The sequence below is a fragment of the Ochlerotatus camptorhynchus genome, unplaced genomic scaffold (genome assembly GCF_037179485.1).
Source record: "Ochlerotatus camptorhynchus isolate MF236.1 unplaced genomic scaffold, CSIRO-AGI_Acam_v1.1 ptg000369l, whole genome shotgun sequence".
In the NCBI taxonomy this organism is placed as follows: Eukaryota; Metazoa; Arthropoda; class Insecta; order Diptera; family Culicidae; genus Ochlerotatus; species Ochlerotatus camptorhynchus.
The window spans coordinates 926,198-998,286 of NW_027040857.1; the positions used below are offsets into that span (position 1 = coordinate 926,198).

The following is a 72,089-nucleotide window of genomic DNA, read 5'->3' on the forward strand; positions in this document are numbered from 1 at the left end:
ACTATAACTTTGCCTAAGAATGGATACCCTAATTTATTCAAACAAAAAAGTTAGATTTTTGATTTTAATGATAATAGGAACCACCCTAGAATTCATTGTCATAAAAATGAGAGCCTAGCTAGGAACATCTTTGTAGAAGAGACTTTTAGTCTAAAGTTTCAATTTCAGGCTCAAAACATATCATTCCATCTAAATCTGCATTGTGGACCACTGTGCAATGACGCGTTCATCTAGATAAAATTGATAAATAGCAGATCTTTAGCGGTGGGCCCAATATTAGATCCATAGGCCAACATTAGAGCCATTTCCCCTATATAATGGAAAAATGACAACTACTACAAAAAAGTGTTGTCGATGACTTTTAGGAAATTGTCCAAATCGAATAAAAATACTGAAGAAAATTCCACTTGAGCCCTACACTGAAAATAATCGATTTTTTAAACTTAAAGTCGATTAAATAAAATGGCCATGTTTGATTTGGATAAAATTTGTGTCAAGGTAGGTAATTATGTTTACTATCAACCGTCCCATACATTTCGAGATGGACACTTTTAAGGAAAAAAGGTTTTTCGAACAAAATTGATTTTTATAAACGTGCCATTTATTTATAATCATCTCAGAATCAAATGAAGCTCAATTTGCTAGTTAATTTTATCTAATCAGCATCTTAGTTCCCTTTAATAAATAGAGAATTCCATATGAAAGGGCTTATATAATAAGAAAACAATATGTTTGATTATATTGTCTACTACTGAGGCAAAATCTAATACTAGTATGGCAACTTAGCATTCTTAGCTAAAAATAATAAAATTTTATTGGACATCTTCCTTCGTATCAACAAAAATTTGGGAAGTCAACTTATCACATCATAATTCAATATGTTCTTCTGTCATTTATACCTAAACAATTTACATTATATATCTACTACTTCATTCTACATATTAATATTATAAAACTAAGGTTGATTTCATACAGCAGTCAATCTGGTAACGAAAGTTTTTTTTCCTTGATTTGTTTTCCGTCGATTTTGTTTTCCGTGCTGAGCACCAATGGTATCGATGCCAGGGAGGCAGCTCCCACAACTGGACCCTTCCTATCGATCCATAAACTCATGATCCGGGGACCAACGGCTTTACTTCCCTTCCGAAGGAAGACGTGATCAGAGATGTTATGCCTTAGAACATCCCGGCGGCGCCAGCTGGAATTGAAACCAGGCCTGCTGGGGTGAGAGGGTATCATGCATACCACTACATCACTGACACCTCTACATTAAAATCTTAGCATTGCAATGATTTTTATATTTGCAAGCTGTAAAACTATTAAATTTAAATGTAAAAATTTTCGAACTGCTGAGTGACTGTTCATAAACTACGTAGACAGCTTAGAGGGGGGGGGGGGGTTGTAAATTATCTACGGCACAAATTTAAAAAAGTTTGTATGGGCAATTGTCTACGCAGGGGGGGGGGGTTCAAGAATAAAAAAAAAACTGTCTACGTAGTTAATGAATAACCCCTGAGCTGTTGAAAGTTAGGTAAAAATTGTTAATAATTTCTTCGAGTTAGGGAGAGTTGGCTGTATTTACATTATAGAAAATAACATTCCATTGATGTGTGATATAGCTCTGTAGTTTCAACAAAGCATAAGAACTTATTTGCGAGTTCATAGGTCGCTTGCAAACAGAAATTAAAATCTGAATTTTAATCATCGCGTAAAATCACCCTTCGTTTAATTTTGTGGTATAGTTGGCACAAACAACGAAATTGTTTGCAAGCTTGTATACGACACTGCTAATTTATGCGATATCGCGCTTATCATGAAATATCAAGTAAATTTATGCTAAATATAGTGCTAACAACGTGTGCAGAACTTAACATGATTTTCTCAAACGGTACAAACGGTGTTGGTTGAGCACCACTGGACTAGGCCATCGGGAAGCCCTGAGTTATCATATTTTATTCTATGCAATCGTCTACAATTGATCAATTTAGTGCACATGGTTATTTTTTTCGGATTTTAAGCTCTATTTTCTTAATAATTCTTGACGCGAGAAATTAGCTCTATCTCAGGATTGTTTTGATAAAAAACAGTTGAGCCGCCATACAAAGGTTTTTATTGCACTTTCAGGAAAAAATATCAACAGTCTTACTCCAATTTGGTTTTGATGAAATGACAATCTTTTCTTGAAATACCTCCCATCATCTTGTGGACACTCTAATCGTCAACTTGAGCGGCCATTTTATTCCACCATCTCTTCATCTCTGCAGCATCCCGAGTCACTTTTCCAGTTTTTTTTTCAGCTTCCGATTAACAATTGCCAAATATTTCTCGATTGGGAGAAATTGAGGGCAATTGGGTGGGTTGGGGTCTCTTTAGATGAAATACACTCTGTTATCATGGTACTACAGGCTGACGAATACTCCGGACGGACCTTTAGTAGGAAATGTATTTTATGGCACAATCGCTATCAGAGAGTCCTGGGTGTGCTCTTATTGTTCTCAATACCTTCCATCACAGTTGCCGATCGTAAGTTCCACTACGGCGCCTTCCGAACAATTATTTTTCCGCTTACGGAAACGTTTGCACCATCGTTAGTCAAATTCAACGATTTCGCAATTTTTGAATCAGATCACGTTGGATTTTCAACGTGGGTGTCCATAAGTCACAACTTTTTTAAATCCAAATGACTAGTAACAAAACTTTTACCACTGAAAGAGAAGAGTTTTTAAAACAATCTGCTGTCAAAACATTCGAGAATCGAACACTAGAACCGCTGTAAAAAATAAGCAGTGCGTTCAGATTTCAAGTGAATCAGGACAAGTAATAGAATTAGGTTCTTTTGATATCCTACTGCCCCCATATTTCGTTTCGAAAATAATCACCAATTAATCTCCAATTACTTCTAAACCTGCACCCAAAATCGAATGAAAAATCCAAATGATTCTACTTTCATGTTCAACAACGAAAGCACATCATGCTCCCTAGCAGCAAAACACAAGCAAACCAACTCTGTCCGCTGCTGCCGCCGTTCCATAAACGTTAGTGGATAGATTTTCTCTAGTTATTGCTAGCCACTGATGGTTTTAACCGCGGTGGTCATAGCATCGTGTTGCAGTATGTGGTTGCGAAAATCGTCCCTTCCACCACACCATCTACTCCACCTCCACCCACCACCTTCATCATTATGGGAAGCAAAAAAATTGAACTACATTCGTGTGATCCTTTCTACTGCCGCAGCAAATTTTCCTCCTACCCTCCATCGCCTCTCGTAGGGTTTTCGAGTCACATTTGGGTCCAAAAGTGTGCAAATAGCTATATAAACTAGCGTTGGTTCAAAAGTTTGAGCTCATTTCACCCAACCAACCTGACAAGTGAAAAAGTGCACCAAATCGCGCGGCACATAGAGTCAGCAAGCCAGAGAGCAGTTGCAGCAACAAAATACGGAAAAGTCAAACCAGATAGCCAACAGTGCTTTACCGGTCCCGGCTGACCGTCGTATTCGTTCTGCGGTGAGAGCTGTGCTTTGAGTGCTCAGGCGTGTGGGTGACCCACGTATGGTGGATTATTCTAGGAAAAAAAAGAAGTGTACCTACTCTAACAGAATTGGAAACAAGTTTAGGTTGGTGTCTTGTTTACCTAGCTGCTGCATTTCGACCGAAAAGTTTATCGGTTTTCTATCGGCTGGACTGCAGTTTGTGCTTTTCACGCGGGTGATTCAATAAATTTAAATACATTATTATTACTATACAATCGAGCTAAAAGTGGCAGTTGGTGAAATAATTTGCAGTGAAAAAAAATTGAAGTGATTTTAAGTTGCAACATATGCAGTGCTGATTTAACGATGGAACAATTTGTGTAGAAAAAAAAAAACGTCGAATGTCGTGCGCATTCCGATCATGGACGTTCTTTTGCTTGACGAGTGGATATATTTTCTGCTGGAATGTAATCGGCAATAAGTGAAAAGGAAGTGGCAGCAAATTAATGAGTCGGTTCAAGAGCCGGTTGATTTTTATAATTGGTACAGTTGATGACATGGGATGTTTCAAACGGACACAAACAGTGCCTACGGTTGTTTCAAAGAATGAAGAATCTGTTCCATGAAAAATGTGACACATCTAATTGAAGTAATGAACGTTTATACTGTGATTTTATGAGCTGTTTAGCTTCAATGTTTAATACTTGCTTCGAAAATTATAGTATTTGATTCACAGTTATTTACAGAAATTTGCAAATCGGAATATTATTGTATATGCAATCATAAATAGAAAAGATTGGTATTAAATTCTGCTTCAATGAACACTGTCCATTTCCCAAATGACAAAATTAATTTTAATATGCCAATTTACTGAATCCGAGTAGTATTGAACTTGTGAAAAAATTTGCTTTGTACTAGTTTTTGAAGAGGCAATCGTTGGACTGAAAAGTCAACGGCCCCATAAAGTTACTCGACAATACTGAATTCCATTTTCGCTAGTAATAACCCAAAAATCAGTTGAGTTACTTGAAAAGAGTTTGGCATTTATGTACAGACATGCTTGGCATACACAGTGTTGGTCATGAACTGCTCATTTGCTAATAACTTTGCACACAGTTGACGGAACATAGTTCTTTTTGAAGCAGTAGATAGAATAGAGTGTAAGCTTGTTATAGATATGTAAAAAAAAGTAGATTTTAATGATAGTAGTAAACTGTATTTGTTTTTGCATTGTAAAAATGAGGTGAGAAATGCTCACTACACATCTCGGAATTTAAGTGTTAAATTTAATAGTGTTGATTCAAATATTAAGCTTTACCTAATCTTCACATATCTATAGCAAACTATGAGCCTTATATATCAATTACTTCAAAGGAAAATAAATTTCAACATCTGAGTGAAAAGTTATTACCAAATGAGCAGTTGGTGTGTACAACTGTGCATGCCAAGCATGTGTACAGATGATAATTCTTAGAGGTTTGAGCTGAGATTATGCCTACACACTAGATACATTATATCAGAATCAGTATCTTGCTTTAACGAGATTTTTTTTAATGATTTTAGATTACTTACATTTTCCTGTCATAATCACGAAGCCTAGTTGCACTACCATGTGTATTCGTCTTACATAAAATCGATACAAATGTAGCCAGTCTTCGAAACAGAGAGGGAGAACAAGTTTTTTTTTTCATGTTGGTAGGTCATTGGCCGATTAAGATCAATGAACGCCACAAAACCTTATTCCATTAGGCCTCATAGCTCATTACGCCAAACTTTGGATGTATTGTTCCTATTTGTAAAATAAGGACGAACAGCAATTAAAAGAATGCATCCCATGAAACAATTCAAGCTGAACAGTAAGAACAGAAGCTGATTATTAGTTGTTTTAAGGTGTACAAAGCAGATTGAACATATAGTTGATTAGTAGTGCATGACATTGTATCCCCATAATCTTAATCAATAAGCTGATCTAAAGATTGAACAAGCCTTATTTTAGCTTAACACTACTCCACAAATCAGCATTGCACTACACATATTTTGATAGCCTAGTCTATTAAATGCAGTTAGTGTCGCTCGTTGTATTCCCGCCATTTTAGTTCTTCCAAATTCACTGCCTACCTTTCTAATCCCAATCAGCGACAGCAGTAGAGACAAGGTAGAGGAGCTTTTTAGGAATAGCGCCACGTAGAAGTGGGCTGCGATGACGTCGGAAGTATTAACATTTGTATTTCTGTGTTTTGACTGCTAAATTACACTGAACTTTCAGATAAACTTCCAAAAATATAACTCAATTATGACACTAAAATAGCTTCCACATGACCATCTAAATAAAACGCGCACTTGTGTCCACATTGTGTTAACTACCCATGAAAATGAGAGGAATGTTTTACTGTCACCAGTTGTTGATTACAATTCTGCATTGCTGTACAATACTCTTCCGGTTGCTATTATTCAACTTAAATTCGACGTGTTTCAAGTTAATTATCATACCTTTTGCCACACATATGCTTAAGTGGTCCAGTAGATATGATTGATGCCTATGAATTAGCGAATACCGAAATACAAAGGTCTAAAAATAAAAGACTAAAAATAACAATGTAAATATTTAAATCAAATTAGTGAGCACTTTGTAGTCCCATAAAATATATAAGATATGAAGTGGTCTTCCATTATTTTTTTTCTAAATTAAACTAGAAAGCTGTACAAGGTTTGGAGAAGACTGTTATTTAATGCATTTAAAAGCTTATGATTTATATAACTGTTAAGCTTTTGGCTGATTAAAATCACCAGAATTATATGTTTAAAAGCTGAACAAAGGTTAACGTGGTAGATGTACAACAATTATTAAAACTAAGGCTGAATTAAAATCTATTTAACAACACTTGTTAAGCATCAAATTGTCACCTGAATGACAATGTTGATGTATGTTTAATCCTCTAAGCTATAAAGCAGCTTTGTTATCATATATTAAAGAGTGTATTCGTGAAAAATGGCACACACATAAACAACTGAATAGCTTTTTAACTATTATACCAAATGACATGATATTTTCAAGGATGATAGTTTAGAGAGTACTTAGTAAGTAAAAAATATATCATGATTCATGATTCATGAGCCTTGATATGAGTTTACTTACGTACAATATTGCATGCTTTTTTGAATCGGTACATAAACTCAAGCTATTATTGAATCCCGAGCAAGGCCCGGCACACTCAGCTAGTATTCTGTAAAAAACATTGGTTGGTTGGAATATTTGAGCGTAAAGCTATTGAATTATGGTGAGAAATTGCAATTTAATATTTATAGGACATTTTCCCTTCTTGTTCTTAAAACATTAGCATCTTTTTGGAGTTTTACTGTTTTTGATTGTGTTGACAACGCCAATGAAACATGCCATAAGATTTGAAAACATTTGATCCCGCATTTTAATCGTACATAGTTGAAGATTTTTCATTCCATTATTTACTCATGAGAAGTTCTTTTCTTGTTTCTAATCAGTATTCGGCCTAAGAGGCAAATGAACCCGTTGGTTTAAAACCTCTATAATAAACAAAAAAAAAAAGTATTCGGCCAAATTGCATTTGGATAAATTACCCATTCGACCAAATGGAGTTCTTCCAAATTGCATTTGACCAACTGGCATTTGGCAAATGACCAAAACCTGTCTCAGTGGCCAGTGTGTGCCAACATTTGGCCAACTCTGCATCATCCTGAGTCACCTTGGCAGTCTCCTTCAACTTCCGTTTAACTTTCACGATTGGGCGTACAACAAAATATTCTGAATTTTAATTCATTCAAGTAAACTTGTACTTCATTTCATGGTAAGGGGCAACTTGTAAGCAATTTTGTTTACACAGATGGGCAATTGTATACAGTATTTGCAACTTTTCATAAAATAGCTCAGAACTTTACACGATTTATAAAGAAAACTTATACGATATGTGACGCTCGATTTACGTACATCATATTGAACAGAAATTTGCACAACTTGTTCAATCTGTGCGGTATTGGAGGTGATTTGGTGGATTATTCAATGTCCATTTCGATCAAATACACTCCATAGTCATAAAATACCTCCCAGCTATAGTGATAGTATGACAATCTGACGAAGTCCAGGAAACTTGAGTGAAGCTCGGAGACACCAAAAATTGTGGGAAATTCAATTAAGTTTCGAGAACTTCCGAGATTTTTTGAGAGATTTATATATGCTCCATTGATATCAGAAAAAATTCGAGAGCTTTCAAAAAGTTCTGATAACTTCATGGAATTTTTAAGAATTTCAATGAAGTTCAGACAACATCAGACAGCTTAAGGAACCTTAAAAATTACGGGAAAATTTGAGATTTTCTAGGATTGGTTGCGATAGCTTCAGGGCAGTTCCATATAGTTCAGAAAAAATTTGACAACTTTAGTGAATATCAAGTCATATTAACTATTGGCAAATTGCAGAAACTTTACATAACCATCACATAAATTACTAAAGTTATTAAAGTCGGTTAACAAAATTAAAGCAAATCGATATTAAAACTTGCACTTCCTATCATAATTAAAACTCATTTTGATTTCAATTGTCGTGACATAAGTCTGATATCATATTGTGCTTTCATTATGCAGTGAAAATGAAAGCAACGTAATTTGAAGTTCTGCTGCTAGGGTTGATGCATATATTATGTCACGTCCTCGGAGGGGGGGGGGGAGGTTAAATTTCTCCTCGATTTAGCGTGACATTATTAATGCATGGATCCTTAACTTAGTTAAACATCATGAATGCAAAATCAGTAATGAAATGCAAAATCATGCTGTAAGCTGGAGATCAAATTGAAATCAAAATTTGCTGCTTTGATGTAACTTTTTAATACCCCAGTTCATCTCATTTTGGTTAACACAGCAAAAACTGGAGTAACATTACTCAATCAACTTTTAAAAAAAATGTATTGACAATAAAGATGCTGCTAGATCCTTAGCGATACAAGTCATTGAGATCTTCAGGGAACCTCAAAGATAGTATATGGGCACAGTACCAATATATCCAGGAAAGCCCAAAGTTTCTGGGAAGCTTACCCGTGTATCATTGCAAGTTTTATCGACGAATTTCAGGGAATGTCAGGGAAGCCCAGTTAACTCTTGAGTAGTTTAAAAACTTCATACATATTTTTGAAATTTTCAAAAGTTCGAAGGTTTTTTGGAAAGTTTAGAGAATTTTAAGATTTTTCCATTTATTTAACGGCAGTACCAAGATCTAAAAAAGGATTACAAAAACCTCAGGGTAGCTTCAAGACCACCAAGGAAGACCAAAGAACCTAATGGAAGTTCAAATAACTTCAAAGAACCTTTACAGAATTTCTAAGAATCTTCGACATTTTCCGAAGACTTCAGAAATGTTCAGAGATCTTCAAGGAGGACCAAAGAACTTCAGAGATGTTTAGGGATTTGCAGGCAAAGTCATTCAGTTATATTATGAATACCTCCTGGATAATCAAAGAACTTCAGAGCAGGAACTTTAAAGATTGTCAAATATTCAAATTACAGGAATGTTCCTAAATTTCTGGAAAATTTTCGTTCCATAAATATAAAATAAAAATGCTGAAATGTTAGAGAAGTTAAGAGACCTTCTTGAATACATGAGGAATAACATGAAGGATCGAAAACATTAGGCACGTCCAAAGTTCAAAGAAGTTTAAAGATTTAAAGGGAAGTTCCATGAGCTTTAACTATAGTTTGAAAACAGAGTTTCATGGTAGTTCAGTTAACTTCAGGGAAAATCATGAAATTTTTAAAAGTTCAGGCATTTCCAATAGCTTCAGGGACGCACCAAAAAATTAAGAAAAGTATAAAATTTTGCCGAATTTTAAAGATCTTTGAAAACTTGTTATTATGTTTAAACTCAAGCAAAAGTGCTGATTCCAGTTTTATTATCGCCAACATTTTAATTCATCGATCTTCATAAGGGCTAGTTCTTGTTTTATATCTTAAGCTTTTTGTGCTGATCGAAAGACGGATAAACTTTACCTTGAAGAAGGGCCAAATTCCCGGACGAAGCTAGAACAGCACTACCGTTCATACTGGCGACAACGCTATGATGAGACAACGAAACCCTACCCCAAGCTCCTCCCCTGATCCTATCCTTCGAAAATGTACCCTTCTAACCTCGAGTAAGCCGCGAGTAATCGGCCCAACTCCTACTAGACATAGAATTAAGTGAATTTTGTTACACACAGTGAACAATGAATTATCGGCTCCGCAAAGCTAACGCGATTGAGCCTTCCAAATAAATGAACTATATAAAAGAAGGGCCAAATTCAAAGATCGAATTAAAAATATCGTAGATTATGAGCGCTCCTTAATAGAGGCGCATGGATTATAAGAGATCGGGAGCGCACATATGATTTGTTTGTGTGTAACCTGCTGAAAATTTTCCATGACAGCACTGCCTACAATTCTAATCAGTTATTCTAATTCACCACCAATCTATTTTTCGTTACGTTGACGTTTTGGCCAGACAACTTTTTGTTGCTATGGATATTAGACTTTGCAATGATTCGATTTTTCTTCATTTCGACCATTTGTCCTTTTGACCATTTCTCCTTTCGACCTTTTGTCCTTTTGTCCTTTCATCCTTTTGATTATTTGTTGATTCGACCATATGTCACTTCGTTCTTTTGAACATTTGACCTTTTCTCCTTTCGATCTTTAGACAATTCGACATTTTGTCATATATTTGTCTTGTTCATTATGTCTACCAGCTTTCCATTACACTTTCTCTTAAAGCATAATAATAGATGACTTAATCCAAAATCATTTAACTATAAATAGTAAGGGGAGGACACTTATGAGGGGTTGTAAAGTTCTCTGAATCTTTCTGAAATAAATGTCCAACTAACAATTCATTCAATCCATCCATGTCCAACAAGCTTCCAGGCACGAATGCGAACGACTTCCCAAGCAGGGGAAGGGGGTGATCTCTAAAAAAAAGTTTAAGTAGTTTACGTAAAGCCTTCAGAAAATATAATGATACATTCTACCAGAATTTTGACAGTTTTTTGTACTGTTACTGAAAACATTAAAAATAATCCTCAACTCTGAAACTCTTGATCAATTATTATATTAAATTTAACGTACTTTCCAAATCTGTCTTATTAATTTTGTCAGTTACAGTACAAACACTGCCAAAAAACAGTCAAAAACCGTTGTATCGTTTCGTAGATCAAAAGATGTTCAAGATTAATTGAATCTGACCCGGTCCTTACGAGATTCATTTTATTGAGACGGACTTTAAGAAACTTCCAGAAAATAATACAGGGTATTCATAAAAATTCGTCACACAAATAATTGCTTGATTGTCTTGAGACCTTTTCAAACAAAGAGTAGTAAAGTAATAAATAAATTCGTGAACCAGTTTTTATGGACGCTCACTCGGAGACACTATAGAACTCTACTTACTCTTTTATTCCTTGTGCGGCACTGCAATCTATAAGTGGTTGTGAATTGCTGTCGAGCGAGGCACACGCCATCCACCGATCGCCTAAACACCTGTTGATCGCTATTTGGCGCGCATTTTAATTTTATTGAGCCACCGCCAACTGCAGCGATCACAGAGAGCCACACCGTACGCCCAAGTCCAAGTCAGCCCAAACCCAAGGAAGCCGGAGAGCATAGTGAGAGAGTAGCTACGGGTCTGCGCCCGTGTGTTGGTTGCCCCGTATAAAAGCAACTGTCCGTTCTTTGCGTGCGAGCTGTTAGTAAACAAACTTTTATCGTAGTCGACCATTCACTCACTGTTCTTTGGGCTAGATCCATTCACTTGTTGCAGCGAAAGAACGTTCACATAGGAAACTTCGTGCACGCGCGACGTTCGACGAGAACGAAGTTCTGCGTCTGCGAGTGATCTAACCTGCGACATTTTCAAAGCTTTCACATTTCACAGGAAGAGAAAGCCTTAAAAGTGCCCTCAATAGCATTATCATCGTTATCGTCATCAACAAGACACCCATAGGAAAGGAAATTGTTCAATCTCATCATCTTGGTGGCTCCCCGCTAATCGTTTGTTGATTACTTTCCTTTGGATTTAATTAAATCAGCTGACCGAAAAATGAACACTTTGGTAAGTACTCGTGGATGTGTTGTGTTTGAGTGTGATAAAAGGTTTTGAAGATTTGTGGTGCTTGTGAAGACAATACTCGAGAAAAAAGGCTCAGATGAGGTATAGTGTCCTAGATGAGTTGCTTGTTTAGTGGGAAAGGTCGTTAGAAATTACTTATTGCTTTACTGTATGCTACTTCACGGCGTCGTCTCGGCTCAACTGTAACCCAACTGAAAAAGAGAGAATGATGTCCTTTGGGTGCGGTAGAGTGGAAAACTTTACTTGAACGAAAAGAAAAAAATGACACCAGTAGGAAGAATCATTGTGATAGCGGTTCTTCTTTTGCGGTGAAATGTTGGTGAATGTACGAAGCAAAGCGCAACATAATGAGAAAATATTATGGTGATTTTGGCTTTTGTTCAAATGCGGCAAAATGCTGTGCTTTCGTTGTGGGTAGTATTTTGCAACGAGTTGGTGTGTGGGTGACATTTTAAGTGCACAATTGAGTGAATTATTTTGCATTGTGCGCCACATCAGGGTACGGATTTGATTGTGAAATTTGAACCTCGGACCCGATGAGAGTGATGAAATGGTTGATTGTGTTTATTTAATGTGTCAAAAACGTTCATTCATTTAGCTGTAATATAGTTTTATATTCCCAATAACATGGTTATGCTTTCTGAAAGTGATCTTATGATGGAAACTTTGTAGATGAGATTATCTTCTTCCTATCTTGTTCAACATAATTGCTAGCAGCGGATATTGTAAAAGCCATCGCCAGCGGCAATGAAATAGACTCCCATTCCAAAATGAGTTTCTAATGCAGTTCTGTAACTCTATTACCGAAAACTATATTTTCCTTACTGGCGTCCTTTAATCTTCCCATTCCTATCGAAGAAACGCTTCGTTGACAATATCTTCTTCCATTCTTATTATTGAAGATACAATGCACAATCTCCTCCAGTCTAGTTCCCGTTTGTCGCCATCGTGGCCATTTGCAGTTTGGTATGAGAAATACGACGGTATAAGCATATTTACACCCAGTGGTGACTGTCAGGGCTTTCCTTTTCTCTTCTGTTTCCATTTAAGTTTACGTCCGACAGTGCGCCATCCGCAGACAATGATGAAATTCAAAGCTGAAAAAATACGTTCACAATTACACAGCTTTTGCCTGTGACCTCGCGCTGGTGGCTTTTCCTAATGAGCATAAGGATTTTTTACGCTCGCGGAGGGTGCTTCTATCAAAAGGATGTGCAATAGGGTGGTTCATGTTTCAAGGAACCTCTTTCTAAAGTTTTATCGAAGACTTAAGCGTCTAAAGCATTATCTACAAGACTACGATAAAACCAGAACTGTTACTTGGGTCATTCTTTGTTTCCAATCCTGCTTACAAGAAGCAGATTTATGCGATATTGCAACAACAATTACGGTGCTTTGGATGGTAATTTAATATCATCGTTGATACAGTACCCCAACAGCTAAAGCTAAAACTTATTTATTTCTATAGAACAATTTGGAAGCGTAGGAACTACGGAATTTTTCGGAACACGAACGACCATAATGTTCATTTGTTCCAAAGCGTCGCGACATTCACGTTTAATATTAATTAATTTCATATTCCACCCTTCTTTACTCTATTGCACTACCCACATTCTCGTTCATTAACGAATTGAATTCAATTCATCGAAGAACGGTCAAGGTGTGAATCGAAAACAATAATTAATTTCCCGAACAGACCAATATGAGGTGACTGTCCATTTTTATTCGAGATTAATTTTAATTAAGCCAAGCAAAATTTACTGTATTGTTTTAAAAATGTGCTGTAGCTTACTGCCACAAAAATAAAATATATTGTTTGGCACGTGACGATTTTGACTTAATAATTTGATTAATTAAAAACTTTGTTCTGAATCCTTTGAAGTGCTTTTTTCCTGGTAGTGCAACAATTAGACCATATTGGCGCAGCGTAAAGCATGGCCGGTCTAAAAACTTGTTTAAATATTAGATGCTTATTCGTCAGGCAAAGTTTGGATTTCCTGTTAAAAAGAGAATACAAACATTTTATATATTTGTTACATTTGGATTGAATGCCCTCAATGTGATCATTAAAAGTTAATTTTTGGTCAAGTATTTATCCAAGATATTTCACTTGGTTTGACCAGGAAATTGGAATTCCGTTCATAGTGACTATGTGACTACTACTAGGTTTCAAAAAGGAAGCTCTAGGCTTATGTGGAAATATTATAAGTTGAGTTTTGGAAGCGTTGGGAGAAATCTTCTATTTTTGTTAATAAGAAGAGAAAATATCTAAACTTTTCTGCAGTCTGCTGTAAATAACACGAAGACTTCTTCCTTTAGCGGAAATGCCTGCCTGCGATTAAAGATTTCTGGCAACCCTGAGGCAAATCAGGGAGGTCCGAAGTGAAAATGTTATACAATATAGGCCCAAAAATGTTACCCTGAGGAACTTTTGCTCTAACAGGTAGTCGATTAGATTTGGAATTTTGATAATTTACCTGCAGAGTTCTGTCAGTTAAATAATTTTGAACTAATTTCATAATATAAAGTGGAAAATTATACTTTTTGGAAGTGAGCCAAAATTTTGTTTAATATTGAAAGTACCGTACCGTATGTACACACTTAGAAAAAATACTGTATATTTAGGTGCTCTAAGACTGACATATACGAGCGTCAATTTTGACATAAAATTGAGTCATAACAGACGCGAAATTCAACTCAATCAAACGTACTATTCGTCGAGTAACAAACTTTTCAGTCTCGGAGCACTTAATTTTACACGAAATATTTGTTTACGTCTGATCCGTTATGTCAAAGATGGATTGCGTCACGTGTAAAATTAGTTATTTCTAAGTGTGTATGTAGTATGAAGCTATATTGACCAAAACAAACAATTATGAAAAAAAAAAAAACATGGAAATCGGAGAAGGTCGCGTCCGATCGATTCGTCATTTGACGTGGGCACTGGGGCACTGAACAAATAAAACTAATTTGATGGATTACCACTACGTTATGGCATACATAAAAAAAGGATTCACCAAAATAGATCAAATTAATGGTCGCGGTGGTATTATGCCCCCAATATAAAAACAAATTATCGGATCTCATGCTGCGTAATGATGTTTCCATGCTACGAACAACATTTTTTTTATAGCAAAATGAGCATCAGTTACCTTTGGAAAAGGTAATAAAACAAAAGAGTATATCTAAAATACAAATGGATAAAAAAGATGATTTTGAAATATTAAAAAAGGCAGGCCCTTATAGTAATAATAATAAAAGAAATCCTGTTATCTGAGAAATATTTTTGAGATCTTTGGAGCTCCTCATACTTATTCCATGGAAATGTTATTCTAGCTATCGAATATTTCTAAAGCTGATTTTGGAATGCTGTACATCACCCTTCAAAGTAAGCGTACCCTTTAATGTTAATATGGATCGTTTTGAAAGCTTCGTATCTACAAAACTAATTTGATATTTTTTTTTGATAATCCTGTAACTAGCGTTAAAAGACAGGCACTGTAACTCGCACTCAATGCGCTTGGAGCCTTCCGGAATGACTTCTGATGTTCTGCGAATTCTCTCGTAAAGTCTCTTAAGCACATCACTTTAGCAATACCAAATACCCTGTTCTGGAGTAACCTCACTCTACTCTAGCTACGCTACTGCTACCAGTGTTGCCCCAACGCACTGAGGTAACTCTAAGACTAGAAGATCCCAAAGAAACGTGCTCAACTTCTTGGCTCAGCTCTGGTACTCTCTTCGGTCCCAAGCTAATCGATGCACCCCTCGAAACATAGGAAAATCCACGAACCCCTCATTTTATCTGTCAAACTTTCATAGCGAATCAAAACAAACATTGTGTAGTACTAGAATTTTGACTAGTATGGGGTACGTTAATCGATTTGCTTGGAACCAATTGGCTAGTCAAGTAGTGAGCCAATTTAAAATCGTTAGTTTCCACCGGTTGGTAATACTTCTTCTTCGGACTGGCCAGCATATTAGCATATTAACTAATTTTACACGTGACTGAATCCATATTTCACATAAATGATGAAACGTAAACGAACATGTCATGTAATACTAAGTGCTGTGAGAATGAAAAGTTCATTATTCGACGAAAAGTACGTTGATTAAGCTGAATTTCACGTCTGTTATGACTCAATGTTATGTTAAAACTGACGCTCGTATATTTTAGTCTCAGAGCACCTAAATTTACACGATTTTTTCTAAGTGTGTAGACTAACGACAAGTTTTGAGAAAATATCAAATGATCAAATATCACCAATGAGCATAATCTTATTCGATTATCGTAAACAAAAATCAACAAGCAAACAACAGTGGATGATATTTCAAGCTGTGATACGGTAGCTCTGATATCATGCTAACAAAACTCACCAGCTACAATTCTCACCAAACTGTGGTGAGTTTGAGCTTCAAGACTTTTGCTGTATACACAAACTTGAACCGAAACTTCCATCACTGCTGGCAGCAGAAACTCACACTGAACCAATATGACATATTCCTGTTATGTGGAAATCTAATAAATTTGCGCTATAAGATAATTCAATAAAAATGATATGATTGAAAATCTGTCAGGTAAATTCTATATGAATATCTGATGCATTAACAATGCTGATATTTTGGTAACTTTTATATTATCGTCATATGATAAATGAAAATCGGTCAAATTATAATAATTGAATGGATTTAAAACCCATAAGCATAAGCTTTACTTTTCACCACAATATAATATATGTGTCACAATTCAATCGAAGTAAAGTTTATGTGAAAATCACATGGAATTTACTTCTTCTTTTTACACATATATTTAATTGATTTCTAAAAATAAATCGAAAAATAAACATCAGGCAGTGGGAGCTTTCACAGTTGTGTCTTTTTTTTAATGTAGCTGATTTGGGATTCGATCAAGAACTGTTGAGGTGTGATGCTTTCGGTGTCTGTGCTCGATTCCACTGGGCCACGGCTGACTTCAAGATTGAGCTCGTTCAATTAGCATGAAGTAAGAACAGCTCTCCCGACATGGAATGTAGTGCAACGTTATGCTCGTTTTGCTAGAGTGAAGAAAAATAGCACTGACAAATTTATGCTCCGTTTCTTAATGCTCCTGGGTGCAATAAAACTACGACTACATTATATGAGTTCATGGAACTGGTTCATGAAGTTCGAGTACTAGTGCTGGAATCTGAATTAGCCGTGCACACTTGTTTCCGTGTTAGTTAAATTTTACCGAAATCAGAACAACTGAACATTCGGTAAAACTTTGACCTTCATTTTAAAGGAAATTGAATTTGAAATTAGTTTCAAAACATGTTCAACCTTGTTTAAATGATCAAATCTCGTAAATTTAGTAGAGATTTAGTTTCAAAGTAGCTTTTACCGAACAGTTCAGCTGTTCTGATTTCGGTAAAAATTACAGAAGTCGGCGATAATTTCTAAGTGTGAGTGTGAGGCTTACAATTAGAATCTTAGCAAGGTAAATATAGAATTAGAATCGTTTTTTTTAATCTCAATACATTCTTTTCCGGAACCCCTTATCTTATGGAACAATAACAAACAAGGATTATTCTATACAGTATCATTGTTGTAAGCTATATTTAGTTCGACTAATCATTTTAATGGGTGTACGATAACATCGTTGAAAATTTTTTCAATAATTTATGAAGAACAATCATGAAAAATGCATTTTATTGGGAGCGATATTCGTCCCAATAAACCATGTTAAAACAAATGTTTGTTGTTGGATTTCTTAAAAGGCAAATCTATATCACTTTATAATGATTGTCGTCATTAAACGTTGATTAAACGTCAAAAATCAAAGGAAACTATTACAATGAGATAGGCATGGGCAATAATTTGCATTCATTTCGTGCATTCATTTGCCCCTAACTTTTTTCATCAACAGAATTCCGCAAAATAATGTATATTTAGTAGGTTTTGTTATTAGCTAGAACTTGTGTATCTCTGTATCTCTTATTCATCACGAATTAGAGCGGGCAGAACTTGTTACTGTTTTTCAGTGAATGTAAAATACATTCACTGAAAAATAGTATTGGATTCTGTTCGCTCTGGTTCGTCATACATAAGAGATACGGATTTGAGTTGTTAACAAAACTTGTAGCTAATAACAAAACCTACAAAAGCTGCACACATCATTTTGAGGAATTTTGTTGATGAAAAAAGTTAGGGGCAAATGAATGTAAATGAATGCACGAAATGAATGCAAATGATTTTCCATGCCTGCAATTAGATATACATGTTTTTTTTATACTGCAAAGTTAAATGACTGTCCAATAGTTTCTACATGTCTGCTCACACCCGACATATCAACAAACGTCAAAAATCATTAAAAGCAACTCCAATAAAATAAACATAATTATCTTATAAGATATAACTTTTAGTGAACAATATTCATCATGAAAACAGGTATATTATACTGAATTTTCTCGTAGTACAAACTTATATGATTTTCCATTAGTTTCTAGATGTCTGTTCCCACCAGTTTTTCACCATGAAATATATCAGACAATATTCATATACATCTTATCTATCGCTAACCACGCTCGAAGAAAAGTATTATCAAGTACTAAGTATATGAAATTATGATAGAAATTATTTCATATCGCAGTCATAGTTTTTTTAAGTGATAATCCAATGGAATCTATCAATCGTCACATAGAATGAATAAATCTGCTGACATTGCTATGTTACGAGATGGATCCAATAAACGGTACATGTCGATTTGTTGCAGTGTACTGTCTGCTATTATAGTCGCTATATTCATATTCTGGCGAATAGAATTTCGAGAACCAATTGAGCTATCAAATAGCGGAACCATTCGAGCAAATCACGACCAACAACAGAAAAGAGCACATCAGTTATTGCGATCAAAACTTTGGAAACCCTTTTATGGTGAGTCAAGGCTTGCCTACGCAAATTATCACCATCTATGATAGTTGAAGATGCTAATTTCAAATAACAGACTGAAGTGGTAATTTATATACGATAGAGTGAGGAGATGAAAGTATAGAATTGATAGTTCCGTTTAGAGTACGGCAGTGTGGAAATTGCATATAGAGGAGTAGACAAGCGAGCTAGGACAACTTTTATGAAGATACAAATCGGTTTTATCATCTCTCTTTACCAAACTCCCCCTTTGGAGAGGGATGGTGAGGGTGCATATTCTCAAATTTACGTGAATTAAACTCAATTTTGGGTAGAATATACTTAAGAGTAGGTTTTTTTTGCTGGTGTTAAATGGAAACGTGGACATAACCTTTTCTAGATAAACATTTCAAAAGATTCTATCTGCATTGATCGATCCTCTTCATCGACTTTCTCTTTCGTCAATAACTCAGCTGCAAAACCTTTCCCTGTTGTATTTGACGTTTTGGACGCTAGATAAGAACCTCCTTTATCAAACTACATATGTGGTAAAATTAGCGCGAAATTTGTTTGCATAGCAGTGGTTATGAAAAGAGAAAGTCGATGAAGAGAATCGATCAAAGCAGATAGGACCATTTGAAATGTTCATTTATGTTACAATTGAATACTGGACAATCCCACTAGCGAAAATCGATTTTACTCTCGTTCAATACTTTATGCATAGGGGAGAACAGTACATAACGCACCCCCGGGGTAAGACGCACTTTTTCATTTTATTTTGAGTTTTTCTTGGAATTTTAAATCCAATTCTAGGATTTATCATGCAGGATTTTGAGTTCAGATACTATGCTAGAAGTGCTGCTTGATAAGACAACAAAAAAGTTACTTAAAAGCCATGAAAAACACAAATGAAAGTCAGCTGGTGCGTTCTGCCCAGGGGGTGCGTTCTATACCATTCTCCCCTACTGTCGGAAGTAGTACGGAATACTTCCGACACTATGTATAACGTATAAATCGATTTCCGCTAGTGCGTTTATTCCAGTTTTCAGCTGTTACGACAGCGGCGCCGGTGGTGTAGTGATGAGCGTGATTACCTCTCACCCTAGCTGATGTTCTGAGGCAAATTATCTTTGATCACGCCTTTCTTCCGAAGGGAAGTAAAGCCGTTGGTCCCCGGTTCATGAGTTGATGGGTTGATAGGTAGGGTTCAGGTGTGGGCGCTGCCTCCCTGGCGTCGGTAGCATTGGTGCTCAGCACGGAAAACAAGATCGACGTAAAACAAATCAAAAGAAAAAAAAACTGTAACGACAGTATAATTATATTATGATACGTCAGTTGGCTGTGGCTAGCAAGGAAGGATGGATAGAGTAGAGCCACAATGGATTTTAATATGTCATGTGTAATATGTAATGATCTTATAAGTATGTGAATAATCCGATGATGATTATAACGAAAATACATGTGTGATATGGATAGATGAATATGCTGTGTTGTGAACAGTAATGGATGTAAGGAACCCCAACCGAATGCCTATCACACACTTTCGAAAGGCTCAAGAATTTTCCGCCTCAGATACGGCAGTGTAGTTAATTACCTTCTCTAAACGGTGTTGAGAAGAGTCCGATAACAAAACGGGTCTCTAACCTGTTGTATACCTGCACATTTCACGAGATACCAAACGTCAATTGACGAAACTATGTTTATAAACCTTAAACTGGCAGCACGGCCAGCTGCATAAAAACACATTGAATACATAGAGCTGAGCTCAGTTTACTCTGGAAGTACAACAAAAACGGTGACCTTTTATTTCGGTTCCGCAGTCCGCCTAACTTGCCCTTACTTAGTTTAGACGTACATAAAAGTGGCGACGATAGCAAAAAAAAGAACATTCACGTGCAATAGTGGGGTCACGAAAGTGAAAGTGAAGTTTTAGGAGAAAAAAAAGAAGCTTAGTTGTGCGAGGTGTGTAGCTGTCATACGGCAGTGCACTATCAACGACGGCGACAGTGCCCACCTACACCAGGATTATTCCTCCGTTTGGGTTACTGCGCTGAAGATCCAGCGAAAAGTGCTCCGGGCGGCAGCCAATTAGTTTATCCCTAGTGTTCATATCACACAGTGTGATTATACGGAGGCCGCTAAATTAATCAAGGAGGAAGCAACGGCTTTTAGTGGTGGAAAAGCTCCACTTGTGCGCAGCAGGAAGTTCTGCAAACCCGTTCCGTTGGTGGCATACTCGAAACGTGGAGGTCAGCTGAAGGTTAGCGGGGACATTTTGGATTCGTTTGGTACAAATTGGAAGCGTAAGCGCGATGGCGCACCGTTCTCAGCTTAGGCCGTACCGGGAGGTTGTCTGGGACTTCCCGAACTTGGTAGTGACGGTGAATACACCACGAACGGACACGAACTGTGAACCCGACAGTACTACGATAGAGGAAGCTAGTGATAGAAGAGCAGGAGACGACAGATCCGACGAGGTTAGGGCCCCAAAGGGGGGAAGAAAAAGGAAGCAGCTGGGAACAAAGGAGGAGGAACCAAGAAGGTCAAAGAGGGCTAGAAAAGAAAAAAAAAGCTCGAAGATTATTACTACGACTAAGGAATTGTATAAATTGAATCTTGAATTGTTTGACAATGGTCAATTTTTTAATATAGAATTTGTTAACTTTCGAAAGGGGAAGAATTGTTGTATACCTGCACATTTCACGAGATACCAAACGTCAATTGACGAAACTATGTTTATAAACCTTAAACTGGCAGCACGGCCAGCTGCATAAAAACACATTGAATACATAGAGCTGAGCTCAGTTAACTCTGGAAGTACAACAAAAACGGTAACATTTTATTTCGGTTCCGCAGTCCGCCTAACTTGCCCTTTCTTAGTTTAGACGTACATAAAATAACCCACTAGTTAACATTCATCGCATTTGAAGTTCTCCTGACTACACAAAATGTTCACCGGTTCTAATAAAAGTATGCTTTACTCTTCTCAAAGTATTTCAAATTGTCCATAACATCCTTTTGTCGCCACTTTGATGTCTTGTAAATTGTCTAGTGAATTCACTAAATCAACCAAAGCTCAGCTTAATTTTAATAATTTTGGAAACAACCGGGGATAATCATAATTTGAGTAAACGGTACTCATGAATTGAGTAAATGGTATTAAAAAATGGTAGTAAAGGGCCACCCACATTAGATCCGTTTGCGTTGCGTTGACGTAAATGTGACAGTTAGACAATAGATTTAGCTGCCACTTTGCCGCAACGCGTCCGATCCGGATCTAATGTGCGTAGGCCTTAAGGACCAGGCATGGAAAATCATTTACATTCATTTCATGCATTCATTTACATTCATTTGCCTTTAAATTTTTTCATCAACAGCATTCCGCAAAATGTTGTTTAAAGCTTTAGTAGGTTTTGTTATTAGCTACAACTTTTGCTCATAACTCAAATCTGTATCTCTTATGCATCACGAATTAGAGCGGGCAGAACTTGTTACTGTTTTTCAGTGAATGTAAAATACATTCACTGAAAAACAGTAGTGGCTTCTGGTCGCTATGGTTCGTCATGCTTAAGAGATACGGATTTGAGTTGTTAACAAAAGTTGTAGGTAATAGCAAAACCTACAAAAGTTTGATACATCATTTTGAGGAATTCTGTTGATGAAAAAAGTTAGGGGCAATGCATTAATTATGTCACGCCCATGCATTAATTATGTCACGCTAAATCGAGCAAAAAATTACCCCCTCTCCCCCTATCGTGACGTTTTTCCTATACCTAATGCATTGCTTGTCACAAAATCTTAGACCCCCTCCCCTCTTAGAGCGTGACATAATATATACATCAACCCTAAGTGAGTAACGTATACTAAATTTTAGTATCGTTTAGTTAATTTTTACTACCGTTTACTTACCTTCTGAAAGTCTTGTGAACTTTTCAAGAAAGTGAACTCATCCGAAATTTTAGATGATTTAAAGGCTATGACAAGCTCTGTATACCCTGTAAGACTTACCTTTAGTTATATTACGGACATAGAGCTACAGCATGGCTTACGCATATTACATGACTGGAATATCAATTCTATGTAGCATACTCTCAAGTAACAAATCTAGAGCTACTAGGTTTTATTTGAATTTTATAAAGGTTTTATTGCAGCAACAATAATTTCCAAAAGTTTTATGATGGTCATGCACATTGTCATAAAAAGTAAGTCGTATAAAATACTATAAGCTATCTTCGAAACTCTAATAATTCATATTATTAAACCAACTGATGCTAATGCTATTTAGATTTATGAAAGGTTTTATGGTAGCCTAATAGTGTCTGATAAAGTCAATTTGAATTACTCTCATTAAACCCAACAATTATTCCCAATGTTGATTCATAAGCAGCCGCAATAAAACTAGTTGGCTATGAAACATTAATTTTAAAACAGTGATAAGTAGTCAATTCCAATTTGTAAAAATTGTAAATAACCAGTGCCACTAAATACTTTGTCCACCATGGTTTCATGAAAAAGAATAAATAATTCCGGCACTTTTAATCCTGTGTCAATTTGACCCCAGGCCACAATGAAATATTTTAATTTCTTTTTTGTGGATCGATTTGACTTATTCTTTCTTGACTAGATGCGTCCACCGGAGCTCGGTAATATAAGATGAAATCTGCTCCAAAAACCTTGAAAACAAATTTATTGGAAAATTTTCATTGAAACACTTTTGTTGTTTGTACCCTGGGGTCAATTTTACCCCAAATTCAAATTGCCGTATCTTAAAGAAATCTCAATGGATTTCCGAAATATCAAATGATTTGCAAAGTAAATTTAGTTGAACTACTGTTAAAGTTATCAGACTTTTTTTTAAGGAGTTGATCTCTCATAGGGAGAGGTCATTGTAAAAATATAGCCATGAAGTGGCATATATTGTTGTTATATCACGAGATCCCAGCATATATGTTCAAGAATACAAGTTCTTCAAAACTGCCAGCTTCTATTTTATGGTAAACAGTTCAGATCAGAATTAACTCACCACGCGGTGCTATTTAATGTGACAATAATGTTTCATTGTTTGCCATAACTTAACATATGGTCTAGATAGAAGGTTTCCGTCATGGGCAAAGTTGTTCAGATGGACAAGACTCATCCTAAGGTAAAGAGTTCAGCTCAGAAATGACTCACCATGTTGCACTAGTGTGACATTAATTTTTCATTGTTTGCCCTAATTTAGCACATGGACTAGATAGAAGGTTCCCGTCTTGGGCTATCCTAAGGTAAGAGTTCAGCTGAGAACTCATTCAGCTGGTAGCGCTAAATAGTGTGACATTCATTTTGAATTGATTGCCTTCAGATTAACCAAATAGAAGATTTCCGTTTTCAGCAAAGTTGTTCAGATGGACAAGACCTAATTTGTGGTAAAAAGTTCATCACATAATTAACTCACCAGCTGGCGCTCGTATAACATTCATTTTTAATTGTTTGCCCTAACTTAACATCTTGACTAGAAAGAAGGCTTATGGCATAGACGTTTGGCCTTATGACATTCGGGCCAACAACCCATCATCCTACGAAAACACCATCTCCAATTTATATTCAACTTCTCAAAGTAAAACTTTTTTTTAACAATTTGCATCCACGGAATTTACTCATTTTCATCCTGTGACTAAGTCTTCCTAGCCTGGAAAATTTACGGATTACGCTGATAAATATCCCAAAGCTGTGCTGAAGAGTAAACCCGTGTAATCCAAATTACACTTGACGAGAAAAAATAAATAATTTCGCTATACCAACGTGAACGTTTGATGAAACTGGAGCAATCCGATTAAAACTCCTCCGTAGGTTGAAGCTTTTTTCTGCTCTCGTTCACCCTGCTAACAAGCCGAAACGGTGCAAAATTCATCACCATCAATCATTATTCCCTCATCGTGTGTATTTGTTTAACCTACTCTCCATTCGGAAAAAAAATCAGCTTTCCGCAGTGTTTTCGCAGTGTTGATTTGGTTCCGAAGGCAATTATAGCTTACCACAGAATGCAGGTATTATGCATCATTAAATATTAAGCTTCCAAGCATGTTTTCAGCCAATGGAAAGATAAAAGTTTGGTGATTGTGAGGGAATTTGTTACCGCTTTTGAAAAAGCCACCAAATGATTGAGATCTGGATGGAAAGTTAATTCAAATAGCAATTAGAAATATCCCTTTTCCAAGACATAAGCAATAAATAATTAAGTCCCTGTTGGATTTCCAGCTTTTCAGCAGAACAATATAAAATAGAAATTGCCATCGGGTAAGAGGTTGGAAATGCTAATTTTCCGCGATTTCATGTTCAATGCGAATAAAATCGATTTGTACTGAAGGATTATGCCAGCTGAAAACCCTGGTTGTTGTTTTCGAATAATTGGAAAGCCGATTTCCCTAATTTACATGAAAATTTCATCAGCGATGCGATGCGGCGATTCGTTTGGAAAATTATTTTGTTCGTATTTAAATCCAGTGGTTGAATAATGATGCGTTTCGTTTTGTTTGTTATACCTCATAATGATTTAATTTAAAGCGATTTTGAAAAAAAAAATTATTTAAGACGCAACCTTTCTTTGATTTTCAATTTATTTGTGAATATATGCGAACGCTGTTTTGCTTTTAATTAAACATCATCATCAAGCCGTTAGATGAAGAAAGGACGAAAGCTTTCGCACGCGTCCCGTTTTTAATTAGTTGGTATTAGGCCTTTTAGTCTGAGTCTTGGGTAAAGAAGCATAAACTAAAGCTGTGCTACAAAGAAGGGAAATGAGGCGAAGGAAGCGTTTTTTTGGCATTATGGATTAGGGAAATTGCTAGATGAATGAAAATTCGCAGAAATTGCGAGAAGTATGAAAATTCGCAGAGGGATTTTTCCATTGACCTGTGAATCAAAGACGGTTCATTATGGAATCTGTTATGCTGATTTTTTCGCGATGGGTTTCCAACGGCTGTCGTCTGACTTAAAGATTGAGCTACGTGTTTTAGAATGCAAATAAGTTTACAGTTCAAGTGAACCATGTAGTTTTATGATGAATTAAATGAAACAATTGTACTGCATTATAACCAATAATGCATGTTTACATTAGATTTAAAATGTACTTACTAGGGGTGTTCAAACAGCGCATCGTAAGTGTGTAAACCCTCGTAAATGCGTAAGCTTCGGTACACTGCATTATGATAGTGTAAATGTTTACGATGCGCTTCGTAAATACCCCTACTATACGTGTATGTAATTTAAATCTCAAGCAGTTGGAATAAACAATGATGATTATACATTTATTTGTATTTTCATATTTTAATAAATGCAATGTATTTGGAATGAGAACTGCAATAATCGATTCTCTTCACAGATTTTCCCTTGTGCTAATAATGTGACTGGATTGATGTTTTTTGGGGCCTTTTCTGTTATTGTCGCTGGCCAAAATAATCTTTTACAGCACTTCAATGCAAGAATTTTGAAAATCTGATACATTTCACTGTCAGATAAAATCATTGAAGAGATTTGATCATCGTAATGAGGCCCTTATGATAGTGAACTCTGGATTTCTCCCAAAACTGCGTGTGTGAACAGGGCAAAGTATTCCCAAACTCATGGTAGTGTTAGTTTGCGTAGACGAGCTAGCAGTTTAGACACATTGACGTTTGAATCTGTGCTGCATGGTGTCAACAATGTCAATAAAAATTAGACATTGCACCAACACTGACTTTCACTTGCGACACTGATATTTTTAGCAAGCATGATATCGGGTGCACCAGCTTTGACATTGCAATCCATATGAATATCGCCATGGGAAATTAGGAAATCATGCGGTTATCTCAATAAATTACCCATTTATTCTGACCACTGCTTTGCTTCAATAGTACCGATGAGTTTTCTTATGAAATATTTGCAATTTTTTTGGGAGGGGAGTAAAACCACTGCGTCTATTATTTTAACTTTTGTGATACCCCTATTTGCTGTTTGTATCATGCAAACCGACCACTATTTAACGAGTGGACGGCTAATTGCCAGTCCGGTATAATATAAGTTACAAAACAAACTATACACAAACCAAAAATCTATTACAATGAATGTTAGTTCCGTTTGCTATCATCCTGTGTTCATGAACATCGCAACGAAAGTTAGAAATTGACCATGCAGGCGATGTAATGGTTTTTTGTCTTTTTTATTTCGTGTTCTATCTACGCTTTCGACTATACCAGTAAGCTTGTAGAACGACGCACATTATAGAGCATTGTAGAACGACGCACACACTTTCCTCGAATCTCTCCAGCAGAAAAAGCATACGAAATAGAGTATGCGAGAAAATGAGCGCTTCGTGTTTGCTGTCGTGTTAGACTAACCATTTTAGAAGCATGGAGTGAGCAATGGAAAAAGCACAGGTCTGATAATCGCAACGTTCGTGGTTCGAGTTTAGTCGGTAATCTGTTTCCTATTTTTTTCGACATAACTAATTTACCTCACTAATACACTCTACATTTTTCGGTCTCCAATTTTCTTGCATTGGACCGCAGCTAGGTATATCGCATCCTCGGTTCATGCGGTCTCCACTAACATCCTCTGATGATGAATCCCACATAATTGTAAGCGAATCTTACATCCCCCGGTTGGGTGTACCTTTCCAGGATTTGCAAACCAAATTTTACTAGGTTTTAAGCTAATACTTGCAAGAAATTTAGATCTACGCTTGTGTAATGCATCACAACTGCAGAGCAGATGTTCCGAGGTTTCACGTTCCAAATTACAGAAAGGACAAATATCACTCTGAACCCGACCAATGTTCTTTATGTGATATCTAGTAGGACAGTACCCAGTTACTAGGCCAGTGTATACACTAAGAGCTCTTTTATTGAGCTCTTTGGTGTATGTTACATTAGGAGTTATAAATCTTTTCGACTGGTTGCAGTTTGTGACAGTCGTCCAATTGATCATTACCATTTGCTCTTCCCAGTATTTGAGTTCCATTTTTACCGTACTGTATGATATTCCACAGTATGGTTCTTGGCCAAAAAACTGTGAATTGGAACCTAACTTTGCTAGGTCGTCTGCCCTTTCATTCCCTTCAATGCCACAGTGTCCTGGTACCCAATATAAGTTTACTGAGTTCCGTTGGTACAGTTGCCGAAGCGAGAGAATATGTACATTCCCAGACGATCTTTGATGTACATTTGTAAGCACTCAGTACTTTCAGCGCTGCTTGAATATCGAAAAAAATACAATCTGTATTTCCTCCTCAGACAAACATGTACACATTCAAGTATGGCTACAATTTCCACTTGAAACACTGTTGGAAAATGTCCCATCGCAACTGAAATATTTGTCCCGGTACCAAAGATTCCTGCACCTGTACGTATTCCAATTTTTGAGCCATCTGTGAAAAATATGATTTAACCTTGACGAACGTTAGGACCACCAGTTTCCCAACCCGAACGTGTCGTTTCACATACGGTGAAGAGAATTTCATAGTTCTCCTCTGGTTTCATCCAGTATCCATTCATACTTATCACTGGTCCTTTTTGGAAGTATTGTAAGATGCTTAGATGACCAACAAGATCACCTGGCGTGACTTTCTTTTTGGATCTTTTGAGCCTTAGAGCACTTCTTTCCGCTTCTAGTTGCACATGTTCATGCAAGGGCAGTAGATTGAGGATTGCTTCAAATGCTTTTGATGGGGTGCTACGCACCGCACCCGTTATAGCAATGCATGCTAGACGTTGAAGTTTTACTAGTTTCCTCTGCGCAGTAGCCTCTTTTGATTTTAACCACCACACTAACGAAACATACGCTACTTTCGGATGGATTATTGATGTGTAAATCCACATTGTCATTTTTGGTTTCAAACCCCCCTTTCTTCCAATAGTTTTGTAGCATGCCCACAGGGCACTGGTTGCTTTGTTGCCAATTCAACTTGGCATCCAAAATAACTCCTAGGTATTTGACCTGTTCACTATGATGGATCTGCTCTCCTCCAAGATTGAATTCTTTTAGGTTAATCTTCCTCTTTCTAGTTAAGGAGATGATTACGACTTTTGATGGATTAATACTTAGGCCCTCTTTATTGCACCAATACTGGGTAAACTTTAGGGCCTCTTGCATTCTTTCAGAAATGATAACGTCAAACTTTCCTCTTACTATAATGACTATGTCATCCGCAAAGGCCACAACTTCGAAACCTTTTGCTTCCAGGCTTCTTAGAAGATCATCTATAACTGAACTCCTCCTTGAAGACAACCTTTTGTTGCATTTACTGTTATAGATAAGCTACCCAGCCCAGAAGTGATTTCCCTTTTTGCAAGCATAGTCTGAATCCAGTTGACGATGCGCCTATTGAAGTTTCTTGCCTTCAAGGCTTACCCAAGTAACAATTTTGGTATTAGGGTTCTGTAGACCATGATTTAAACTTGTAGCATGCTTTAAACCCACTATAAAACTTGCAATGTTTTTTTGAGATTTTTCAATTTTTGTTACGAAGGTATGGAGAGCAGTAACTGTTGACTTTCCGGATTGATTCGTAAACTGAAAATTAGATAATGGATGCATGAACATGTAAGTTGAATTGATGAAATCATTCAACACCTTTTCTATAGTCTTTAACAAAATTGATGAAAGACTGATGGGCCCAGGCTTGCCAAAAGATCCATCAAGAGTCATCAATAAGCTCAGCTGCTGCATATTTTGATGACGATATCTAGACAGAGCTGCAATTAGGGCGTAATAGCTTTTATAATACTTATGATTTCTAGGAATTCAAGGCACGCTCACGCAGACCAACATAACCATCGCATAGGGAAAGTCTTTCCCTACCCGATGAGGATTTTGGTTTGGGTGGGCGAGCCTTGAATGTCAAGAAATCATCAAGAGAAGTCATTGTTTACAAAAGCTGTTAGGCCCTAATTCCAGCTCTATCTAGATATATTTTGCTCTCACGGAGCTATACTTGATGCTCAAGCTGGGCTTTTGCCAACCCGCATCACTGAGAGGGATGCGGAGCTCGTTCTCGGGTGTACATCGACTCTGCCTACCGAGCAGAAATTTTAACTACGTGATGCGCTCGCGCAAAGCAGTAAACTTGGGGCTTCGTGGTATATTCGTAGAGATCTTGGCTCTTGATGGCTTCTCCCAGTCCGCATGAATGAGTGATTCTGTATTGTATTCGAGAAAGAAGTGCACAACCAAGAAATTAAATAATATGGACCAACAGGTCTGCGCCATAAAAAGGGAGAAAAAAAAACAAGAAATAAAAAAAAAAAACATTATGGAACGTATGCATATATTCCGAAACTACAAAGTGGAAATTGTAATCTTAGGGTAACTGTCTTTATTCTCGACAAACGGCCCTATTTTAGGCAAAGCAGAATAGCTCTCGTGTTTGTAAACTGAAACACGATTTCAACTGTCTCGTCATCGTATAACGGATCATCTCTTATGTTGAAAACTAAAATCGCAGATGAGAATCAAGAGATACTGGGCTATGCCGGGAATACACACATAGAGTTTTTTTTTTTTTTCCTTTGGTTTGTTTTTTCCGTCGATCTTGTTTTCCGTGCTGAGCACCAATGCTACCGACGTGCCAGGAAGGCAGCTCCCACACCTGGACCCTACCTATCGACCCATCAACTCATGAACCGGGGACCAACGGCTTTACTTCCCATCCGAAGGAAGGCGTGATCAGAGATGTTATGCCTCAGAACATCCCGGCGGCGCCGACTGGGATTGAACCCAGGCCTTCTGGGGTGAGAGGTAATCACGCTTACCACTACACCACCGGCACCGTGGTACATACATAGAGTTGGAAATATAAACTTCTACGCTATCTATCATGTATGAGTTGCACATTGCAAATATAATGCTATGCTGAATTTTTAGGTAGAGTAAGTACAGTGGAATATTTAAATGTTAATTATACTACCTATAATTATCACTCGTTCATTGAATAACGTTTAAATTAAAATTGATTTAATTTTCTTTTCAAAGTGAAGTTGTGTTTTCTTTTAATTTATTTCTCACAAGATTTATACTTTAATTCACCATCTGCTGAATCTCCTTACTTGCTGAAGAACAGAGCCGTATCAAAATTTGATTTGCGTCTCTGCGACATCTTGCAACCAACTAAAGGTTATGAATTAATCGATTCAGACTCAACCTGATCTAAACAAATGAAATAGGCATAACAACTAAACGTTAATAATGGCTTTAAACACAAATTCCTTGAACATCAAAGAACATCCAAAAAATCTTACGCCATCATCTGATAGAGAAAACTTCCTTTATCAACTGGCAATTTTAAATTACGTGGTAGTGTTTTGATTCTCGAGAATTTTGTGTTTAAAGCCATTGCTTACGTTGGGTTGCTCCGACTATTTTATTTTTATTTTATTAGAGAGATTCTTAGCCATTGGTCATCTCTATAACATAGGAGGCCCCAGAGGGGGGTTCTGCCTGCAAATTTTGTTGCGGAGTTGGCTTCCATTTCACATGTACTCAAATAGAAGCAATTAAATTCGAAAGACTAACAATACAGGAAACGAAAAAAAAAGTAATCTGGTAAATCAAAGTTATGTAGGGTTCTGAAAGAGATCGGACCTGCACCGTTGGAGCGATAATCCCCCGTCCGACCGAAATGTTCCGTCAGCTAAAAGAAAGTTAAAAGGACCTAAATGTTGTTGTATAGCCCAGCGTCCTTGATGAAATAAATAACTGTCGCTAAAGTGGAAGGTTCGTCGCCCAGTATGCCCCTAATGCTGTTGGGAAGTTCGTTCTTCTCCCGTAGATGTTGGTATTGTGGACACAGGCTTAGGATGTGTTCCACCGATGCAGTGGTTCCGCAAATATTCTGTGGAACTGCGTCCCACCAAAACTATGTGAGATCCTTGTATGGCCTGTCCTAAGACGAGAAACCACCTTCTGGTCCCGTAGTTTCGACATATCCGTCCACTTCCTCGTCGTTCCTTTGATTCTTCGGATGAAGAAGGATTGGGATTGGCACCACTCTGCTTCCCAGACTTCCCACATTTTGCTCACTATCCATGGCTTTATGTCCTGTAGTGGAACTTCGTCGGTGTAACGGGGGCCAGCTGATCCAGACCCTGTCAGACTGTCGGCTTCGCCTATTTCAATTGTTGGTCCAGAAAGATTTCCGAATGAAGGAAAATTTTGAAAGGCAACAGGATAATACGAAAACATCACCAAGGGATAATCCATAAAAGGAGTAATTAGTGCTTTTACTAGCTTTTCCCTCGTACATTCTAAGTCAGAAATATAATTTTGTTTATCCACTCATAAAGCACCTAGCGGAAAAAAAACGATCATAGATTTTTCTGACTGAGTTTAAGTTAGCGTTAGAGTTAGCGTTAGCGTTGTTATGATATACTTCGTAGATTGGATACTAGCGACACTCACGTCTCTTCTGAAATTCTCAGTTATAGTACGTTCAGACTACAGAGTTATAACATGTTATAGCGCTATCTTGGTTTCTGTGTTGCAATTATTTGACAACCGTTATAACATGTTATAACTCTCCAGTCTGTACGGCGTTTTACACTACTTTCAGGAATAATGCTCGGGAGAAAACATTGGTTCCAATCTAAACAAGAGTAACAGAAGCATGACTGCACCACTGCGTCCTAGCAAGAAGTACGGTCGACTTGTTTCGAGCTCCGTTGTTTTGGAAGTTTTCTCGGTATTCGCTTGATATAAATTATCAGTTTTTTCTCACTAAGTGACTCCTGGCATAGTTCCCGGTAAATTGATCGAAAAGTGAGTTTTTTTTTAAGTAGAAAGTGTCATTTTCGGAACGATTAATCCGTGCTATTGGTAATTCGCAAACCAATTTGGGCATCATCGTTGCGTGGTCACGCATACGCGCTCACGCATACCCGCTTACGTATCATCATCATCGAGTGTGAGCACCCGTTTCTACATCTACATCGTTCATCAATCATCGTGCGCCTGTGTGCGCTGAGTACCGAGCCTCGATCAAGTGCACCACAACGAAGGTCATCCACGCAGCGCGTCTCTTCCAGCCATCTGTGTAAACGCCTACACATATAACGCTCGGTGGTAGTAGTATAGGATTATCAGATAAGTTTTTGTTTTTTTCTTGTTTCTTTTCCTCCCGCATTAGTTAAATTTTCATTTTGTATTTCTGTGTTTGTAGTGTTTTCTGTGTATTGTGTCTGTGCGTTCAGTGGGAGAGCGTTTTGCGCTCCCACTAGTTGAACAAAATGGATGTTTTGTCAGAAGACGACATGGATGACCATTCATCTAAGAAAAATGATGATGTCATCCCTGGTTCGTCGTCTCAGTCTGTCAATGGGCAGGCTGAGAAAAACTCCAGATTGCGGGCCTACCCGAGTGACTCGACTGGCCCTTGGGTTGTCTATTTTCAGCCCAAAAACAAACCCTTGAATGTTGTTCAGATATCTGATGATCTGACAAAGCGATTCTCTGCCGTGACCGAAATAACGAAGGTTAGGCACAACAAACTTCGTGTGACCGTCGCTAACCTGAAACAGGCTAATGAAATTGCTGTTTCCCAGTTTTTCACACTGGAATATAGGGTGTACATTCCAGCCTCTGATGTGGAGATCGAAGACGTGGTCACTGAGGCGAGCCTGAACCCCGAGATACTGGAGAAGCAAGCGGTTGGCCGATTCAAGAACCCCTTGCTTCCTCCGGTAAAGATACTGGCCGTTCATAGAATGAAGTCAGTATCGCTCAGCGAGGGTAAAAAGAGTTTTACCCCCACAGGCTCGTTTCGGGTGACCTTTTCTGGATCTGCCATTCCTCAATACATCGAGCTGGGAAAACTTCGTCTTCCTGTGCGGTTGTTTGTACCTCGGGTCATGAACTGCCAGAATTGTAAGCGGTTGGGACATACGGCCTCCCACTACGGCAACAAGGCACGCTGCTCCACATGCGGGGAGAAGCATGAGGATGGCGCCTGCGCAGCTACTGCACCAAAATGCGTGTACTGCAATGGAACTCCTCCTCATGCTCTATCGTCGTGCCCGGCGTACAAACAGCTCGGGGACAAAATGAAACGCTCCCTTAAGGAACGTTCCAGGCGGTCTTTTGCAGAAATGCTTAAGACAGCCAAGCCATCGACCAACGAAACAAATCCCTTCGCTTTTTTGTCAGATGACGAGTCTGGCTCTGACTTGGCTGAGGAGGGAGTTTCTTTCAGTTTTCCGGAAGGTTCTGCCCGGAAACGAAAACGCATCCGTTCGCGGAAAGTTGCAGATCAAGAACCCCAAATCAGCTTGCCCAAATCAAGGAGTGGTGGAAAAAAAGAGACTTCTACTCCTCCTGGATTCCGCAGAACTGATTATACCCAGGATTTTCCACCTCTTCCGGGGACATCCAAAACCCAATTTTAAGAACAGAAACCCCTTCTTCATCTGGGCTGTTCTCATTTGATGACATTGTGGACGGTATTCTCAAATACCTCAACATTTCTGATCCTCTGAAAAGCATTGTCCTCACATTGCTTCCGACTGTGAAATCCTTCTTGAAGCAATTGACTTCAAAATGGCCCCTTCTTGCAGCTATCATCTCCTTCGATGGATAATTTTCCAAACGAGGTCGGGGATTTGATCACTGTTCTACAGTGGAATTGTCGAAGTCTTATTCCGAAATTAGATTCGTTCAAGTATTTAGTCCATAACAATAATTGCGATGCATTTGCCCTCTGTGAAACATGGCTCTCTTCAGAAATTGATCTTCCTTTTTATGATTTTAACATTATTCGATTGGATCGTGAGGATTCACGTGGAGGAGGGGTACTTTTGGGGATCAAAAAGTGCCATTCCTTCTATAGAGTGAATCTTCCCGAATTCCCCGGTATTGAAGTTGTCGCATGTCAGGCTACCATTAAAGGTAAGAGCCTTTGTATTGCTTCTGTATATATTGCTCCTAGAGTCTCTGTTAATCGCAAACAACTTTTCGACATATGTGCGGTACTTCCCGCTCCATGGTTGATCATGGGAGATTTTAACTCCCACGGTACAGGCTGGGGGGAGCTGTACGATGATAACCGTTCTACTTTGATTTATGATCTCTGCGACAACTTCAACATGACAATACTTAACAATGGAGAAGTAACACGTTTGGCTGGTCCATCCTCGAATGGTAGCAGATTAGACCTCACCTTTTGCTCTAATTCACTATCGTTGGATTGCACTTGGCATGTAATCCAGGATCCGCACGGTAGTGATCATCTGCCGATCAAAATTTCGATTGCCAGTGGGTTCAACTCGTCAGAATCCGTTAACGTCGCGTATGATCTAACCCGTAACATTGATTGGACTAAGTTCCAATCCGCGATAGACGATACTGTATCGTCAGTGGAAGAGCTTCCGCCGTTGGAGGAATATAATTTCCTCTCTAATCTCATCATCGACAGCGCACTTCAAGCTCAAACACGACCGGTGCCGCGATCGTCTATTCGTAAGAAAACACCATCGCTCTGGTGGGATCAACAATGCACGGAGGTTTACCGTAAAAAGTCCGACGCGTTTAAACTTTTTCGGAAACGCGGAACACGCGAGCATTTCGACGCATACACATCTCTTGAACGCGAACTCAAGAGCCTCATCAAGGCCAAAAAACGGGGTTACTGGCAGCAGTTTGTAGACGGATTGTCGCGCGAAACGTCTATGAATACGCTTTGGAGTACGGCGCGAAGAATGCGTAACCGGTCTACTAACAACGAAAGCGAGGAATGCTCGGATCAATGGATTCTTAAATTCGCGCGAAAAGTGTGTCCGGATTCCGTGCCGTCGCAGTTGATTCCTCGCGAAACCGCGAATTCGGTAGACGAAATCAGTCAGCCTTTTTCAATGGTCGAACTTTCACTCGCTCTCCTTTCGTGTGGCAATTCTGCCCCGGGATCTGATAGAATCAAGTTCAACTTGCTGAAAAACCTCCCAGACGTCGCTAAGAGGCGCATGTTGAACTTGTACAATCAGTTCTTGGAGCTCAATATTGTTCCCGACGATTGGAGACGAGTGAGGGTGATAGCCATTAAAAAGCCTGATAAACCCGCGTCGGATCACAATTCGTATCGGCCCATCGCGATGCTGTCGTGTATTCGGAAATTGATGGAGAAAATGATCCTTTTTCGCCTCGACAAATGGGTTGAGACGAACCACCTTCTTTCAGATACTCAATTTGGTTTCCGTAGGGGTAAGGGAACGAACGACTGTCTCGCGTTGCTTTCCTCGGAAATTCAGTTGGCTTTTGCTAAGAAAGAGCAAATGGCTTCTGTGTTCTTGGATATCAAGGGGGCTTTTGATTCAGTATCCGTTGAAGTTCTTTCAGAGAAACTCCACGCTTGTGGATTGTCTCCATTAATGAATAATTTTTTGTACAATTTGCTGTCAGAAAAACATATGAGCTTTTCTCATGGAAACTCTACAGCTTTTCGATTTAGCTACATGGGTCTCCCCCAAGGCTCATGTTTAAGCCCCCTTTTGTACAATTTCTACGTTAGAGAAATTGATGTCTGTCTTAGTGACAATTGCACGTTGAGACAACTTGCAGATGACGGCGTAGTGTCTATCACAGGGCCAAAAGAGGTTGACCTGCAAGGACCCTTACAGGATACCTTGGACAATTTGTCTACTTGGGCTATTCAGCTAGGTATCGAATTCTCCACGGAGAAAACTGAGTTGGTCGTTTTTTCTAGGAAGCATAGCCCAGCACAACCGAAGCTTCAACTTTTGGGTAAACCGATCACTCATTCCATGTCTTTCAAATATCTTGGGGTCTGGTTCGATTCCAAATGCACCTGGAGATCCCACATTGAGTATCTGAGACGAAAATGGCAACAAAGGATCAATTTCCTTCGATCAATTACCGGAACGTGGTGGGGAGCCCATCCACAAGATCTTCTGACGTTGTACCGGACAACGATTTTATCGGTTTTAGAGTACGGTAGTTTTTGCTTCCAGTCGGCAGCTAAAACGCACATCATCAAGCTGGAACGGATCCAGTATCGTTGTCTTCGTATCGCGTTAGGATGCATGCACTCGACTCATACTATGAGTCTCGAAGTGCTGGCGGGCATGTTGCCACTATCCGTCCGTTTTTCAGAGTTATCTCTGAGGCTCCTCACCCGTTGCAAAGTAATGAACCCACTGGTGATCGAAAATTTTGAGAAGCTTCTGGAGCTAAATCCTCAAACATGTTTTATGACTTTATACTACCTATATTTAACACAGGATGTCAGCCCTTCAAGAAATATTCCCAATCGTGTAATCTTCTCCGATTTCGGCAATTCAGTGAATTTTGATTTATCTATGACACAGGAAATCCGCGGAATTCCAGAGCATCATCGTCCTATGATTGCTCCGTCATTATACGCTGCAAAGTTTGGCCATATTGATTCTGCAAGAACGTTTTTCACAGATGGATCTCTAATAGAGGAGTCCGCTGGTTTTGGTGTATTTAATGAATTTCATAGCGCCTCTCGAAAACTTGAAGCTCCTTGTTCTGTGTATGTGGCTGAACTGGCAGCAATTCACTACACTTTGGAAACTATTGCTTCACTTCTTCCAGCCCACTACTTTATTTTTACGGATAGTCTCAGTTCTGTCGAGGCTATCCGTTCCATTAGGCCGGTAAAGCACTTCTCGTATTTTCTCTTGAAAATACGAGAACTGCTTAGTGCTTTATCCGTGCGCTCTTTCATCATCACCTTCGCGTGGGTCCCTTCGCATTGCTCAATTTTGGGCAATGAGAAGGCGGATTCACTTGCGAAGGTGGGCGCTATGTAAGGCGATATTTATGATCGACAGATCGCCTATAGTGAATTTTTCTCTATTTATCGTCAGCAGTCGCTCGTTAGCTGGCAACATCAATGGAGTGAAAGGAGCTTGGGACGATGGCTACATTCAATTATCCCTAAGGTGTCGAAGTTTGCATGGTTCAAAGGGTTGGACTTGAGTCGAGACTTCATACGCGTGATGTCTCGTCTCATGTCCAATCACTATTGTCTAAACGCTCACTTGTTCCGTGTGGGGTTGGGAGACAGCAATCTCTGTGAATGTGGACAAGGTTACCAGGACGCTGATCACATCCTTTGGTCTTGTGCGGAGTATCGTGGAGTCAGATCACATTTTTATGATTCCCTTCGGGCTCGAGGTAGACAACCTAATGTTCCAGTTCGGGATATTTTGGCTAGACGCGATCTGGAGTTTATGAAACTCATATATGTTTACTTTAAGGATATTAACCTTAGATTGTAAGTTTGATTAACCTTGTGTTTAGTTTGTATTTTGTACGTGTGGGGTGTTTTTTAATTAATGTTTGTTTTCAAGATGAATAGAAATAATTTCATGCTTTAGGATTAATTAAATAGTTGTATCGTAAACCACATTTCAAACCTCCCTCTCCCTTTTCCCATCCAAAAAATTGTAAATCTCCACTAACCTCGAGACAACCGCGAGTACTCGGTCCAGTTCCTTTAACTTTAAATTTAAGACAGCAATAATGTATAACGCAAAGGATAACTCGGCTCTGTAAAGTTTATTCGATTGAGCCTGTACAAATAAAGTAATTATAAAAAAAAAAGAAGCATGACTGTCGCTATTCCCGGCCACGCCCATCTTAACCATAACTAGGGATAGGGAAGGAAATGTTGATGTAGTACTTACTTAACGAGAGGCCACCGACTAAGCGACACCCTCATAAGTGTTACGGAGTTGGAGGGTTGAGTGGGGTATTCGGTTAGTATTAACCTCAAATTGGCGATGCAACCAAAAGTATGTTTTGTTTATTTGTTGTTTATTTAATCTCTCGATAACCGGCTATTGAAAGAACATACGGGAAATGTTTGTAATGTCGGCCTAAATGCCCTTAATTTGGGCCCGTACATAAATTCAGCAAACGATTAAATTTTCAATAGCGACCAAAAATATCCATAAGTACCTATAAGATGACGCATTCATCAAGATAAAATTGATAAATAGCAGATTTTTAGCGATGGGCCCAATATTAGATCCGTAGGCCAACTTTAGAGCCATTTCCCCTATTCATTTTATTTAGTGATCATGAATTTTAAGAGTCATGATGGAGAGTTTGGGATTAAACCCATGATTTTCTGCTCAGTAAGCAAAAACGATCCCTCCAGGGACATCGAGCACCTCAGAACCATAACGCTCCGCGACAATACAGGACTACGTTTATATTTTTAAGTGTGCTTGATTTTCTATCGATCACTTTCTTTAGTTTAAGGTTCTTTGCTGAATGTTTTATGGATCATTTGCAAAATGTTTATGGGTAATTCGTACAATTGCAAAGCTCATTCTTTAGAAATTTTAAAGCTACATTTTTACAGTTGTGGTATTCAATATTAAATAAGACTTCATTGAGCCTTGTGAACGTTAAGATCAAAGATCCTGAGTATATTTGAGAGTATTAAAAATGTTATTGATTTCTTTCAATGCTGAGCATGTCCTAATTATAATAAAATCGATGAAGAGAATCGATCATCGCTGTTAGGCCCATGCTAGACTTCTTTGCTTCAAGTTTGGCTAAAACCCATTTAGTAAAAATTAAGATTTATTAGTTTGACTTTAATCGCTATCCAAAAAATTTGACAAGTTTATATAATTTTGTGTTTTAACTCTGTGGACAAAAGTATTTCCACTCAGGTTTTTTTTACATGGGGGATATGGACCTTAAAAAACCTACCAAGGTTTTTATTTTTCACATGCTAAAATATATTTGAAAAAAAAAAAATTGTATTTTGATGCCTTTCGTAATTAAATCATAGAGGTTTAGGTCCTATAGAGTTTTTTTTTAATTTCTGTATTTCCACCACGCAGTTGTGATTTTTAATTCGATTACCTTATGGCTTGAAACGGAAAATATGATTCGATTCAAGTCGATAGGTTGTATTGTTATCGAAAAATCTTTAAAAATCGACCGTGTAAATTGTGACTTAGCAGCGCAAACCGTTTATAAAAACCGGGTTAAAAAAGACTTAGACTTAGACCTCTTTGTGCTGCACGTGGAAAGAAAGTTAAAGTGTAGGATAAGACAAACATATTTAGCCCTGTACAACTAACAAAAACTTCCCCCCTTCAATGTTGTTCAGGTATCCACAATTTAAGATACACATCAACATTTTATTTCAACCCTTTGTATGCAACTTACACACTTAAAAATGATTGCCAACTTCGGTAAGTTTTACCGAATTTTTGTTCGGTACAAATCATACATTTAACCACACAGCACAGCAAAGCATACATCCATTGTGAATCGTACATCTGTCTCCAATGCTTCTTGCAAGATCTACAAAGAATTTTAACCATTTAACGTACTTTTTGATCATGAATATAGCTCATGTAACCCAGCACAAATCTGCATATGAATAGTACCAGCTACACTTGATTTCCCGAAAACCTTTTTTTAATGCCGTTTTTAATACCCGGCCGTGTTTCAACGCAGTAGCTGTGTATTTATCTCGAAAGCAAAATCGTGAGTGCAGCCATATTACAACCACTTATATTTATAAAATAGCACACGTGTCGAAACCGGTGGCGTGTTCACTCGTGAAAATTTAAAACATGCTAATTTCTTAAATTAAAATGCAAATTTTGGATGAACACGGACGCGAGATTTGGCCCAAGGCTTTGTGTTTCGCTGCCGGAAAGCATCGTGTGTTTTTGGTGCCAAACGCTAGTAATCCAATACACCTGTGTACGATGATTTGAACCGACAGCAAATGAGTTTTTCTTTTCTCCGGCTGGGAACGTGAGAATCATAATAAAAGCAACAGCTTTAGGATGGACGAATTGGGTTTTCTGGAAAATGAAACATTTAATGCATTCCTGGAAGTCACTCTGTTAGAGCTTCAATTCCACTTTCATCTCGTCTGGATACTTTGGTGAAATAAATTAAAAGCAAATATTTCTCTTTGTTCACAAACTCTCGAGGAATATCACAGCACCCAAGTGGAATAGTTGTCGTCTTAATTGAAAACTTGACTAATCGGTTGTTTTTCTTACTCTCAATCCCTTTTCCACTCAACAGCTCATACTGTCCGCGCTTGTGACAGTAATCGCAGCGCAGAATGATTACACCACGCCGGTGCCCATCCTGAAGCAAATCAACCGACACAACGAGGACGGAAGCTATAGCTATGGCTACGAAGCGGCGGATGGTTCTTTCAAAATTGAAACCAAATACCCTAACGGTGAGGTACAGGGCAAATACGGCTACGTCGATGATAGTGGAAAGCAGCGTGAGATTGAATACGGTGCCAGCAAGCGTGGATTTGAACCAACCGGTATGTAGAAAAAAAGGGAGTGATATTCCACCTCAAATCACATGGTGATATTAAATAAATCTTGTCATATCCAAATGCTAAGTGGTTATGATGGAATGACTCCGAAAAACCTTTCCAGCAGACATTAACGGTTTCCAATTTTTCACAGGTACTGACATCAACGTTCCTCCACCAACTCTAAACAACAACAACTACCCAGCTTTGGGACTAAACGAGGAAGATGATGGGCAATACCGTGAAGACCCAAGCGTCTACTACAAGGACTCGCGATACAATTCCAAGCCAGCTTCAGCTCCCGCGTATCAGCCTCGTCCAGCTCCTGCGTATCAGCCTCGTCCAGCTCCGGTTCAGTACAACTCCGCGCCACAGCAGTACTATCAGAACAACGTTGCTCCGGCCCCAATTCAAGCTCCAGTGGCTCCAACCTACCAGCAGCCACAGCATCGATTCCAGCCACAGCCACAAGCACAGGCACAGCCGCAGTACTATCAGCCAGCCGCACCCCAACAGCGTTCAGAATACTGGCACCCGAATGCCAAGGTGGACATCAATACTGGATCTTATTCGCTAAGCTACACCGGTTAAAACCAGTTAAGTAGTTAATAGTATGTGTATGCGTGTGTGTGTGTCCCTAAGTCAACTTGCCGTGTATGCCAAGAGCTTTACTGTTGTTGCTCGATGCGTTGAGAAACCAATCCAATGTAGATTTGTGACAATAGAAGAGTCATGTATTTACTATTGTGTATTCTGTGCTAGCAAGATATTTCTCTACTTTTTTTAGATGAGTTTTCAGGGTACGTCCTTATCAGGATAGAATACATTTATTATAATCGTAATAAAAACTGCGTTTTTGTGAAATTGAGAAAATCCATTTCAGATGAATGTCAACAGTTTTTTTTTCACTAGCACGAGATAGAATTGATCATCGCGTGACATATCTATCGCAAATAAAGAAATAACCTATCTTAATAATACGCCATGCTATTATTATTCTTACTGTTGGCGTGTCAACGCCAGCGCGCCGCTACTGTGATCAGACAGCAGCTCAGTTTCGACTATTGCGCATGACGTCGCGATGCGCAATAGGCGTGACAGATATTCGCAGCGATGACAGGTTTGGTACTCAGGTATTGGTGAGTAGAATAGAGGAATGATTTGGCAGAAGAGATGATTCAGCACAAACATGGGAGAGTGGGAGAGGAATTGGACTGATAACAGGATTGATAGGAGAATGAGTAAACAAATAATCTAGACAAAAAATTAGAAGGAAAGTGAAAGAACACAGATTGCAGAAAGTAATTACTTAATTTACTACTGAAACATTATCCTAAATATCTAAATTCCTTAGTGCTTATTTCTAAAATTATCAGGTAATTGGCTTAATGATAAAATCAAGTGAAATTTACTTAATCTAATATGTTTTTGGACAGGAGAGCATATGATAAATGAATTGTATATTTCCAACCTAAAACTAATATTCTTAAAACTACATTGTTTAAGGTAATTGAATACCGCTGAACTTATACAACTATTTACAACTAAATTTATTATAGTACGGTGAATTAGTACGGCAAAGAAGAGGTATAGACATACCATCAGGCAAACGAAACACATAGTACGGGACTAAACGTAAGTTTATGCATGAAAATATGTTTAAAACAAAAAACAGCATAACACACAGAAGCAAATAATTTAGTTCTTGGTTTAACTGCTAGATAACTGTTAAAATGAAGCATATTCTTTTTAGGATAATAATAATCTTCCGGACAGTAAATCAACCCCAGTACCGGTCGTTTTATTCCCGGGATTATTATTGCGGAATTTCCCGAAAAGTTGGCAATTTTCCAACATATTATTATTATCGTTTATTTACGAATAAACCGCGGTTATGTCGAATCGGTCTTTGCGATCAAAACGGTCGGGCAAGTCAAGTGATGTGGTAAAAAGTAGTGCAAATGGTGGTGTGCAAACGGTGGTCATGGAGGATCCGGAGGAGTCCCATCCCGGTCATACATGTCAGGTGTGCCGAGGAGAAGATACGGACGAGATGGTGAGATGCGACGATTGCCTGAAATGGCATCACTTCGGATGTGTCGGAGTCACGCAGGAGGTTGAGAATTATACCTGGAGATGTACCAAATGCGAAACAGCGAAAGGTGTCCAGGCAACAAGTTCAACTTCTGAAGCAGTTCGTCCTCATGAAGGTGGTGGTAATAAAAAGCAGTCGTCCGATCCCGTCGATGCTACCAACTCGAGTCAAGCAGAAGTCGCTGTCGATCCAGTTCCGTCCATCACAACTCTACAGTGGGATACGAGGAGTAAGAAGATAAACCCATCGATCAAACCGTCGAAAACAACCTCTATAGCATCGAGTCGCTCCTCGCAAGCCCTTGCGAAGCTAAAGCTCCAGAAGCTCGAGGACTTGAGGATAATTGAGCTGCGTGAAGCAGAACTTCAACGAGCGATTGCAGCGGAAGAAGCGAGAAAGGAGAGGGCCTATTTGGAGCAAAAATATCAGCTGATGGAGGAGGCTATAAGTGAAACTAGCTCAGTCAGCAGCGTAGCTTTAAATCGGATGAAGGACTGGGTGGCATCTTCCAGCAATCAACAGGAAGAGCTTTTAGATCTAGAGCAGGATCCGGATTTGGAGAGTCAGTTTGATCCTGATAGCCATTCAAGCAGGAAGCAATTGAGATATCCTACGGTTTCCCAACTCGGAAGCAACCAAAGCAGCAGTCACGGTACGCTTTCTGGAAGTTCAGAGCCTGATCCTCCGGAACCATTCCCATGGACGGAGTCTTTGAAATCGCTTTCCGTAAAGCATCCAGAACCAACTCCGAAAAACCAACGGCCGGTTCAGAATCCAGCAAAATCATTTCTGGTTCCAGATCGTCCAAGGCCGGCTTCGAATCTTAGATCTCCACGTTGGATCTCACCAGAGGGATCGTCAAGGCCTGCTCCGGATCAGAATTGCCCACCGTCAGTTCCGATTCCTGCTATTTCACAAAGAATATCGGATCATAGGTCTTCAGGTTTGGCGCCGAACCCAGAGCGTTTGCATTCAGAACCTACTCGTTATCGTCGACATCCAGAACCGTCACGATCAGTTCCAGCCCCGACGCCAATAAATCTACGGCCAGAACCCGTTCCACGATATTCACAACCAGATCCGATTCCTTCGTATTCAAGATTTGTTCCTAATCCGGATTCACGGGTGCCAGCCCCAATTCTGGTACAGGATACACCACAGAACTATCAAAGTTTTCCTCCAAGGCGATCGAGCCGTCTTCACGATCGTGACGAGGATGCATTGGATCCATGTATGCTTACTCGAAAGCAATTAGCAGCTCGACAAGCTATATCGAAGGATCTGCCGGTGTTCTCTGGAAATCCTGAGGAATGGCCGCTTTTCCGCTCTACCTTCGACAGCACGACAGCGATGTGTGGGTTTACCGACGAGGAAAATATAGCTAGGTTGCAGCGAAGCTTGAAAGGTCGAGCGTACGAAGCGGTGAGATGTCGACTGATGCATCCTGCCAATGTTAACGGAGTTATGTCGACGCTAAAGATGCTGTTCGGGCAGCCTGAAGTTATTGTCAACTCGATGATTACCAAGATCAACTCGCTCCCAGCGCTGAAGGAGGATAAATTGGAAACGCTCGTGGACTTTGCAGTCAACGTAGAAAACTTCTGTGCGACAGTAGACGCGTGTGGTCTGGAGGAGCATCTTTACAACGTAACATTTCTTCATCAACTCGTCAACAAGCTGCCGCCTTCTATCAAGTTGAATTGGGCTCAATATAGGCAAACGCTTCCAACGGTCAATCTTCCGTGGTTCAGCACCTGGCTCTATTCTCTAGCGGAAGCCGCCAGCGCAGTGATTGTTCCAAACACCAGCTTCGACCCCAAACCAGTTCGAAGCGATGTTCGTGGAAATAAGAAAGGGAATTCCTTTGTCAACGCACACTCAGAAGAACCTGTATCGGATCCCCGCACCACATCGTCATCCAGATTGAAAGTAGTTCACGATAGCTGCCCAGTATGCAAGGGAACCTGCAAGTGGATCGCCAAATGCAAGAACTTCATAGAGTTCTCTCGTGACTCACGCTGGGCTACAGTGCGAGACCTCGGCCTCTGTCGGAGATGTTTGCGTCGACACAATGGAGGATGTCAAGCCAAGCTGTGTGGGAAGAACGGGTGCGAGCTAAAACACCACGAGTTGCTACACAACGATCAGAAGAACATGTCACCGTTCAAGGATACAGCACCCAATACCACGAACAAACCTACAACACAGCGCAGTGATCCTGCTCAACCAGGAACAAGTACGTCGGGACACGGATGCCATACTCATCAGGTTACATCCAGTCAGGTTCTATTCCGCTACCTGCCGGTAGTACTTCAAGGAAAATACGGTTCGATCAAGACGTTCGCCTTTCTGGATGACGGATCAGCGCTCACACTTCTAGATAAAGATTTAGCCAAGGAGTTGCAGCTTGATGGGGAGAAAAAACCACTGTGTTTGCACTGGACGGGTGGAGCGCAACGACGAGAAATCAACTCAAAAGCCGTAAGTCTGGACGTGGCAGCAACACATTGCCCCACCAAGAGGTATACCTTGAACGGCGTGCGCACAGTAGATGAGCTTCTGCTTCCATCACAAACGCTCAATGTAGAGGAACTCGGCAAACTGTATCCTCATCTCAAGGATTTGCCGATCACCTCGTATGAAAATGTTCGCCCGAGAATTCTGATCGGTATGAAGGATCAACACCTAAGCCTGGTCCTAAAGAGCCGAGAGGGAACACGTGAGCAGCCGATCGCTGTGAAGACCCGACTAGGTTGGACGATTTGTGGAGGAGGAAACCAAGACGATGTTCCAAACCTAGTGCACTCAGTGTTCCATATGTGCCCATGCGAATCACAAATGGATGAGGATCTACACAAGGCGATCAAAGAATACTTCACAATCGACAGCTTGGGAATTGCGCAACCGAAGATAGCACTCATGTCCGCAGAAGATGAACGAGCCCAAACCCTGCTTGAATCTCGCACCGTTATCAAGGGTGACCGCTACGAAACCGGCTTGCTATGGCGATATGACAATATTCGACTGCCGGATAGTCGCCCTATGGCTCTGCGCCGGCTCCAGTGTCTCAAGAAACGGATGGACAAAGATCCAAAGCTCGCTGAACCGCTCAATTTGAAAATCGCCGATTTCGTCATGAAAGGATACGCTAGAAGACTCACCAATGAGGAGCTGAAGCAACCATTCCATCGGGTCTGGTATTTGCCGACTTTTCCGGTTGTCAACATCAATAAACCGGGAAAAATCCGAATTGTATGGGACGCTGCTGCCTCTGCGTATGGAGTATCGTTAAATTCGGCTCTATTAAAAGGTCCTGATCAGCTTTGCGCACTGCTCGCTATCCTCATCCAGTTCCGGGAAGGCAAAATTGCGCTCACTGGAGATGTGCGTGAGATGTTTTTACAAGTCCTCATGCGCTCGGAAGACCAGCATTGCCAGCGATTCTTCTGGTATGACGAGGAAGGTAACATCGTGGTCTACATCTTGCAGGTGATGACCTTCGGAGCCTGTTGTTCCCCTAGCAGCGCTCAGTTCGTCAAGAATATAAACGCGGAACGATTCAAAGCAGCATACCCAGCAGCAGTTGAAGTCATCCAGAAGCGGCATTACGTCGACGATATGCTGGTAAGCGTTGAGACGGAAGATGAGGCATTTCAACTTGCGCAACAGGTGAAAAAGGTGCACTCGAAAGCTGGATTCGAGATGCGCAACTGGATAAGCAACTCGAAACGCGTTGTGCGGGATCTGCAAGAAGAACATACAGATGAGAAGAACCTCGATCTGTCGCTGGAGCTAGCCACCGAGAAAGTGCTCGGAATGTGGTGGTGTACTGATTCAGATACCTTTACCTACAAGGTCGGATGGACTCGCTATGGAGAAGCGCTATTGAAAGGTCAACGACATCCAACCAAGAGAGAAATGTTACGCGTTCTTATGTCTATGTTTGATCCGCTCGGACTGATCGCACATTTCCTCATGTACCTTAAGGTGCTACTTCAAGACGTCTGGCGTTCCGGTATAGACTGGGATGATGCAATCGACGATGCGCTGTTCGACAAGTGGCAAACATGGCTGCAAGTGCTCCCGCAGGTTGAACGAGTCAGCATTCCTCGATGCTACCGTGCACGAACCTCTCCCAATTGTAAAGACATCCAGCTACATACGTTTGTTGACGCTGGAGATAACGGAATTGCTGCGGCCTGTTACCTGCGCTTCGCTCAAGATGATGTCGTAGAATGCAGATTAGTAGCAGCTAAGACCAGAGTCGCTCCGTTGAAGTTTCTCTCAACACCTAGACTAGAACTTCAAGCAGCATTGGTTGGGGCCAGGCTAGCACAATCCGTATCAGATGCACTGTCATTCCGAATCTCTCGTCGCCACTACTGGTCGGATTCCCAGGACGTACTTTGCTGGATCAAATCTGACCACCGAAGATACTCCCAGTTTGTCGCGTTCCGAGTTAGCGAAATCCTGGACACCACGGAGATGAACGAATGGAGATACGTTCCTACAGATTTAAACGTAGCAGATGATGGGACGAAATGGAAAGGACTTCCTAGTTTGGCTTCAGAGACGAGATGGTTCACCGGGCCCGAGTTCCTGCAGCACCCGGAAACTGGTTGGCCAGACTCATATACTAGCTCGAATGAAGCCGTTCTCGAACTTCGCCGTAGCGTATTAACTCACTTCATCGCCCCGGAACCGATAGTCTGTTCAAGCGATTTCTCAGACTGGAATCGGATTGTGAAAGTGGTTGCTCTAGCTCATCGTTTTCCTGCCAACTGCAAACTGAAGCGCCTCCAGCAACCGATCGTAAGCGGACCTCTCACCAACCACGAAATACTCACTGCCGAATCCTATCTCATTCGCGTAGCACAACAGGAAGCCTATCCGGAAGAAATAGCAGTGCTTCAGAAGTCGCTACAGTGCTCGGATCAACTATCAACCCCGATCCCCAAATCAAGTCCGCTACACCAGAAGACGCCATGGCTGGATCAGAATGGAATCCTGAGGATGCGCGGCCGCATCGCCGCTTGTTTCTACGCAACCGAAGATGCTAAACACCCCAAAATACTCCCCCGTGACCACCACACCACCAAGTTAATCGTTGCACACTACCACCAAAAATACCACCATCAGAATCACGAGACCGTGATAAATGAGATACGACAAAAATACAGCATACCGAAGCTACGCATGACCTACACAAAAGTGCGAAGTGACTGCCAACGCTGTAAGAATGACCGAGTGATCCCGCGCCCACCAATCATGGCTGACCTGCCTGCTGCACGACTTGCAGCTTTCGAACGCCCATTCACCCACGTTGGCGTTGATTACTTCGGTCCGTACGAGGTCGTCATAGGCCGACGAGTCGAGAAACGCTGGGGAATGCTCGCTACCTGCCTCACAATTCGCGCAATTCACATCGAGGTCGTTCACTCCCTCAACACCGATTCTTGCATCATGGCGATGCGAAACTTCATTTCCCGCCGAGGAAAACCACGGGTGATCTACAGCGATCGAGGTACCAATTTCATTGGTGCAAAGCGGGAGATGACGGAAGCTGAAGAATCAGTCAACCAAAATGAACTGATGAGGGAGTTCGTGGATGCTGGAACAACCTGGGAGTTCCTGCCTCCCTCTTCTCCACACATGGGCGGTAGCTGGGAGCGCTTGATCGGTTCCGTCAAAAAGAACCTAATGGCGATCCTACCAGCACGGAAGCTGTCGGACGAGGTCTTACGGAACCTGCTGACTGAAATCGAGAACACGGTGAATTCCCGCCCACTGACGCACGTTCCTGTCGATGACGATTCAGCTCCAGCCTTGACGCCCAACCACTTCCTTCTGGGCTCTTCCAATGGAGTCAAGCCGCTCAGCACCATTGATGACAGCGGAGCAGTTACACGACAAAGTTGGCGATTGTCCCAAGCCCAAACTAACCGGTTTTGGAAGCGTTGGGTAAGCGACTACTTGCCCGAGATAACCCGGCGTACCAAGTGGTTCGTACAAACGAAGCCGATTGAGGTCAACGACGTTGTGGTGATAGCGGACCCGAAGATGCCACGGAACTGCTGGCCGAAAGGCAAAATAATCTGCACTCAACCTGGACGAGACGGCCAACCCAGATCAGCAACGGTGAGGACATCGACCGGGATCTACGAGCGTCCGGTTGCCAAACTAGCTGTTCTAGACGTGCGACGCGAAGCGGAGTAAGCTGACCAGGTGGTCAACGTACCAGGGGGGAGTGTTGGCGTGTCAACGCCAGCGCGCCGCTACTGTGATCAGACAGCAGCTCAGTTTCGACTATTGCGCATGACGTCGCGATGCGCAATAGGCGTGACAGATATTCGCAGCGATGACAGGTTTGGTACTCAGGTATTGGTGAGTAGAATAGAGGAATGATTTGGCAGAAGAGATGATTCAGCACAAACATGGGAGAGTGGGAGAGGAATTGGACTGATAACAGGATTGATAGGAGAATGAGTAAACAAATAATCTAGACAAAAAATTAGAAGGAAAGTGAAAGAACACAGATTGCAGAAAGTAATTACTTAATTTACTACTGAAACATTATCCTAAATATCTAAATTCCTTAGTGCTTATTTCTAAAATTATCAGGTAATTGGCTTAATGATAAAATCAAGTGAAATTTACTTAATCTAATATGTTTTTGGACAGGAGAGCATATGATAAATGAATTGTATATTTCCAACCTAAAACTAATATTCTTAAAACTACATTGTTTAAGGTAATTGAATACCGCTGAACTTATACAACTATTTACAACTAAATTTATTATAGTACGGTGAATTAGTACGGCAAAGAAGAGGTATAGACATACCATCAGGCAAACGAAACACATAGTACGGGACTAAACGTAAGTTTATGCATGAAAATATGTTTAAAACAAAAAACAGCATAACACACAGAAGCAAATAATTTAGTTCTTGGTTTAACTGCTAGATAACTGTTAAAATGAAGCATATTCTTTTTAGGATAATAATAATCTTCCGGACAGTAAATCAACCCCAGTACCGGTCGTTTTATTCCCGGGATTATTATTGCGGAATTTCCCGAAAAGTTGGCAATTTTCCAACACTTACACTTATACAACGCAGATGGGTCGAAAAATTAAATTCTGTAATTCAACGATTAATTTTCAAACAGTCGGTTTGTCGAAACTCTCAGCTCGCCCTAACTGGGTGTGCGGATTTAAGAGTTTCGATAGATTTACGTAAGAAACGAACCTTAGAGATGAACTAGCCTAAGGCTAAAAATCTCTTAAATAAAGAATTAAAAAAAAAAAAGTAAGAAACGAACCAGCCATTGGCTAAAAGTCTTTTAAATAAACATACCTAACCAAACCTAGATACGTCTATTTTAAAATAAATCCTTGAAATTAGCGTAATATGCCGCGTACAAACAAACTCCTTTATATCTAATGTAAGAATGGATAAGCAAGGAATAAACTGCCGGTAACCGCAAGTCAATCCCACCTGTATTTTTTATCAATTTTGAGTTAGCATCATTAAATAGTTTAAGCCAGTGCCAGTGGTGTAATGGTAAGCGTGACTGCTTTCTCACCCCAATAGGTCTGGGTTCAATCCCAGCTGAGGTTGGTGGGATTTTTCTTAGGCATAAAAATCTCTGGTCACGTCTTCCTTCGGAAAGGCAGTAAAGCCGTTGGTCCCAGCCCATGTGTGTTGAATGGGTGCGATATCCTATGCAGGTGTGGAAGCTTCCTTCCTGCACATTCGATTGTCAATGGATGGCAATCAATGTCCGTCGGTGATTGGCACTAGATAGCGGATCAGAAATTGACGTAAAATAAAAGAAAAGAGAATCACTAATTAGTTTATCTTTATATGTTTTGTGAGCTAGGCATTTGGAAAAATGTGTTTTGTAAAAAAAAAATAAAAACAATACCAAGACAAAATGTTCCACAGCGAAAAGTAGCCGCAAGTCAGTCCCATTAGAAAAAATACGATTAATAAAAAAAAAAAAAAAAAAAAAAAAAAAACTATAAAGCAACGACACAGCTATGTTTTTAGGCTTGTTTCTATTGAATTAAGAATGTTAGACAACGTATCGCATTATGAGATTTGACTCAAGACAAATTCTGTCCACTTTCTCTAGTGTATCCGGAACATGTCCGAATATGGCCAATATAGTTTTAACGATCCTCAATATGACCTCCAATGTTTATGGGTCTGAATTCTCATGTGATGAGTCGCATGATGGATTTTAATTTAAACAGGTTTTACTACTTCCCCGGGGATACCCGGAACATGTCCGAGTGTGGTCACCATGGTGCTGGTTACTCATCAAGACTCTTAATGATCTTCTTTTCGAATTCTAATGTGAATTGATTTATCGCATGGTGAGTCTCAAGACCCATACTCGCCGGAATGTGTTCCGGTCATAGTTCCGAAAATAGCGGAACGATTCCAAAATCATTCAATAACATGCTATGGGACCATGGTATCTTTCTACTGTTCAATACTGTGCTAAGCTAATGCAGCATCGTCATGGCATTGTGACTGCCTTGCAGTTATTTTCCAGGCATGACATGCAATCGCAAGTCAGTCCTACTCAGATTTTGGTCATCAAATAACATTTGCAAGATATTTTATCCAATAATTTTTTACTAAACATAGGGTTTTTGATTTAATTAACCAGCGCTTTACCTTTCTGTTTTGAACGGGTTTGAACAAAAAATAGAATATTTCTGTGAAAGATTTTATAATTATAGCCCCATATAGACATATTTAAAAAAATTATGTATTTACACCAAAAATTGTGATTTTTTTTAAAGTATGCAATTCGATTACCTATAGCTTAAAACGGATAATGTGATTGAAATCAAGTCGATAGGTTGTATCGTTGCCGAGAAATCATTAAAAACGTACCGTGTAAATCACGAAAAACCGTGTAAAAAACCGCGTAAACAAACTGTGTAAAAAAGTCTACAGTGTACTTATAAAGAGAAAAAAGAAAATGGGATGGGGGACTTCTCTCCGGACAAAGAGATTTGCACTCGAGACCATTAGCATGAGACGTATGGCCCGTCCTCTACTCTGTATGCTTTTTTTTGTATTCTAAATATAAGATTTTTTTCAGTACCTGCCGAAAAGTGAGATACTGTTCAATTAATCGAAACATATGCAGAGGCTTTCCACGAATGCTGGTTCGGTGGGCTAGCATCTGCATTTTGGATCCAAAGGTTCTTTGTGCGAAACTGACCAAGAGATGTTTTTTTTATAAAACCAATTTGAGTTCATCGAAGGCTATATCAGTGAGTTGGCTTCTGTATTGGGGATCCAAATGTGAGATGGTTTTATGACAGGTGCGCACTCGGAAAAAATCCGTTCCTGAAAACGGGAACGGACCATGAACTAAAAATCACGGCCAACTATCCAGAACAAAATTTTCTCAAATATACACCGTGAACTATGGTCTCTCAGTATTGGTGAGTTCTTTGCCGTTAATGTTCACGAAAAGTTCACTATTTTGTCATAAAGAAATTCAAAACAAAAAAAAAATATGGGCGGATTTGGACAGTTTTTGACCTGTTTCATACAACCAGAAGGTGTATGATGGTCACAAATACAGTGCCAAACTGATTTCCTATGCAATTAATCAATCTTTGATGTGAATTTCGCTAATAAACACGAGGAGCATTTCTTATAGCAAAACTTGCCATAACAAAATGGGCATAGTTCATTTTAGTAAACAAACTAACACTTCTTCCTTGTGTGTCACCTTTGTATTAAGCGCTTAGATCCAAAGGTTCATAGTTCGAAACTGATCAACAGGTTTGGCTTTTCCTCACACGTGTACCTACGAAGTGTATGTGTTGCCTCACACGCCGATAAGAAAACACGATGCACGCGGAGAAAAACTTTCGTTGCTCGCCGTGCACAAACGCTCGAACGGAGAGCAGGAGCATTCCCTATCGTGCACCAGGATTGCCAAAAGCAAATCTGTATTTTTGCTTACAAAAATCTTTTCATCTGTATTTCTTCTTTGAAAAATCTGTATCAATATCTATATAGTTTTAATATTGCGTATTTCTCTCCAAAATGAACAAAGAAGTGTTGGAAGTGCGATATCGGTCATAAAAGTGCGCTTTTGCATCAAATCGTGTTAGTACATTTTGCGCCGAATACATTAATAGCGTTAAGCTTCAACTTGGATTTACTTTTAATACCGTTCCTGTTTGGAAAATCTGCCAAATGTTTGTTTAAGATTGAATTGGTTAATAGCACCGTCGATACCAAACCAACCCAACATTCGTTATCGGAATTTAAACCGAGGATAATATTAGTTGGTGTTTACCGCCATAAGATCATTCTAGTATTAGTTATCAAAAAAACAACGTACATATATGCAATTTGTGTTGTACGAAATTGGGTTGTTTAACTTCGAAAAATATACCGATTTGTATACATCATCTGATAGAGCTTCGTTTTCTGACCACAACGATATTTTAATCGATCGCGTAGACATTCATCTCGAATTTTAAATCAAGATTTAAACTTTTGATCGTTGACACTAAATCTATTCGTTGACAGCTCGCTCTCATACAAAGTCCCACCAAGGGGCGCTAAGATGGTGATTTTTGCCAATGTAATCGTACTTATTTAAAATAGTTCCAGTGGACCAAAATTGATGAAATTTTGGATTTAGGCAGATAACGAATATGTATCTACCTCAATACCCCTAAAAAACCCACTGGCATGTACGTACAGTGCTGTCATGCAGTTGTGTGTGCTCGATTACTTCACCCCGGTAATCCAGTTCATGAGGTTACGGTAAAATGAAAGTAAGACTAACGCAAAAATTTTGCTGAATTAAAGACATACCTAAAAAAATCTGTATATACTTTTACTCAATCAAAAAATCTGTATATCTGTATATACAGATTCTTGGTTTAAAAACTGCTAAAAAATCTGTATAAATACAGATTATTCAGATTTATGGGCGGATTAGATCAGTTTTTCACCTGTTTCATACGACCGGAAGGTGTATGCTGGTCACAAATGCCGTACCAAACTGATTTCCTACGCAATTAATCAATCTTTGATGTGAATTTTGCTAATAAACACGAGGAGTATTTTTTATAGCAAAAAATATGATGGGCAACAAAATGGGCATAGTTCATTTTAGTAAACAATCTAACCTTCCTACTGTGTCACCTTTCTATTTCCCGCCTATGAATGCGCCAGCTGTTATCAACCTGGTGTACACTCAAAAAAATTATCACATATCTAATGGATGAAATCCATGTGATTTTCACATAGCTTTCCTGTGATCACATAGCAGCAAATCCCACCACAAAATCACATGAATATTATGAGGTCCATGAAATTCATATGAAAAATCATATAAAATTAATGTGATCGCATAAATGTTATATGAAATTCAGATGAATTCCATTAATTTTGATTATGGATGAAAATCAAGGGCGTTTCCGATGGAAGCTACATGAAAACTATTTTCGGTGTATACAAGGTGTGGAGATCTAGCCCTGACGTATGTGTTGGTAGAGGGAAAAATGTAAACTTTGCGGGAGATGAAGGTGACGCCGTCATAACACTCGAAAGGAAATTTGCGAAATAAGAAGTAAAAACAATCCTAGTAATTTTTGCATGATGATTTAGCTTGATTGTATTCTTTTGTAAAGTCGCCGTGAAATATCAGCTTGCAATTTTTATTTTATGATATTTCCTTACTTTAAAAGAGGCAAACACTCAAAAACATGTTGCTTTTTCATGGTATACAGTGTGATAATTCAATAATCAATCAATTATCTCAACATTAAGTGGCAGACCATACATCAATTTTAGTAACATACATAAATTCTATAATCCATATTAATTTTCCTATGCAAGCGCCGATCGAAACAAATACTATGACGTCACTACAAGGGTGATTGAGTGAACGAAAGAAACGAATCGTGCGAAGCGGAATGAAAGCCGAGTGAAAACGAAGTGCACCAATACATTTAGGCCTACAATTCCATACCTTGTATTGGCGTTGAAACCGTCGAAATATTGTCTCTTCTAGAAAAGATTGACAGTTTCTTATGGGATTTTTCGGTGGAGTGAAAGGATAGTACGAAGTCCGCCATGTTTAACGCACAGTCTGACGTTTGCTTACGGATTTTACCATAGGAGTAAAGAGCTACAGAGTCGCCGTCAACGCCAATAGACCAGGTTGAGCTGTTATGAGGTACACGCTAACTTGAAAGTACTCATTAATGAGTAAAAAAAGACCCATTTTGAAGAAAAGTGGCTTAACTCATTAATCATTAAACAATTTTACCCATTAATGAGTATCTGTTACCCATTAATGATTAACAATTACTCATTAATGGGTAACAGATACTCATTAATGGGTAAAAAATTTACTCATATAATGAGTTAAGCCACTTTTCTTCAAAATGGGTCTTTTTCAACCATTAATGGTTACTTTCAAGTTAGCGTGTAAGGAAAATGCGCAACGGAATCGCTTCAGTGAGCGTGCTCTTGCTCTGGTAAAAAAGCCGAGTGTAGTCAACTGCAAAACTTCGGGATTTCTCATTTGCCGAAGTGTATGCGATGCATTGCACTCTCGCACTTACGTACAATCGTCTGGTGTAGAGTAAACCGACCTACGAGCTTGCTGATCAAGAGAAGGTTTTTTATTTATAAAACCAATATGAGTTCATCATAGGGTTTTTGATCTAAATTCCGTCCTACTAAGCACAATCCGCGCTTTATCTCTCTTTTCTGAACGAGTTTGAGAAATGGAAAAATTGAATTTTTTTTGTCAAAGATGATTTCTAAATTTATTCACCTTTCCATACGTACCGTTGGATTTGATAAAGAGTCACAAATTGTTGAGATATTGTTTAAAATCTAATACTGCTTCTTGATTTTAAATTCGTTCTACGAGTTTCAATTCCGTCCTAACGCATTGAAACGCCATTAGATTTTCTTCGTCCTACGGATAAACGTAGAAAAAGTGGATTCGCTAGGAGCGCTTCTTTTGTTTTGAGAACAATGAGCGTAAATATTCATATAATGCGCTCTAACAGGGTTTACGTTGTAGCTAATTAAATAACGCATCGGCACAAACCTATTATTGAATTGTGCATGGTGAAATCATTGATATTATTGATCTTTTCTGATCAATAGAACGGAAATGGGCGATTACGACGAAGTAGTGCTCTACCCTACACACTTAGAAAAATTCATGTAAATTTAGGTGCTCTGAGAGTGACATATACGAGCATCAATTTTGACATAAAGTTGAGTCATAACAGACGCGAAATAAAGCTCAATCAAACGTAGGACTTTTGGTCGAGCAACAAACTTTTCAGTCTCATGGCACTTAATATTACATGACATGTTTGTTTACGTCTCATCTTTTATGTCAAAGATGGATTCCGTTACGTGTAAAATTAGTTATTTCTAAGTGTGTACTGCCTATTTTATTTCATCACTTATGCTGGGCTTTGACAAGGCAAGTCAAATGATCAACTCAGTTGAATTCAATTGGCTTGAAAAGTTGAGCCTGGTTCAACTTTTTTCAATTCAATAGAGTTGATCAAGTCAGTCGAATGGAATGGTTTACACGTTCAATTCGCGTTCAAGTCAGTTGAGTTCAACTGACTTGATCAATTGACTTTCCCTATCTAAACCCAGCTTTATGGTTTTGCCTTATCTTGAGTTTTCGACGAGTATCCTTCCTTTACCAAATTAATCTCTGTTGCAATATATCTACTAGCATTAAATTGATCCATAACTTTTTGTGAAGACCATGACTTTGGCAACAACGATAAAATTTATAATTTTCCACTTCTTGCAGTTTGGGTTTGCATGTTTTTTCTTCATGTTTTATATAACTTCGTTAAATTCATTCACTTCATCAGCTTCACGCTGTTATTTGAAAAGATTCTTTCTAATATCTTCGTTGATTTCACGGTGCTTCTTTTTGGGGTAGTGGACGTAATTGAGTTTTCCCACGTCTATCGGTGATACCTGGATTCCTGCAATGCATCGGTTGAATATTTTGATGTTGACTGGTTGAGTGATACTTGATAGTGATAGTGATAGCACAGACAAACAGGCATAAAACTCGCAAGTTGTTCATCGAATAAGCATTTAAAGGTCAATTTAAAAATTTCTTAGTTAGTAGTACCGCCACCTGTGGCGCGCATAGTCAATTCCCCTGAGTTTGACGTATGCACACTATCTCCATCTGTTCAGCGTGCTACCCACCACAGTGTACTCAACAGATGGCGGTAATGTTTTAGCGACGATGTTTTACAGCGATAAATATTCAAAGTGTTGTGTCTGTTTGTCTGTGGTAATAGTGAATATTTCGATGTTGACTGGTACGATTGAACTGTAGCTCCTGGCGTCGCTGATAGTACAGTTGTAAGGCTTCCAGAGCTTCCGACGTCAGGAGCTATCGCTGTAGTTGGTATCTTTGAGCTTCCGCCAACATGCTGTTCCACGCTTGAGATGAAAAGAGTTTGTTTATCAATACGAAGGCGGCAGGACATGCAAATGCGAGAATAAGTACTCAAATCTGATGCTATGGAATATTCAATGGATTTTAATTTCTGAGGTACTATCGAGAGAGACTCCTCAGCTCTTTCGAGCACTTAACTTTCTCAAACGGCCGAATGCACCTGATTATGTATGTTAGTTTACTCATGTTCATGTTGCTTCCTGGATCAAAAAAAGAAAAAATAATAGTGTTGAAAAAAACATTTTATTCAAATACAATTTTTCTTAATGCTTACCTTTTTACCATATAGTGTTACACTCATTTTCTTTAAAAATCTTTATATCTTTCAAGATGTATGCGGTAGTAGGCAATCTCTGTGACCAACAGCTAGTTTTCACCATTTGAACTCCTTTAAGTATCAGATTGACAGGTACAATTTCTACATTAGACGGATTTCACGCCAACTCATCCAGTGGTTGGCAGCACCCTCTCAGAACCTTATGGAACTTTGTGGGTGTGGAGACTTAGCAATTTTAAGCAACTTTGCGTACTTATTTTTTTCAAAATTTATCTCGCCTAACATTTGATAAGGGTTAAAGTTTTTTGTCGATTTTTTTTTTCAAATCGATATAGCTTAAAAATGACAAGCCCTACAAAAAAGTTATGTATGGCGAACTTTTAGCAAATAATCTGAAATTTTATAAAAAAATTTAAATAAAATAAAAAATCGGTTTCTACACTCTAAAAAAATATATTTAAAAATTAAAAGTCATTTTCCCAAAAATGGTACCCCTCAGATTTGCTTGATATTTTTTCTCATGAAAGGCAATATAATTACCTAACTTTTCTTCATACATCGCAAAGTGGGCGCTTTTAAGGAAAAAAAGTTGTTCGAACAACAACTTTTTCATGTTAATTTTTTTTTAGCGTGTTTCACTCAAAGTCGAATAGTAATACGCGCACAACCTTATTAAAATTCGATTAAACCCATAATATACTATATAAAATACCCATAAATACTTTTCGATAATCTGGGCGAAATCTAGCCTAACATTTGAAAAGGGTACAGAGAAGTTACCTGCAAATCGTCCAATAAGAGTTCAGAATAAAACGTTCTAATGAGGAACAGCCATCTCAGCATGGTTTGCACTTTCCTGTGATGGATTGTATTATAATATATGCATACACTCTATCCAACTTCTATAAAACCACCCTCAAATTGTTCCAAATCAACAGGTAAACTAAGTAAAAATCACTTAGTATGTTTTATTCATGAAAAGATTTCAATTCATGTATTTGTGATTAATTTAATTAGAAAAATAATCATTCATTTATTTTTATGTATTAGGTGTGTCCATTAGTAAGCAATATGCATATATGTTTATACCTCATCTCTCAAGTGAATACATATAATAGCGCAGGTAACTTAACGATTATTTAAGGCATGCCTAAAATAATCGTTAAGTTACCTGCTATATAGCAGTTATATAACAACGCAGGTAGTCACATGAGAGATATAAGGTATAAACTTAAAGCACCGCAGTCTGTTTCTACCGACATAATCTAATATTTAAGTTTGGTGATATCACAACAATGCTCATAGTTGCTGTAGTGCATAGTTGTTGAAAGTGTAGTGCTGCATAGTTGTTGAAACGAAAAAGTGTTTATATATACAACAATGGAAAAATCTGCTGAATTGATTATTAAAAGGGTGCAATGTAGTGCCAACATAAACAATCCCAATTGCAGCCGCAATAATTTACGTAATTTATCATCAAGTCTCATAGAGAAAATACATTCATGGGGCTTTGATCATCAATTGGATGTAACAATGCGTATTTGTGAATCGTGTCGTGGAATTTTAGTGCACAATAGGACACCTCTCCCGAAAAAGAGGCGATCGGATGGAAAAGAATCAAGCCATGCTCGGAAGTTTGAAGAGCCGCAACCATCAACAAGTCATCAGCAATCAGAACATCAGGAATTTGATGATACACTAGGTAAATAATAATAACTTTAACTGTTTCAACTGTGTGGTTTAAGGATTGTACATCGAAGATACAACTTCATTTTCAACATTTTTTTAGAGCACGAGCTGGATGAACCGCTTATCGTACAAATTTGATCGATTGGTAGGCCAACCTCGGTGAACAATCTATCAAATTTTCACGACTGTACGATATGCGGTTTATGCAGCTCGTGCTCCACAAACATGGGGAAAATTCAGATGCGGCTTCGATGTACCGTAAACGGGGATGTCTTTGATAATGGAGGTAACTTTGATAATGCAGCTAATCCAAAAAGTTATGACTTAATGCTCTTCGTATTCACTATTTTGGAAGGGAACATCGGTTTCCTATCCAAAATATTGCGTACGATGTGCCTTAAGTCATAAATTTTTGGCTTAGCTGCATTACCAAAGTTACCCCTATTATCAAAACCACCCCCGTTCATGGTACTATCACCTTAACAGCGTTATATATTAATGTGTGGTAATATTTTTTTTTTCTTTTCTTTAATTTTACAGATACAGATCCATCGCTAGAATCAATCCCATCAGCGGATCAGATCCAAGGTCCATATAATGTGGAACAATTCAATTGTATAGCTTCAACCTTACAGTTATCACCAATTTCATCGAGAATTATGAGAAGTATGAATTATCGTGTTCAAAAATCTGCAGAGATCACAAAGGCAGTGCGTAAAAATATATTTGGGATGGATTCAGACGATGTCAACAAATCAAATGATTTTGACGAAATGATCATGCAGTTAAAGGAGAAATTTAATTTGCCTTCTACGAGTACAAATGACAAATTAAAAGTGTTATCAGTGCTCCCTAAATCATGGTCAGTGAATCAAATAGTTAATGAGTTTAATGCACCCCATCATACAGTGAAACAGATGAAAAGGCTAGTCAGAGAACAAGGTATTCTTTGTAGTAAGAAAGCAAGAAGTGGTCATGGATTTAATGATACTGAAAAACAAATTGTTTTAAATTTCTTTGATAGTGATGATATTAGTAGGCCTATGCCAGGAAGTAATGATTATGTTTCTGAATATCGAAATGGATATAAAGAGCATGTTCAGAAACGTTTATTGATGATGTCTCTTAAAGAGGCTTTTATGATTTTTGAAGAGAAATACAAAAGTGTTAAAATCGGATTTACTTCGTTCACTCAGCTCCGACCAAAGCATTGCATACTGTTGGATAGTACAGGTACACATAATGTATGTGTCTGTACTATACATGAAAATGTTAAATTGATTATTAATAGTGTAAAATTTGATTCATATAAAGAAATTGCAGACAAAATACTTTGCAGTAGTCCTATTAGAACCATAGATTGTTTTTATCGTACATGTGAAGAATGCATTTCCACAGATAGTATCGTGAGGGAACTTACATCAGTATTAGAAGCAGATGATATGGAAGAAGTTTTATTTCAACAGTGGTTGACTACCGACCGTTGTAATTTGGAAACTATTATTAAACCTGCAGATGAGTTTGTTCAATATTTGACGGAAAAAGTTGAAAAGCTCATAACCCATGATTTTATTCATAAAGAGCAATCATCTTACCTAAGTAATAAAAAAAATTCTCTTCAAAACGGTGAAATTTTAGTGTTTTGCGACTTTTCTCTGAAAATTATTCATTTATTATTCAAAACTCAGCACAGGGGTATCATTGGAACAATAATCAAGCTACGATACATCCTTTCGAAATTTACTGCATAAAAGAAAACAAGTTGGAAAATTTAAGCTTTATTATTATTTCAGAAGTATTGACCCATGATACAATAGCAGTTCAATTATTTATATCAAAATTGTTAGATTTCATTAAACAATCTATTAGTTTCACAAAAATTACTTTCATGTCAGATGGAGCAGCGGCTCATTACAAAAATAAAAAGAATTTTGCCAGTTTGTGCAACTTTAAGTCCAAGTATGGATTGGAAGCAGAATGGCACTTCTTCGCAACGTCTCATGGGAAAGGCCCATGTGACGCAATTGGAGGAACTCTCAAACGAATGGCAAAGAGAGCAAGTCTTGCTCGAGATTATGGAAACACAATCACAACTCCACAAGAACTGTATGACTGGGCAGTTAAACAAACAGATACAAGCATAACAAAATTGAACTTCTGCTTCATATCAAATGATCAATACACAAAGATGTCCGATGAATTCAAGGAGCTGTTCAGTCATGTAAAAACTATACCTGGTACACAAAAATTTCATTGTTTTGTACCTATTTCTCAAAACATAATTTCTACTAAGCGATTTTCACATTAAAAGGAAACTCCGAAAAATTTCACTCTGTTTCCGATAGACTAATAATCAATGAAAAACTCAAATTATGTATGGAGAATTATAGGAAAATAAATTATGCACTAAACAAAAACACTAGAGTTTTCATTTATTAAAACACCATTCGAAATGCAGGAAAATCCTCTGTATTAGGCCCTTTCAAATGTTAGGCTAGATTTTTGTTTTAAGCACGCCCAGATTATCAAAAGGTCAAAATCTTTATGCTCATTAAGTTTCAACGGATTTTAATAAGGTTGTGCGCGTATTACTATTCGACTTTGAGTGAAACACGCTAAAAAAAATTAACATGAAAAAGTTGTTGTTCGAACAACTTTTTTTCCTTAAAAGCGCCCACTTTGCGATGTATGAAGAAAAGTTAGGTAATTATATTGCCTTTCATGAGAAAAAATATCAAGCAAATCTGAGGGGTACCATTTTTGGGAAAATGACTTTTAATTTTTAAATATATTTTTTTAGAGTGTAGAAACCAATTTTTTAATTTTTTTAAATTTTTTTATAAAATTTCAGATTATTTGCTAAAAGTTCGCCATACATCACTATTTTGTAGGGCTTGTCATTTTTAAGCTATATCGATTTGAAAAAAAAATCGACAAAAAACTTTGACCCTTATCAAATGTTAGGCGAGATAAATTTTGAAAAAAATAAGTACTCAAAGTTGCTTAAAATTGCTAAGTCTCCACACCCACAAAGTTTCATAAGGTTCTGAGAGGGTGCTGCCAACTCCGAAGACGAGTTGGCGTGAAATCCGTCATTAGGTACAGACAGATGTTTTTGGTGTTTACTACTACAGCGTTGAGCACTTGATTTATGTTTGTTAAGGTCACTGATACGGATCGAAATTTTAGGTTTAAGATGAATATTCATCAGAGAGATTTTCATATCTTTTTAGTAACGGAATCCCGACTACTTTTCCAATATGGCCTATGTAGAAAAGCGCTAATGAAATAAACATAAATACGCTGCAAAAACTGTTTGTTTTATTTGTATGCTGTCTTCAGAAATGTTGTGCAAAATTATGATGTGGTTCCTGAGAAAATTAACATTGTTTAAATAAAAATTAGAAACACGTGAAACAAAAAAAATCAAAACTGTTTTGATTATGATTAACTACCGCGCAAACCGTATCGACAATATTTATATTTTATCTCATTAGCACTATTTTTACACCTGCCCTGTTGGAAAAGTAGTCGTGACCCAATATGAATAATTGAAACCATAAAATATATGGCCGAAAAATTGAAACTAAAAAAAATCGTCATTAAGGAATTGCTTTGCAGTGTTCGAAAATTGTTGTAGTGCAAAATTTTAATATCCACTTGTCCGTAATATTTGTTAGTGAGGTTATTCTAAATAACAAAATAAAGCTTTATTTGAAACATCAAACTGCCGTTATATCAAACAATTTTACGTAGTATCTAACAGTCCAACAAACAATTTTAGCTGCAGATAAGCTTATACACGTTAACATTAGCTGCCTAAGATAAATGTTATCCTTACAAATGTATCTACACCTTAAATTAATAGTTGCACGCTTAAAATTAAATTTATAAATTTCCAAAAAGGGGAAACTATTAAACTTTACCGCACAGAAAAACCTGACCCACCACTTCTAGACCCTATGCGCCCGCCTGTCGTAAGGCTTACGGAACAATCTGCAGCCGGTGACAGACGCTTTTTGAAAGCACGCCTGCGGGACCCTAAAATCATGGATACTGTGTGAACCTATCTGTCTTTCCTGCATAACCAACCGCTTTCAGTATGTGTCCGCGGAATAACAAAAACAAGTTCAACTTTAATGCTAGCAGCCGAAGGATTACCAACGGACACACAACTTTTGCGCGAAATTTTCCTGGACGTCTACGAAGAACTTGGAATCCCACGCATTGACGCCCTGGCAGACCTGGAATCACACCGTGCGTTCTTATCTAGTGAACGCACACAAGGACTGCAGCACACACGGGAAGCCGCATATAAATTCTACAGCACCCAAAATTTTCATCGACATTGACGCACACTTCGGAAGGAACCTTTTCATCAAACGACAACACTCTTTGGACACTTTCAGAAGAAAATAGAAATGTAAGTGTAAATAATAATAATAATGGAAATATTTTATCAACTGACGTACTTCCAACAATTTCTTCACATAAACAGAATGCGACTGAAATTTTGATTTACTGTCAAAATTTCAATCGGATGAAAAGCCCAGCTAAAATGACGGAAATCTATCAAAATTTATTATGCTCATCCTTCTCGGTCATTCTGGCAACTGAAACAAGCTGGGACGAAAGCGTGAAAAGAGAAGACATTTTTGGAAATGCCTTTAATGTATTCAGAGACGACAGAAATTTTCATGCAACTCAGAAGAAGTCAGGCGGTGGAGTCCAATTTTAACTCAGAACTCATAATTACACCAAAATTTACAGAATTTTAGCATATTTGGGTGCAATCACACATAGCCGGTAAAGCGCACGTGTTCGCCTCAGTGTATTTTCCACCAGACCATACTCATAAAAGCACTTATGAAGCCTTCTTCGAAAGTGCTGAACAAATTCTATCTGAGCTTCCTCCTGAGGTTAAAGTTCACATCTATGGAGACTTTAATCAACGCCATGCTGACTTCGTTCTGGACTCTGAAAATGAATGTATCTTACTCCCAGTCGTTTGGGATAATGAAACATTGCAGTTCATTTTTGACAAAACTCCTCATTTAGGACTGAACCAAATTAACCACATCAAAAACCAACAAAATTGCTATTTGGACTTTTTACTAACGAATATTTATGAAGAGTTCCGTGTGACCGAATCATCAAATCAACTGAGGAAAAATAAAGCGTTTCACACAGCAATTGAATTTTCTTTATTTGTGCATGAAAACCAAAGACCCAAAGACTGCGAATACGAAGAAGTCTTTGGATACAAATTAGCAGACAACGAAAAAATAAAATTTAAATTAAACTGTGTCAATTGGCAATTAATTTTAAGGAATGTAGGAAATGTCGAAATTTGTATAGACGTGTTCAACAAAATTTTAACAGAAGTAATTTCGGAAGAAATTCCTTTGAAGAAAAAAAGACGCAACATAAAGGGTTATACGGTCAAAATTTGGTCAATATCAACTTGACGTATTTCTTTCAATTTTGCATTTAAAAAACCTGAACACCCCTCATTTTGAAGGTGTGTGTGTAGAATGTTGCTCCTATTTTGATTTTGGAATTCACTCTTCAGTTGTCAAAATGCCGTCCAAGCAAGAAGAGCAGCGTATCAAAATTTTGCTCGCGCATCGCGAAAATCCGAGCTACTCGCACGCAAAGTTGGCAAAATCGCTAAAAGTTGCCAAATCAACCGTTACAAATGTAAGTGTTTGGGGAACGTTTGTCGACAGCCAGAAAGTCTGGATCGGGGGGAAATCGAAAACCGGAAGCCGCTGAGACGACAAAGAGAGTTGCCGGTAGTTTCAAGCGAAACCCTAACTTCTCTCTCCGAGATGCCGCAAATAAGCTGGGTGTATCGTCTACAACCGTGCATCGAGCCAAAAAACGAGCCGGACTATCGACTTACAAGAAGGTAGTGACTCCAAATCGCGATGATTAACAAAATACGATGGCCAAAGCGCGATCCCGGAGGCTGTACACGACGATGCTGACGAAGTTTGACTGCGTGGTAATGGACGACGAAACCTACGTCAAAGCCGACTACAAGCAGCTTCCGGGACAGGAGTTTTATACGGCAAAAGGAAGGGGAAAGGTAGCAGATGTTTTCAAGCACATGAAACTGTCAAAGTTCGCAAAGAAATATCTGGTTTGGCAAGCCATCTGTACCTGTGGCTTGAAAAGCAGCATTTTCATAGCTTCCGGGACTGTCAACCAAGAAATTTACGTGAAAGAGTGTTTGAATAAACGTCTGCTGCCTTTCCTGAAGAAACACGGTTGTTCCGTACTGTTTTGGCCGGATTTGGCATCTTGCCATTACGGTAAAAAGGCCATGGAGTGGTACGCCGCCAACAACGTGCAGGTGGTTCCCAAGAACAAGAACCCTCCCAACACGCCAGAGCTCCGCCCAATTGAGAAATACTGGGCTATTGTCAAGCGGAACCTAAAGAAGACCAAAAAACTGCAAGGCAAACTGGCTTTCTGCGGCGAAGAAGGTGGACAAGGTGGCTGTACAAAATCTGATGGCAGGGGTCAAGCGTAAGGCCCGGCAATTCGGATTTGGAAAAGCGGAAGCCTAACTGAATATTTTTCCTGAATTTTATACTAATTGAACTTGAAAAAGAAATTTAATTTGATTTTTTAAATAAACGATTTCACCGATTTACACGCGTTTTCCCTTGATCAAATTTTGACCGTATCACCCTTTAAACACACAAAATCGAGTCTGGTATAACAGACAAATAAAAAACTTGAAAATCGGAAGCAAAAAGCACATAAAATTTATAAAAAAACACAATAGTAGTAATAATTTATTAATTTATTTGGATATATGCGATCAACTGAATTTAGCTATCAGTACTGCATTTGAAGAATATAGTGCAAAAACAGAACATGAACTAAAGTCCTGTCCAAAGAAATTCTTTAATTACGTAAAAACTGCAATCTTTTGCAAAATTTTTTCAACAAATCTATACGACATTTTCTGAAGAAGATCGCGACCGCGATTATTTTGCATTTTTCCAGAACTTTCAAGGGACATTGGCCTCAATCACCTTCAATTGCAGGATATTTTACAGGCTTTAAAAAATTTAGACGCCTCAAAAGGTCCTGGACCTGACGGAATTCCTCCAGTATTTATTAAATGTCTAGCAATGGAACTCACTGCTCCATTGTTCTGGATTTTTAATATGTCCCTGGAATCTGGAACCTTCCCAAAAACTTGGAAAAGCTCATTTCAAGTGCCTATCATTAATCTGGCCGAAAAGCTGACGTACGTAATTATCGTGGTATAGCCATTATCTCTTGCATTCCTAAACTTTTCGAGGCAATTGTCATCGAAAAATTATTTCTTCAAATCAAAAATAGAATTACTGACATGCAACACGGCTTTTTCAAGGGTCACTCGACCTAGACATATTTACTTGAATTTATAGACTATTCATTGAATGCATTATGGAAACCACGTAGAAGCTCTCTATACAGACTTTAGCAAGGCATTTGACCGCATAGACATACCAATGCTTCTTTTTAAATTGCAAAAAATTGGAATTAAGTCAGGGCTCCTGAAATGGCTTGAATCATATTTAACTAACCGCCAACAAATAATTAAATTCAACGGAAAGAAATCGAGTCCAATTGAAGTCACTTCAGGCGTCCCTCAAGGCTCTCATTTGGGACCTCTTCTTTTTATTCTAGATGTAAACGACATTTCTTTTAAATTGCTTATTTATGCCGACGACATGAAGCTCTTTTTGGAAATAATAAATGAAGAAGACATCAATATATTCCGGAATGAAATACACATATTCTACATATGGTGCAAAAAAAGTCTACTAGAATTGAATGTAAAAAAAATGTAACTTAATATCATTTAGCAGGAAAAGAACAACTTCAAATATTTCAATTGCACTAGGAAATCAAAATGTAGAAAAATGTGAAAGAGTTAGTGATTTAGGAATTATCTTAGACTCTAAACTAACTTTCATAGACCATTGCAATACAATTATTCACAGGGCAAATAACATGCTAGGCTTTATCAAGCGCTTTTGCTATAACTTTCAGGACCCTTACACAATTAAAACACTATATATTGCCAATGTGAGGTCAATACTGGAATATTGCAGCATTGTGTGGTCTCCTTTTTCAATCACGCACGAAGAAAGATTAGAATCCGTACAAAAACAATTTCTATTATACGCTCTTCGTAAATAAGGTTGGACATCATTTCCTCTTCCATCATATGAATCACGCTGCATGCTAATAAACATACAAACATTAAAAGAGCGTCGTGAATATGCAATGGTTTCATTTGTAAACGATATCGTTTCGCAGCGCATTGACTCCACAGAACTTTTATCAAAATTAAATTTCCATGCACCTACTCGGCAACTCCGAAATCGAAATTTATTTGCCATAAAACATCATCGCACAAATTATACAAAATATGGGCCATTAAACCGCATGATGGCCTCTTACAATCAATACTGCGAAACCATTGACTTTACAATGTCTCGGTGATCGACCGTGTGCCATCGGCGTCCGTCTCTACTAGATTTGAATATTGAAAGTGGTAAGCAAAACTGCCCCTCAGCGTGGTGGTAACGATCAGATCCACAACGAGATAACGTCCATCGCTATTGATTGTACCACTACACAGCTGTTGTGTATTGATAATTGAATTATGTTTTGTTTACGTTTTGTATAGTAGATTTCTATGGATTGTGATTGCGACGTAGTAATTATTTTATTTGTCCAAAATTAGTATTTAAGGGAAGCATTTCTGTGCACATTTTTTATAAGTTAAAAGTTTCTCCTCCGAGCAGGCAGGATGCCTCTCGGAGGCAATAAATTATACAGTTAAATCAAGTGAAAGAGTATTCATCTGGTTCTAAAGAACGTGTAATAACGAATCAACCGAGCTCCACCAAAACACAACGTAGGGCTAGACATCCCGGCCGAAACACTCGGCATAAACTAAAACAATATTTTTACTCCATAAGGCATTACAACTCATAAAAAATAGGAAAGCTGACACTGCTTAATTTTTATTAAAGACAAAATTATACTTAAAGTCCTTTTGTCCAATGTTAACGAAATAAATAAATAAATTTAAGAAAACAAAACTGTATTCGAATATGTACTAGTCTACGTTGGTTGACGAAATAAATAAATAAATAATAAAAAAAAAATCGCGGAGATTCCAACATACTCGGCTGTTGCTGAGACTCAGTAAAACAATTGCCGAGACTCAGCTAACAAACAGATATTTTGCAGAGATATCAGCAAAAGTAAATGCCGAGATAATTGGCTGTTGGAGATTTTACCGAGCTAAATTAAGTGTGTGGGATTCCCACAGATGCTTTAAGACTTTTGATATTTTGTACACGAAAATTCACCAAATTCTTAGATCGGTCGTCGAAATTTCAGATCAATTGAACAATGTGGCATAATGACATAGTGGACTAGTTTGGACAGAAAACGCACTGCTCTGATTTTATATAGAGAAGCAGTGTACATTCCCAGCTGCATTGCTTTGTAATGATATGAACAATACGAGATGTCTGTAATAGCTGATGAAGAAAATTTCATGAAAAATGCATGCAAGTAATGAAAAACACATTTTGATGTTCCACTTCAAGCACCCAAAATCATCATAAATATAAACCAAAAAAAGGACAGGCTCGAAATAAAAGGAGAATATGCTTTACTTCATTATAAATCATAACATGAGAGGCATCTTCCTAAATGTTGTATCCTAATAAAAAGTACCCTAAATGGATTCATTTTCTTGTCATCCGAAACAACGAAACCACAACAATAACAATGAAAAGGATCCTCAAAAGTCTCTGTAACATGAACATTATGCACTCTTTTCTTTCGTTTCCGTCCCTGTAAGATATGCGGTCGACACTTAAATCCTGACATAAATCAAAAGCGCACGAAACCATACGTACGAGCAAACAACGAATCCCGTAAAATATTGCCTGTGAGGAACATATTCGCTTGCAGTGAAATCATTGGCGTTCACAGGAAGGGTAGGTTTTCTTAAACTCCAATGCACGAATTCATGTTTCCTTAAACATCAAACAAGTGTTGTCAATTGACTAAACTACTTGTCAGTTTCAATATTAGCAAAATGAACAAGTTCCTTACCCCCTCTTCACACCCAGAAGTTCGCAACACAAAGAAACGGTATGAATGGAAGCTGTAGAATATTGCAACCCAAATTTTTGCACTAGAAGGCGTGTTTGGGTTGCCGTTATCCGAACTGGGACTATAATTTTTCACAGCAACAAGCATCGTTCGTTCTGGTTTTAACAATTTTAGTGGCACTCGTTGCTCGGAAAGACCCCTTCACTGTTCCAGTTCTAGCCAACAATGGTCTCTAATATCCATTGTAGTTGTTGTACTTTTTTTTGCAATCATTTTTACAGCCAATGAATTCATGACAAAGGTGAACAGAATTGGATTCTGGTGGATAATGTACACTGCACACCGTGTCAGTATTCCCTGTAGGAATGAATTAAAACAAGTCTTGCTGCTGTAGATCAAGGCGTAGGATACATAAGTCAAGGATAATTTTTTCTGTCAACCATCGGGAGACGTTTTTAAACCTGGTTGATAACTGTCCTTCCATTGCATCAAGGGTGTTCAAGTGTAGAACCAGTTTTGCAACGGACGTTGTTCCACGTTGAAATTGCTGCGCTCAATAAATCTTGGAATAATTATTTTGAGCGGTGCTTGGAGTGTTCATTGCATGTTATTGGTGCCTTACCGCATTAAATCCGGGAAAGTTTCTTATTCCAGACACCCTTGTATATTAATTCCAATTGGGTCACAGCTCTCACAACCCATTTATGACATGAACTAAAATCATATCAATTTTAGTCACGGTGTTACGACACCAACTGAGTAGAATGACATTGCCGCATAGGTGATAGGGAGTTGCGTCAACGCTCCTGGCTAACTGCATTTATCGACAAATAACTGTATCGTCAGGGATGCAGTTAAAATAATACGAGAATATAATTGTAATTACGATAGTCTTAAATCAAGTGAGTGCGTAGTTAGTTAGGGAAAGTGAGCCAGTTTTGGCTCTAGCTCCAATATTTGGCCCGAGTTAAAATTGTTGCCAATAATAAGATATCATGGATGCATTGTGCTCCGGGCTACTGTAATTTCAGTTCATAATTCTTCAAGCATAAATTTTACTTCAAAATAATACTTCTCTAAGTGGATCACTTTCTTAGCCGTATGGCTAAAAATTGAAAATTTTGTAATGAGATAGTTTTATCAAATTACGTGAAACTTCGTTGGAACATAATCAAACGTGATGTAGCATGTTCACATCTAATCATGAAAAAATATGAAATAATACATTTATTGCCATTATTTCTTTATTATATGGTGCGGCCAAAATTGGTGCATCTAATCATAGTGTGCAAAAGATTGACTGTGATGGTTTTGACAGTACACGTTTGTATCTCTTTCTACCTTTTTTTTTAACCAAACCAGAAATGTTATATGCTTGAAGAGTGCTTCTCTGCAATAACAAGACCATCAAGGGTATTCTCCTACCGGTCCGTCTGAATGGAAAACATTTTTTTTATGTCTATCAGGCTGTTTTTTCACTATGTACACAGCAAAAAATTAATTTTAATATCAAGTGGTTGCACTTCAATCGTGTCGAAAATATGGTATAATATTACTTGCCAAAATGGACAAAATTATCATTAATACAGTGCATGAACTGACATTACGCTGCTTTTACTACATTTATTTATTGTTGTGGCCATAAATATTACATGAGGTTTTCAACATGATTGAAGTTCATCCTCTTGGATGTAATATTAAAATTTATTTTTTGCTGTTTATTTGTGACACGATTTATCACGTTTTCAACACTGTAACTTTGAAGATTAAAAAATTTCATCATGAATATTTATTAATCGATTTGTAGGTGCTGAAGAAGTTCGCCTGCTTGCAGCCCCTGTGATGTTACCATTTGTTTAACCTGTGCCAAGAAGGTTCTGTTGACGAGCTCTAGTTTCTCAACCAGCCTTGTTGCCAGAGCGTAATGTTGATTTTTGCAATTCAGATGAAATTTGTACCGATCCTATACTTATTGCTGACTTTGAAGATTGCCTATATTTGTCATCATTTGGCGCAAGCATTTCCAATAAAATCATATTTTTTTAACTCAACGGCGCCGGTGGTGTAGTGGTAAGCGTGATTACCTCTCACCCCAGCAGGCCTGGGTTCAATCCCAGTCAGCGCCGCCGGGATGTTCTGAGGCATAACATCTCTGATCACGCCTTCCTTCGGATGGGAAGTAAAGCCGTTGGTCCTCGGTTCATGAGTTGATGGGTCGATAGGTAGGGTCCAGGTGTGGGAGTTGCCTTCCTGGCACGTCGGTAGCATTGGTGCTCAGCACGGAAAACAAGATCGACGGAAAAAAACAAACCAAAGGAAAAAAAAATATTTTTTTAACTTTGACCTACAATAAGGTGCCTTGAATTGATAAATATCTTCCCTTTTTTGTTATCCATGCCATTGGAGTGCCCGTGTTGCGATGTAAAGAATACTGTCTATTACGGCATCATGTTCTCTTGCCGTGCGGATCTCTTGACTTTTTGCTGAAGGAAGTGTTACTGCTACCTCAAGCTACAACAAATTTAAGCAGCACTTTTCAGTGCTCAATACTACCTGAAAATTGTCTACCTGGTTCGA

At 38.6% G+C, this 72,089-nt stretch overlaps 1 protein-coding gene across 2 annotated transcripts; it reads left to right on the plus strand.

The window, feature by feature from the left end:
• Window positions 1-3,095: 3,095 nt before the first annotated feature.
• LOC135709980 (pupal cuticle protein 27-like) lies at window positions 3,096-41,559 on the plus strand. 2 transcript variants are annotated; one of them, XM_065232435.1, is made up of 4 exons: window positions 3,096-3,105; window positions 11,428-11,573; window positions 40,527-40,782; window positions 40,931-41,559. In XM_065232435.1, exons 2-4 carry the CDS (start codon window positions 11,562-11,564, stop codon window positions 41,365-41,367), a joined length of 705 nt encoding a protein of 234 aa, XP_065088507.1. In that variant the 5' UTR covers window positions 3,096-3,105; window positions 11,428-11,561; the 3' UTR covers window positions 41,368-41,559. The 2 variants fall into 2 exon arrangements, with proteins under 2 accessions (XP_065088507.1, XP_065088506.1); XM_065232434.1 differs by lacking the exon at window positions 3,096-3,105 and having other exon boundaries at window positions 11,100-11,573.
• Window positions 41,560-72,089: the final 30,530 nt, after the last annotated feature.

What these genes read in the sequence shown, in the direction of transcription:
- LOC135709980 (XM_065232435.1), top strand. An exon ending in GCGTGGATTTGAACCAACCG is followed by an intron (nt 40,783 to 40,930) that starts GTATGTAGAAAA and finishes AATTTTTCACAG; the next exon opens with GTACTGACATCAACGTTCCT.